Source organism: Antechinus flavipes, chromosome 3 (genome assembly GCF_016432865.1).
Source record: "Antechinus flavipes isolate AdamAnt ecotype Samford, QLD, Australia chromosome 3, AdamAnt_v2, whole genome shotgun sequence".
NCBI lineage: Eukaryota > Metazoa > Chordata > Mammalia > Dasyuromorphia > Dasyuridae > Antechinus > Antechinus flavipes.
Genome location: NC_067400.1, coordinates 563,855,602 through 563,908,946, shown reverse-complemented (window position 1 = coordinate 563,908,946; position 53,345 = coordinate 563,855,602). Strand labels below are relative to the sequence as shown.

The window sequence follows — 53,345 nt, the reverse complement described above, 5'->3', positions numbered from 1 at the left end:
GACTGGTGGTGAACACAATAGAATGGGATAGTTAAAGACAGTGGTTTGTTCCCAAGTGATTACCTCATTGGACGGTGGGAATAAGTAGAAACTCTCTCTCATTCCAAGTCTGTAAGAACATTAGTTGGGGAAGAGTGGGTACATAGGTTGAAACCAGTTCCTCTGATTGTGAGATTTGTCTCCAACCACACCTGCCCTCCAACCCTTCACTATTACCATTCTCTCAGTAGTCCAGAACCATATTTTGGATCTTCAGATCAGTTATATCCCTAGGCACCTATGGTAGAAGTTGCAAAAGTGCCCCTGAAAACATTTTCACTACTACCCCCACCCCCACTTCCACTCCCACCCCCTTCTGGTAAGACTTCTAGAGGGGCAGCCTCTGCCTTTTTGTAATTTCCATATCCCTACCTGGATTCCAGATATGGAAAGTGGATGATGGGGAGAATATGGCTGAGGAGGGAATACTGGAGATGAAAGAGTTAAAACCTAGGTTTTAAAACTAATAGTCTTTGTTCTGGGAAATATGGCAGCTCTTAAGTGAGATTATTTTGGCTAGGATTCTCTCCCCTTACTCAACCCCAGGTTATCTATAATCATTTCATTATCTTTTCTAATCACCCATCTTTCAAACTTGTGTATTCTGTTGAGGACATCATGGATCTTTTCAGAAGTCACCTTTTGAGTTTTCTCATTCCACTCATCCAATTCTCCCTCTGCAACACCTCACACCCATGCTCTTGGCTCAGTTTCCATCCTCATTCATGCCCTTGTTGTTTCTGACGTGGATTCGATGCTTCAAGAATCCATCCTCCATACTGCTGCCACCAAAAAGTACTTACTGTAAAATTCAGGTCTGACTAGGAGCTCTAGTGCTGAAGCATTCCGGCTTCATCTCATCCTTTTAAAATATATATTTTGTGTAAGTTTTTAAAAGTACTTAACACAAGAACATAGCAATACAATTTTTCAATCTTATCCAGTCTTAAAATTAAATGTCCAATTTATGAAATATTTTCCCCCCTTTCCCAAATAGTCGAGCAAAAACAAAACAAACACCCGTATTGGCCACATCCAGAAAAGCACATATATATATATATATAATTTGTGACAATGTACAGATACTAGGAAGGGCCTTAGCATTTCTATAGTGCCAATTATGTGCCAGGTGCTCTACAGATATCTGTCGAACGTCCCAACGATCCTGCTGTTAGCCCCATTTAACAATTTGAGGAAATAGGCAAATGGAGTTTAGGTAACAGGCCCTAATTGACTGAGGCAAGATTTATATTGAGATCTTCCTGACTCCAGGCCCTGTGCTCTATGCACTGCACCATCATGCGCTTGAAGTTTTGTTTTTTAATTAATAGGTTACTCAATCAAAAAAGTTTGGAAACCACTGGTTTACAATTGCCCCAGAAAACCTGCACAGCCGTTCTAATTCCACACACATTTATTAAGCGTCCCCGGTTCAGAAGCGATGAGAATACTCTGTTCCTGCTCTCCGGGGGTGAATTGGGGGAAGGAGAGCCCTGCACACCGCTGGGTGAGAAAAGACGATAAGGGTGGGTTGACTCCCTTCTGAGAGGAACCTCCCTCCCCCACCCCCCATTCGAGGATACTTCCAGCAGAAGAGGTTTCTACGGCGTGGTCTGGAGTGGTGTGGCAGGAGTTCGGACAACTCCGGGGTCACTTAGCCCCGAGACACCGAGCTGCCGTGCTACAACCATTTCTGCAGGGGCGCGTGGGAGAGAAGGATGACCGCGAGAATATCAAGGCGTCGTTCGGTCACTACAGCCTGACACCTTAGGGCAGGTAGAGGAGAATCTGGTTGGGTTCTTCTTAGGCAAGTGCTCCTTAGCCCTACCCCGGTACCACCTGGCTCAGGCCTTTCGAAGAAATGCGTATAGAATCTGGAGTAAGCGCTCTGGATGTCCCCGGGCAAGTCACCTCACCTGTCTGCCTCTGTTTCCTCAACTATTAATGGGGATAATTACTGGTGGGTTGTTGTGAGGAGGAAATGAGATAATATTGGCAAGGTGTTTAACAGATGCTCGTCCCTCCTTCGAAGTCTAGCGACCCGCCCAAGCTTCAGAGCCCTCTAAAACCCGACTCCCAAGAGATCCGATTGGCTTTGACCTGGACAGCCCCGCCCCGCTCCGCCCCTGCGGCTCTCAGATTCCAAGATTCCAGCCCTGTCGTCTGTCCCTTTAAGGCGGCGCAGGCAGGATCTGGGACGTTACGTCACTTCCGCACGGAAGTGCTTTTTTGCCGATGGGCCCGGTTCGGACGCCTCCGCCTGCGGTGCTGGGAGCCGTGGAGGCCGCAACCATGGGGTTGAGAGAGGGGTCTCTGGCCCCCAGAGTCGGTTGTCTCCTGCCTTCCGGACCCGGAACCCGGCTCCTGCAGCTGCCTCGGGGTGTCGCCGACCATCCTGTCGGTCGGACCCCGGGCTCTGGGAGAGACCTGGAAGGTGAAAGAGGAGGGAGGCGGGGCTGTGGCGAGAAGTACGCCGCTAGTGAGCGTTAGGCCGCTGGGGGGTGCTTGCGCTGCCGTGCTGGGAGGAAGGGGTGAGGGAGACTGGGGAAATGTTCTCAGAGCCCCAGGCCGCTTTGGGGCGCATGTGTTGCTTAAGCTGGGATGTCAGGGAATATGGACTGCTTTTCCTCGAGGGGAATTTATGTCGCTGGAGGGGCGCAACCGCTTCCGGAGCTGAGGTGGGCTGGTATCAGCTTTGGCGCTGGTCCACCGGGAGGCGCATGCGCCGTCACCCTTGGGGGGGGGGGGCGGGGCAGCTCTGGCGACAGTTGGCCCTTTACCCACCTATCCCCACGCCCTCTGTGCTTGCTTTTCCAGGCTGGTCGGAAGCGCTGTCGGCCGCCGTGAGCATGCTCCGCGCAGGGGGGCTGGTCGCGGTCCCCACGGACACGCTGTACGGCGTGGCCTGCTCTGCCTGCTGCTCGGCGGCCCTCGGAGCGGTGTACAGCCTCAAGGGCCGCTGCCAGACCAAGCCATTGGCCGTGTGCCTGGGCCGCGTGGCCGACATCTACAGGTGAGCCTGGAACTCCTCCCACGCCCGCACCTCCCGAACCCGCAGGACCCCAGAGAAAAACTCTAAAACCAAGGCTGCCCCAGAGCTCGTGTGGCCGCCCCGAGGGCCGTCAGTCACAGACTGTGTGACTCCAGACAAGCCTTTTAATTTATTCAATTTCTTCAGCTGTAATGACATGGAGTCATATTTGTAAAGCACTTTGCAAACCTTAAAGGTTTTATATATATATACATAGTAGCTTATTGTTAGCGTGATTACCCTGTGAACATAAGGCTGCCAGCTGCAAAGCACTAGTCAGATCTTTTGCATCTGCTTTGGGAGTGGGAGAATTCTTTTCGTTTTGTCAAACCTTCATATTTATATCCCTGTTGTATTGTATGTTGAACAATGAAATAAACAGTTTCTCTCCTCAAAAGACTTACAATTTTGACACCTCAAAAATGGGTAATGTGCCAGAAGTTCAAAGAGGAGAATGTTCAATTTTAGAAAAAGGTATTGTGGAAGACTAGGTAACTGCAAAGATTTGTTTTTTCCAGGTTAAGTGCTTTCCTTGTTAGCTTTATTGATTTAGGCATAAGGATTAGACTTGTGACTTCACTAGTAGAGGGCCCTTCTGACGAGGAAATTTTTACCATGCCAGGTTGACACCTTCTTTGAACTTAGGGTCTTAGAGTGGCCTTGAACCTATGAAGCCAAATATCCAGTATCACAGACATCCTGTATCAGAGCCTGGGCTTGAACCCTGATGGACCTGCCTTCTGGGGCTGGCTTTGGAAACACTATCCCTCTACCTTCACAAGGCTAGGCATCAGACATCCCTGTCATTTCCTTTTTGCAAAGACATTTTATGTATTTGAAATGGAGAGTTTTATGAATGAATGATTAAAACATTAAGTGCTTACTATGTACAAAGCATAGTGCTTAAGTATTAGACATACAGATAGAAAAGTAAAACAACCCCTGTTCTCATTGAGCTTACAATCTATTGGAGGAATGCACATACATGGAAAATTCAGATTCAAGTCCCATGAAAAAGTCCCACTGTTCTTAGGGTACAGTAGCAAGGCAGATAGTAATGTCTCTTCTCAGTTTCTACTGATAAAGTCATCGGTTCTTGATACAGAACTATTAGCCAAGGATTTTGGTAGCAAGGACTTTCTAGGTCACTAATATCTACAGGAGCTATATCACCATAGGTATTGTTTCCCACAATGATGGTTATAGGAAGTGGACTGAGCATAGTAAATCCCAAGGCTTTTGGTTTGTTTCAGGGTCCTGGACTATCTCCATCTGAAGAAATGGTGATCAGGGTGTTGCTGGTTTGACTTGGCTGGAACTTGCTGCTTCCTGTCTTTAGGACATGCTGCCTTACCTGTTTTGCTAGCCCCGAGTAGTCCTTGGTTGGCAGGGATAATTGGCACCTACTCCACAGGAGAAAAATAAAAGTAGAACTGGTGTCTAAGGGAATTGCTGCCATTCCCAGGCCTCCTGTGCCTCTCTGCCTCTTGATAGCAATTGGTCAACCATTGTTTCTGGAGTGATGAGGAAAATAGGACTCTTCTACACAATGATTTCTTAACATTAACTCACATTTGGCCCCCAGAAAAAAAGTTTTTATGAAGGAAATAAAGATTTTAGCTGTACTTTGAAGGATAGACATGTTTTCAACAGTAGAGGGAATATTCACACATAAGCAGTGGCATGAATAAAGATACAGAGCTGAAAAAAAGAAGGTAGGCCATGAGTGATACCAGGCTACAAAGGACTTGGAGTGACAGACTAAGGGCTAGAAACAGCCCAGATGCCAAAGTTTAGGGGCCAAAAACAGATGTCTAGGAAGAGAGGCTGGATTTGAGTGGCCACTGTCAGCCTTTATGTGTTTTAAGGATGTGTGGTGGTAATCATGGGCAGACTTGCAATGACTGCTGAACTTAGCTTTTTTTCTTACTCAGGTATTGCCAGGTAAAAGTTCCTCGAGAGCTCTTGGAGGACCTGTTGCCTGGTCCTGTAACCCTGGTAATGGAACGTTCAGGAGAACTCAACAAGGACCTGAATCCTTTCACCCCAGTGAGTCATATGATGAAAAGTACAATCTGTGAAAAGACTCGAGTTACTTTATCTAAACCAGTTCTATACTTACCCATTTTACAGATAATGAAACAGAGAACCACAGGTTACATGGCTTACAGTGAATTTATAGCAGAGCACAAACTAGAGCACAGTGATGCCTGGCTTGTGCTCTTTCCACTGCTCTCTGTTGCCTCATGTTCCTTCTCTCGCTCAATTTTCTTAATGACTCAGTGACATTTGTTTTCAATATGTTCTTGAGTTTTTGCCAGGCTTGGGCTTCTTGACTGAAGTGTTTCTTTTTGCCAAATAGCTTGTAGGTATTCGGATACCTGATCACGCCTTCATGAGAGATTTGGTTCAGAAGTTCTCTGGACCCCTTGCCCTCACCAGTGCCAACATTAGCTCACAGCCAAGTTCATTGAATGTTAAGGTAAGTTGTCACTGTATGCTCTCTCCTTCTCTCACCTCTACCCCTTGAACTATCATTGATTTTACCATAGGCTACAGATTATCAGTCATGAGAGAACTCTGGACTGAGATAATTAGGTCATCTTCCCCTGGCTGTGATCCCCTGATCACAGGAAATGTCACTGTTTCTCTTTATGGATTAGAATCATAGGTCTACAAGTGGAAGGGATTTAGAAGATATCTAGTTCAGTCCTCCAATTTTATAGACGAGAAAACATCTAGGGAGTTTAAGTGTCACATAGATACTGTGTGATAAACCTGAGGTTTGAATTCAGGTCCTGTAACTCCAACTTCAACTTTCTTTCCACTTTGAAACTTTTGTGTATTCCATATTGAGTGGAAAAGAAGCCATGTCTTGTCTCATCTTTCCTCAGGAATAGAACCAGATTAATGCATCCGTGGATGATTCCCCCTCTCCCCCGGGAATAAATTATGTGAAAAACATTAAAAGAGGTTCTAGCCTGAAAACCAAATAGAGTGACACTTTTTATAATTTATGCATCCTTTTTGTACTTCTTTCCTGTGCTTCATTCCTACAAGTCTTCTCATATTTTTTTCTGTTGCTCATATTTGTTTCTTATAATACAGTAATATACTTTCCATTCACATTCAGAATTTATTTAGCTATTCCCCAATAAGAGGATCCTAGTACCAAACAGTTTTCAAAAGTCCTCCTTTATAGTACTGGTAATGTTGCAAGGGTACCTCAGACTGTGCTTACCTGTGTTGTGAGAATGATTTTTCCACTAGTTTTATGGAAGAGACATGATTAAATTCAGTGTTTGTTTAGAAGTTCCTGAAGGTGGCCTTGTTTTGGCCACTTTGTTCTAGTATGCTTTTGGGAAAAATAGTATAAACACTTGCTCCTCTTTCATCTATAGGTTTGAGGAGTTGGTCATCTTGTGTCCCCTTCATTCTTACTTTACCCCCATTATTTCCCTTGAGGTTCTAGACCCTTTGTTCTTTCTTAAAAATTTTCTTTAGTTCTAGAAAATAATTCCTTAGTGGTTTTTTTAAAAGCATTTGATAAGAGATTTTCTTTGTTCTAATACAGCAAAAATAAGCAACAAGGATACAGTAGCATTTCATTTCTAGAAGGAACTCCTTATTTTTTATCTGGTCCTTAAGTCATCGGGCTGTAACATCTCTCTTGATATCCAAACTCTTAGATGCCCACAAATCTAAGCCCACAGACTAACTAGGGCTGGGATGTTTTATGCCCCTCCTTAGCATTTTAGTTTAGTTTAATGACTGAATCTGTAAATTAATTTAGGCTAAATAGTTACTTACATTATGTTGTGATTTTCATTTTTCTTGTAATATCAGTCTAATACCTTTTGTGGTATTTGTATTTATTAGGGACTAAGCTTTCTCCCTTCACTTTCCTCTTCTCTGTTCTCCTTTTCTCCCTTTCAAAATGGGAAAAGAGGAGAACAGGATTCCCTGGAATGATTCTGGTTCTATATTAATTTGGATTGCTGTTATGGAAGTCATGAACCATTTTAGCAAAATATTATTATATGGGAGTAAATATCAGTGCACAACCGCTTCAGGATATGGCCTACACAGCTAGAAATCTCCCTGTTTAGCACAGAGTTGTAGTAAACAAATCATTTAAGTGTTTGCCCTTTTGGAGTTAGAAACTTTGGTTTTCTCCATGTTATTGTAGAGAACATTGGGAGTATTCGCCCTGACTGCATTTGTGCTGTCTTTAGGAGTTCCAGGATCTCTGGCCTCATTTGTCCTTAGTCATCGACGGAGGACCAATTGGAGATGTGAAAAGTCCTGAATGTCGACTTGGCTCCACTGTGGTAGACTTATCAGTGCCTGGAAAGTACAGAATTATTCGACCAGGCTGGTATGTTTGTTCTCTCAGGATAGTGTGAAACTTATGGCTTAGGCATTTGGGGTTGTATAAGAGTCTGCAGGTGTAAAACAGACTTTGTCCTTTGTTGTTTCCTCTAGTGCACTTACACAGACTGCAGCCATTCTCCAGAAGAAGTACGGCTTGGTTCCTTCAGAAGAGTCCTGCTCATGAAAAGAGAGGAGGAAATTACAAGGACTAAAACTAGGCACTGTGTGTCTGTCAACTGGTGTGACCTTGTTTAATGAGGTCATCGGGGCCACTTCTAAAGATTTAGCCTCTTTGAGTCTTGGAGCTCCCAAGGAAATCTTAGACTCTGCTTGTCTGAAGTTATATGGACTGATTGTTTCCATTGAATTGATGGAAAAAGAGACACAATTACAATCAGTGTTTGTTTTATAAGTTCTTGAGAACAGTCTTGTTCTGACATTGGAATAAGTGGTTTACTTTTGGGAAAGTGGTCTTAGCATTTGCTTCTCTTTCCTTCAAAGGTTTGAGTTCTGGAGAGCTCTTCCATCTGGGCCCTTGGTTGGTAGCATGGGTAAGGGGCTTGAGAATGTTAATATTAACACCAAGTGACCAAAGTCACTTGGGATTTATTTACTGCTGGGGTTGGAACTTAAAATAAAATCTCAAAAGGCTTAGTATTGCTCTATTACTTCTTGGGACAGTGTCTTTTTCCAAATGAGATAATATTTATAAAGTGCTTAGTGTAGTACCTGGCTCATAATAGGTCCAGTGTAAATGCTTATTATCTTTCCTGCCCCGCCTTTGTCTTATCTGTATGAATTGTTGGTACTATAAATGCCAAGGAATCCTGTCGTGAGAAAGGATGGTAAAGTAAAACCTTACTTGTTTGACTAATAATTAGAAGCCAAGCCTGAGACCAATATGAAATTTAGACTTTTTAAAAAATCAAAACAGTTATTGTCATCTTCCACTGAAGTCATAGTGTAATTGTTCTTTTGGACTCTTGAAGTAATTTTCATCAGGGAGAGCAATCTGGGAGTGTCAGTCTGAAAAGGCTTTGAATAGTATGTGTCTCTTTGGCTTTTGAGGCATAGCTTACCCATTACATTCAGCCACCATGTATCCATGAAGCACTTACTTTGTGATAGACACTGGTAGGTACCAGAGATTCTGGGAAAACAAAAAAAAAAGAAAATTTATCTCTTCCCTTGAGGAATTTCTGTTGGGATGTTTGCAGTGTGTATGGAGAGAAACAAAAAGTACAAGTCTTTAAAGTGATTTTAAGAGAGAATGAACACTAATATGGAGATGGGGGTTGTGAAGGGCCTAGAGCAGGAGATGCCATTAGCATTGAACAAGTCTTAATGGAAGAAAGGAGCACTTTTAAGAGGTTGAAGGTAGGAATAGAGTTTATTACAAATATGGGGAAAGGCCAGTGCAAAGACACAGGTGGGACACAGACTGTTGTGCACTGGGACAGATGCCAATGTGAGTGGAACAGAAGTAAAGGAGAATGATATAAGGTCATATTGGATTTTAAAGGCCAATTTGAAGAGTCTAGTTTTGAACATTTGGACAATAGAGAGTTATGAAAGATTTTTAAGCAGGGGAAGTAATGGTCATATCTGTTTTAGGAATATCAATTTGGGAACTGTGAAGAGGACAGATGGAGATGAAGATTGGGGGACTAGTAATAGTCTGATTATAAGGCTCCTTCATTAGACTGCGAGTTCCTTAGGAAAAGGGGACTTTTTTCTCCTTTTATATCCACATTATTTGGCACAAAAGTTCTTAATATTTGTTGATTAACTTGAAACTCTGTAGATGACCACAATTAGGATGCTTACAGGAGGAATGATTGTGGGATGGAATTAATTTTATATTGATCATGTTGCATTCAAGATATAAATGGGACCTAAAAGTATCCAACGGGAAATTGATAATCTATATAATTCAGAAGAGATTAGGACTAAATAGATTTGACATTTTGCTTGCTGAGGATGACAGGTCATGAGAAAATTTTTAAGAATAAAAGGGAAGGAGCAGTTAGTAGCATACTGGGTAGAGCACCAGCCCTAAAGTCTGGAGGACCTGAGTTCAAATATGGCCTCAGACACTTAACACTTCCTAGCTATGTACCCCTGGGCAAATCACTTAATCCCAACTGCCTCAATCCAAAAAAAAAAAAAAAAGAATGAAAGGCAAGTCTTGGAATGCTTTAGGTGTTAAAGGAAGGAGTTATGGGTAAGGAGAGGTTGATGAGAGCAAGAGGGAGGGAATGCAAGCTCCTGGAGAAGATGCAAGAAGGATTAGGATTGAGAAGAGAAGAACCACTTTTCTAGAGTCTAGGGAAAAGGACAAAAGGACAAAATCCAGGTGTGAAAGAGCAAGAGGGGGAGCTTGTGAGAGATGACTTTGATTTTTCTCGGTGAAGGAGGAGGCCTGTCTGGAAAGTGTTGGAGGCTGAAAAAACAATTGCCACTGGAAATGTTGAGAGCAAAATTGAGAAAGGATTGCCACATGAATTGTTGCAGGGGAATAGATTATTTTGACTCCAGCACCTTCATGTCTCCTTGAGCATGATTCCATAGCCATATTGAGCTATCATAGAGTTCAGTAAGAAGACTGATGGACATAATGGGAGGATTCCTGGCTTTCCTTCCTCTGGCCCTTGATCCTTTTGTGACCATGGACAAGTAATTTCCCCAGTTAGTGAACCTCAATGTTCTCTTGAGTAAGATGGATATCTAAATAAAGTATTTCCTTCAGAATTGTGAGATTCAAATAAGGTTATGAATGTAAAATATTTGCATATCTTAAAAGAATTACACAATTACAATTGCCTCTCACTAAGTCTGAACCAAGGCTTGCCAAGTAGGCCTCTTGGCACCCTCCTTTAATGAAGATCCTCCTAGATAGTGTTGAAATTTACTTCTAACTTACATTAAGTAGTCTACTTCCCCAACTCCAACTCCTCTGGTTGCTGGCAGGGTACAGAGTGAGTAGTACTACAAAGCAAATGTTTTGAAACATTACCAATTTAAATGCTTCAGCCCAATCTGTCTCCAGATATATCACAAATTCAGAATGAGATATTATTGTAGTAAAAAGTTTTGTAGAGGAGGAAATAAGGGGAAAGAAATAAGCATTTATATAGCGCCTGCTGTGTGCCAGGAACTGTGCTGAGTGGTTTTTGCAAGTATCTTATTTGTTCCACATAACTACTCTTTGAGATGGGTGCTGTTAACTGTATTTTTCAGTTGAAGAAATAGGCACGTGGGAGTAACTTGTTTGGAGAGTCACAGTGACGTGTCCATGGCTTCTTTCATAAGCTTTTCTGATTCCAGACTAGTGCTCTCATGTGCCACCAGCAGCTAAGCAGGTGAAAGTAGAAAGACCTGGGTCTTAATTTTGGCTTTGCCAGCACTAGTTCCATCTTACCTTAGATTTGTGGATTCTCCTTCCTGGACATTTTTTCCCACAAAGTGAACTTGAACTAGATAGATCAATGAGAGACCTTAAACTTTATGTGTAAGGACCACTAATGACTAGGAAAGAGAGCACTTGACATTTATTTAATACAAATCACGGTAGCACTGAAAAGTGGCTCTACTGGGTGGGCTTCATTACTGAAATTTTTGCAAACAGGGATTTGTGAGGTGGAGGCACCCAAAAGAACTATTGATACTGTCTCACTATTATCCCATCAACTTAGTACTCTGCAAGCTAGGTGAATCCCCCCACCCCGAATAATGGGTTTTGTTTTGTTGCTGAAAAGGAAGAGTTTTGAGCCATTTAGACTCATAATTCAGGGCACAGGAAGAAAAACACATAACTCATGTATAATCCACTTCTGGGTTCAGTAAACTTCAGGAAAGGAAAGCCCCAGCTTTGTCACTACATATAAGGAAGGCCTTGTTGAGTAGAGCCAGCTGACCGCTCAGATTCCTTCTCACACTGATTTCTGGCCATCAGTCATTTTCTCTGGAATTTTCCTTTTAAAAAATATGTAAGGAAAAGCTTCTTGGAGGCAAACTATGATTTCCATTTCTATCCTCAGGGAGAGTGGAGCAAGGCTTGAGGTGGGGCTTGAGAAAGGGATTAAACACATGCTGAGCCCCAACCCTGCTCTCACTGTTTTGGAAGTGGAGCAGCTGTTTGTGAAATACCACAAATACTTCCCTATTTTATGCTGACCTACTGTAGCAAAGTTCAAGTCTAGAAAGCATTTTGCAACTTTGCTGAATGTTCTAATGCTGGCTCAATGGCTTAAGACTGTCCTCCCTCCACTGTTAACTGCCACTGAGTGGATTGATGTTTGCTGCCGACAAACTACCACACTACCCCTTCTTTCATTCTCCCCATCTGGCCTACTCCCAAAGGGCCACGCCAGGAGCACCAGCACTCCTAGCTTAGAGATGAAGGTTGCTGCGACCTCATCCAGTTGTGCCGCAGTCCAGCTCCTTTCTGTATATCTGGGACTGGTCACTCCTCAGCTCTCCTTCCTTGAGGCTGCAGGTTCAGTCACATCAACCACTGTTCCTTTTCTTTGATGAAATGCTCAGCCCAGCGCCGAGTCAGCTGCAGGTACAAGTTAGGCTGGTGAGGCAGGTAGTCCAGGTAGAGGCGAGTGAGGGTCTTCTTGGGGATGGCCTTCTCGATCTGGGTCCCTTCGTGCCACTCGTTAAAGGAGGTGATGGAGACGATCTCCGGCCTCACTGTGAGGGCGGCCTGCAGCGCCGTCTCGTAGTATTTGCCGTTGACCCGGTTCCGGGTGTTGTGGTTATTCCAGGGCCTGATGCTAGTGTCAATGTAGCCAGGCCCCACGCTTGGAATGAACATCAGATTGTTGGCGTCGCAGAAAGTCTTGACTGCTTTCCAGTTCTGATGGGAAGAGCCAAAGGAGAATCCATTGGAGGCAAAGTAAGTGTACATGCCATCAAAGCCAGCGGACAAGATGTCCCTCTTGTGGGCCTCTTCTACCAGCAGGGCAATGAACACGCCGTCATAGGGAGTGTTTCTGATTGAGTGGGATCCCGAGGGGGTGAGCAGGTGGGCCCACGCCTCAGGAGGGGTAAGGTATGAGTCATAGATGTAGAACAATGGCAGGCTCCTGCCCATGCTGTTTTTGTAGCGATAAAATGCTCCATGGGATCCATACCTGAAGGATGGGAAGCAACACAGAAAGTCCCGTTAGGAGCACGTGTCCCCAGTTTGGGAGCCTGACATAGAAACACCTGCTGGACTCTAGCACCTAGATGGGACATCATGGCTAGGAGAGTTCTAGAACACAAGTTTTCCACCTGGCATCTATATCCTTAAAAACATGTTTTAAAACAATTATTTCAGTATAATTAATTTCCTTTGTGTGCACTTAAAGCATTTATGTAAAGTGATTTATATCTTTTTATGTATTTAAAATCCTGACTCTGAAAAGGGATCTGTAGTCATTACAAGACTGTCTAAAGAATCCAAGACACAAAACAGTGTGAGGTCCAGTGATTGTTGGGTTATTCAAGTAAACTCTGAGTAGTCAACTAAGCATGTCACCCAGCCCACTGCTCTGGTCTCATCCCTTTGAGGCTGAAACATTTCCTATGCCAAATTCTCCTGCCAGGATGCTCCCACCCACCCCAGCATAAGTGTGGTGGGTGGGATTCTTTAGCTCAGACCCAAAGAAATCCCCAGGTTGGGCTCAGCACATCCAAAGCCTTACGTATCAATGATGTACTTGACGTTGTCATGAAGCGTCCGGTCATCCCGACCCTTGTAGGGTTGTATATGAAAGGCCACCTGCAACAAATAAAAATAACTCATGGATTGTGAGCGTGTGCCTGGGCCCCACCTTCTGTCCCACTTGGAGTGAGCAGTAAAGGAAAGGAGGCTGTATTTCTCTCACACACAAACACACACACACACACACACACACCCTTACCCTTTCAGGAAGAAATCTATTCCTTACTAAAGTAGTTGGGTCTCTCATGGCCTTCATAAGTGACCACTTCTTGGAGCAGAAGAGACAAAGATAACAAAAGCAATGGGATAAAGAAAAAAAAAAAGCACTGACTCTGGAGTCAGGCCTAGTTTCACAATCCAACTAGCCAACTTCTTTAACTGTGGGCAAGTCACTTAGGCCCTCTGGGACAGTTTTGAAATTGAGTGCAGGGACTGGTTGATGAGTAAGGTTATTCCAGCTCTAAAACCTATGCTTTTATAACCTCAGTTCAAGTCCCATTTCTGTCACTAATCCCACAAAACTCATTTGACCTCTTTGAGCTTTGCACATAATTAATTTGCACATTTAATAGAGGTAGCTGGATGGTGTGTTGGATAGAGTTACTTAGACTTGGAGACAGGAAGATTGGAATTCAAGTCCAGCCTTAGACACCGGTTGTATGATGATGGGCAAGTAAGTCACCTAACCTCTGCCACATCCATAAAATCGCAATAATAGCACCTACCTCTGAAAGATGTGAGGATAAAACAATTTTTGCAAAGTTTAAAGTGCTATATAACCTTGAACAGAACAGTTTCCTCATCTATTAAATGAAAGTGGTAATACTTGTACAAGGATATTATCTTCAATGCTAGTGCCTTCCTTCTGAAATTGCCTTTCATTTACCCTATATATATCTTGCATATATAATAGTACATATATACGTAGTACTGTATAGTTTATATAACTTTCATGCTGTCACCCTCATAAGAATGTGAGCTTTAGGACAAGGACTGGATTTTTGCTTTCCTTATATCCCCAGTGCTTAGCCCAATGCCTGGCATATGGTGAACTCTTTAACAATTTTTTGTTGATTCACATTCAATAAATATCTTTAATTTAAGCTTTCCTCATCTGTTCAATAGGGATAATAATTCCTATACTAGTTGCCACAAGGGACTGTTGTCAGGATCAAATGCTATAAATGTAAAGTGCTTTGTAAACAAAAAAAGCATTATATAAATGTTAATTTAATCAGATCAGCATTTATTGTCTGTTGTATGCAAACACTGTGATAGGCACAGGGTATACAAAGGCAAAGAAAAAATAATACTTGCTAGCTTGGCAGCTTACAAGATGTAAACAAGAAAAATACAATGGTAGTTTGAGAAGAAAAAAAAAAGTTACAATTAGGAGGTTCAGTTTTGGGAAAAGGAAGTCAATTTTATTACAACTTGAAGTCTTCAAGCTGGAAGGGACCTTGACTTTAAGAGCACCTAGTTTAGCTCCTTCCATTTTACAGAGGAACTACTGACTTCTGTGACCCCGGCTTGTCCAGCTCTTCCTCCCATTCAGATTTACTTACCTTGATACTGTATTGATGTGCAGTGTCAAGAATAGCAGGTACCAGATCATCTGAGGGTTCCCCATTGTCATCAGCCATGCCTGGTGGGTACCAGGACAGGACCAGGACCCCTATGATGCAAAGTAGTAAAAAACAGCCCACATTTAGATAGTATTTTCTTATAGAAGTCCTATGACTGCAAACATTGTGGGGCTTTTAGCTCCATTTCATGGATAAGAAACACAAATCTCAAAGAGAGGAAGTGACTTGCCTATGGTTATAAAGTTAATCAGCGTAAGATCCTGATGTAGAACCAAAACTTGATTCCTAGAACAAGTGATTTTTTTTAACAAGGATGCTACAGGAAAGCAATTCCAGGCCCAATTTCCTTGTCCTACTTAGAGATATTTTCAATTAGAATTCCAAACATGTCAGTCAATAACTTCAGAGGAATGTTTCTGCAAAGTCTGAATGAGGTCACGGCTGTTCTAATTCTTCACTTGGGAAAATTTAATAAAATAAAGTTCTAATCTAAAAGATGTTTCAGCACTGGAGCTGTCCGGAGGTTGTGGTGCTGAAACCCCAGCAGTGGGGGAAATGAGAGCTGTCTTTCAGGTGAGCAAAAAATTAAGTCAGTCGCAGCACACAGAAGACCATCGATGAGTAAACAGGAAAATGAGGCAAACCTCATACTTAGCGAACCAAACTTGTTTTCCTTCAAGAGAAAGTTTTATTGTACTTTTGGGTTTTTAGTGAAAAAAGAAAAAAAGCAAGAGAAATCCTACTGATGAATTCTGAAATAATCACTTCCCCAAGCCTAAGAGATCCTTGGGGTCAAAACAGGATCTGGAGAATCAGATATGCTCAGAGAACTATCTTTCAGTGTATGAGACATGAGAATTTCCCTTCTCCCCAAAGTTAGTTTCTTTAAGGACTCCCACAATACACAAGTTTGCCAGTGCTGCTGAGAGCAGGCCAGGAACTCAGTTTCTAGACAGAGAGTAATGTTCTTTCTCAAACGGCCACATTGTGTACTTAGAAAGCAGCAAAGGAGGTCATTCAGTGCTAGAACACAACTGGGGCCCTCCACTCCCCTGCCTTTGTGAACACCCACACCCTTTCAGGGAGCGCAAAAGAAGGCTCCATCTTGTTATTAAGACTGCTGCAACTGCTTAAATGAGCCTGCAGCCCCTATTATCTTCACTTGCCTGAGATTTCAGGCAGAAAATGAAATCTCCAGTAACATGGCCTCTACTGAGCTTAGATTTACTCTCCCAACCCAACTTGCTTTGCAAATCAGAGTTGCAACCAAAGGTTTGGAATTTTCCGCCTCCTAATATATTTTTATTCTTAATAAATGAATAACACTTTGTTGGTCCTCCAAAATGAACCACCTAGAACCTTGCCTACATCCTTAGCTGTCCCACCTGTGTCCCTCGCTCAGAGATCAATGTCTGGAAGCAGGAAAGGAGGGCATGGCTGACTGGGTGTAGTGGAGTGGGTGGGGGTAGTGGCTTACTTAGCAGCATAATGTAGTGGAAAGCATTGAATTTAAGAGCCAGAAGACAACTTGCTGAATCATGGCTCTGCTAATTACTACTTCCATGACCTTGGACAAATCATTTGACCTCAGTTTCCTCATCTGTAAAATAAGGATATGGGGAGTTTGAAGAAGTAGTGGCCGGGTGGTAATAGAAAATTACCTGGGGGAGGGGAAACCTTAGCTGGGGCTCATGGAAAGGTCCTTTGTGTGTCTGCATGGGGCCGGGGAAGCCTTGGGGAAGGAGGTCCTTACCGATGGCAGCAGCTTTGAGCTGGTTCATATGCTCCCGCAAGACCTCGGGATCCCTGGAGCTATAGGGTCCCAGCTCAGGGTAGAAGCTGGAGCCCAGGTCATCCGGGGGGCTATGGCGGCCCTTGGGGTAGCTGGCAGACACTTTAGGGTCCCAGTGCGGCACCATAACGTGGTCCCAGTGCACATAGCGGCCCTCCCGACCCCGTGGACTGCCGTACCACGAATAATAGAAGACGTGCAGGTCGGAGTAGACAGGCGGGCCAGATCCCGGAGCAGGAACAGGGGCCGGGGCCGGGCTCGGGCCCGCAGCTGTACGCGGCGGCGCGGGGGGTGGCGGCTGCGGAACACGGGCGGCCTCAGCCTCTGCTGCTGGGGGTCCAGCGGGCATGGGGGCACGGCGCTCAAATGGGCCCAGCTCCAATCCTGGGGCGAGCTCTGGGAGCCCATCCGGCGCCTTCAGTGTGCGCAGCCCCATGAGGGTGCCAAAAGCAAAGAGCAGAACGAGGAAGAGCGCGATGCAAGCGCGGCGCCGCCGCCGGGCCATGGCCGGCTACAGGCCTCCCTCGGGTTCAGCCCAGCTACCGGCCTACCCCTCAGCCGCGCGCGGGGGCCTTCCCTGCTTAGCCATGGCCCAACGGGCCTCCTGGCCCCGGCAGCGACAGCAGCCGCCCGCTCCTAACTTCGATTCACTTGCTGCCAGCGTTCCACAGAGACGACTTCTTCTCGATTTCAACCTAAAAAAAAAAAAAAAAAAAGATAACACAATCGACTCCTCCCGAACCCTCCCTGCAGTGCAGGCGGGCCCTGCACACAGAGAATGCAGTCGGCTTGAACCATGTTGCCCAGTGTTTTGGGGGTGGGATTGGGGGAAGTGGCGAGACCTAATATCAAAAGAAGTCAAAGCAAAACACAACCTTCATCCCTACGGGATGCTACGGACCGAGAATCCTAAATTAAAGTCGTCCTTTATTTATTCTATGAGTCTGTTTCTTTAAGTGCAACATGATAGAGGAAAAGATTAGCTGGAAATCTGTAGAGTTCCCCCTCTCCTCTGCTCCCTGGTGCTGTATGGAAAGGCCCGAGCCACGATTTTAGGGATGAAATCTAGATTCCTAAGTATCCTGGCCCTATTCTCCACGTGTTGCCGTCTCTCGAGTCTTGGAGACCCAGGTACCCACAGCTCCGCCCTCAGGGAGTATCAGTAACTGGCTGATATTAGCATCGTTTTATGCAGCCCCAAAACAGATGTCGCAAATCAGATATTTGGGATCCAACTCCAAAGCTTGCGTTGCTCAGAACTCCGGGATGCTGGCCGCTCCATTTATTCCTGAATGGGCTCTTATCATCCCTCCCAATCCTTGGACTGACCGCATCTAATTTACCCACCTCCCTGAGCTAATCCCCTGAGCCTCCAGCACCGACCTTCTTCACATAGTCCACAGGGGGACTCCTCGGTCCCTCCTTGCCTCACAAAATCCCTTTGTTGCTTCTGAGGAGTAATCTGTTGGAGAAGGAGCTCCTGTTTGTAATCCATTTACTGACTTGTACCCACACAACTCTGTCCGAAAGTACCTTTCAACAACTCGAAACCCAGGGACCTATTAAAGTCATTATTATGACATTTTTTCCCCGTGGAAGGATTGGGGCCCACCTATGATTTCATTAGCGTAGGGAATTTCCTATTCTAAAGCAGATAGACACGGAACAGAACTTAGGGACTCCCAGTCCATTCTATCACATTCCTCTATTCATCACATCACCCACTCTCACTTAAATTCAATTCGTTTGCATGCCAAGGCATCATTTCCTTGATGTCATGGAACCAAGGACAAACAACAGCTCCCATGGGGCAAGTTGAGTGTCTGAGTTTCTGCATTTTACAAATTAGGGAAATTATTTGGCCAAGGAAGAATGAATTGTAAGTGTCAGAATCAGTTTCACATACATAGTTTAGATTTGGAGTTGGGTAACCTGGTTTCAAATTCTGGCTCTAATATTTATTACCCGTGGGACCTTGGGCAAGCAGTTTAATTTCCCTGGTTCTCGGCTTTCTCAACTATAAAATTAGAACTAGAGCAATCTAGTGTTTGACAAACCCAAAGACCCCAGCTTTGGGGATAAGAACTCACTATTTGACAAAAACTGCTGGGAAAATTGGAAACTGGTATGGAAGAATCTAGGCATTGACTCTCACCTAAAACCATGTAAGATTGAAATGGTTTATGATTTAGACATAAAGAGTGATATTATAAGCAAATTAGAAGAAATAGGATAGTTTACCTCAGATCTGTGGAGAAGGAAGGAATTTGTGTCCAAAGAAGAACTGGAATTCATAAGTGAACATCAAATAGATAATTCTGATTACATTAAGTTAAAAAATTTTCATGCAAACAAGATCAGAAGAGAAGCAATAAATTGGGGAAATATTTCTACTTTTAAGGGTTCTGATAAGGGCCTCATTTCTGAAATATATAGAGAATTGACTCAATTTTATAAGAATTAAAGCCATTCTCCAATTGATAAATGGTGAAAGGATATGAAGGCAATTTTCACATGAAGAAATTAAAACCATTTCTAATATGAAGAGGTGCTCTAAATCACTATTAATCAGAGAAATGCAAATTAAGACAGCTCTGAGATACCACTATACACCTCTCAGATTAGCCAAAATGATAGGAAAAGATAATGACAAATGTTGGAGAGGATGTAGGAAAACCGGGACACTGATACATTGTTGGTGGAACTGTGAAAGGATTCAGCCATTGTGGAAAACAATTTGGAGCTATGTTCAAAAAGTTATCAAACTGTGGATACCCTTTGATCCAGCAGTGTTTATACTGGGCTTATATCCCAAAGAGATACTAAAGAAGGGAAAGGTTCCCACATGTGCAAAAATGTGCGTGCCAGCCCTTTTATAGTGGCAAGGAACTGGAAACTGAGTGGATGCCCATCAGTTGGGGAATGGTTGAATAAGTTATGTTATATGAATGTTATGGAATATTATTGTTCTATAAGAAATGACCAGCAGGATGATTTTAGAGAAGCCTGATTAGAGAGTTTCTAAGTGTCTGAGATTAGATTTGAATTCAGAACTTCCTAACTCCAAATTTTGCAGGCTTTCCACTACACCATCTAGCTTCCTTCTAACAAGTTACAGCGAACAATGTAGTCCTGGAGTTGTCTAGCGGTGGTAGTGCTGAAACTCCAGTTTTGGGGAGAACAAAGCTTCTGATGACAAGAATTCCAAATTATAGTCTGATGATCTTTGACACTCTTTTGAACTGCAACATTATAACTGTGTGGGTAAGAGGGACAGTTGCTGGAGAATTCTTAGATTTAAAGAGTTTCTAAGTTTCTGTTGACAATTCAGTGAACTGGTGGTGTAGCTGTCTCTTCCCCATGTGGGGATCAAATCTTTTCCAGGTCTCTTATCTAGCTGAGAGAGTCACATTACTTGAAAGAAAGTAAAAGGTTTTGAAAGTGGAGATTAAAAATGAATGCATTCCAGAATGATGCACAGTTTTTGGAAATATGTGAAAACAAGATGGAATATCAAATTTGTGAATAGCTGATTTTATTGAGCTGTAGACTGGCCCAAAGATCAATTCAATATTTGATTAAAATACTTATTTTGATGTACCGATAGACTAAGTCAGTGAATAGTTGTCCAATTGCATGCTACAATCTAGACAAGATACATTCTTCATAATTTTAGCTTTTCTTATGCGAATTGCTAGACTTATATTTACAAAGACTTTTCTGATCTTTTCCCTTCTCCTAAGTTTTTGTCTTTTCTTCCTCATTAAATTACCTTGAAATAATAATAATAATGTTCATATAACACCTACTATATGCCAGGCACATAGCTTTACAAATATGATCTCACAACAAGCTTGGGAGTTGACTGCTATTATTATCTCCATTTTACAGATCAGGAAACTGTACAGATTACAGATCTGTAAAAACAGAGAGATGTTAAGTCAATTTTATAAACATATGCCTACTATACATCAGTCACTTTATTAAGCATTGGAAATACATCTAATAGAAAGAAAGTCCCTGACCTCTAGGAGCTTTAAAAACCAACACATAAAATGAGGCAAGAAGGAGGAGGAAGATGGAGGCATCTTGTTCAGGATAGTTGAAGCAAGCAGGGCAGCAGATACAAAGTAGAATGAGCAAAAAAGTTCAGTTTCTGTCTTCTATTAATGATGGCACTGAGAGGAATTTGTTATTTCATCCTTTGATTGAGAAAGATGGTGTTAATCAATGCTTGAATTCATATCATGGTGGTGAGATTAGAAATGTGGAGCTTAACCTGGAAGGACTATTTCATTCAGTGGAGTTGAAATGAGGCAGAGCAGCAGATGCAGAGCACGATAATTATTTATTGTGTCCACGGCTGAATTTGAATTCAGGTTTTTCTGACTTAAAGCCCTGCCCTCTAATCAATGAGCCAAACAACTATTCTTGATGTGTATGCTGAATCCCTTAGCAGAGAGCTCCTTAGGAGGAGGGAGTGTTTCTTTTTTTTTTTTTTTTTTTTTTTTTTTTTTGTATCTCCGCATCTATTACAGAACCTGGTTTGTAGTGACGATTTTAAAAGTGCTTTTTGAGTTGATTTGACTCAACTCAAACCTGTAAAACATTTGTAAAATTTCATAGCCCTTTCAGTGATCATTAACCTTTCCTTAACTTCAATGTTATTTTTAATTTTAACACCAATGTTTCTCAGGTGATGATGAATTACTAGAAGGTCAAAACAATTCAATCATGTACACAATGATCTCAGGAGAATTCAAATTGCTAGTGACTCATGGGTTAATGGAAAAAGCATAGTGGGTGTAAGAAGGCAGGAACGTATATTCAAGGCTTCCAATTCACATCTTTCATAGAACAAAAGAAATGTTCCTTTATTTAAAAAATTAAAATGTAATTGTATTCTGCATCGTGAGCAATAATGACTATGAATAGCTTATAAAACCTAATGTTTTTGATGTGGGGGGGATGTGGTTATTTACCTCCCGGTTGCTCAGCACTCACTTCTTTCTTAATCTGCCACCACAGCTCTACGATGACCTCTTTCTGTTTACATGGGCATAAGGCCACAATCCATAGCAACAATTCAATTGAAGGGAAACCATGTGGACCAAAGGCCTGAGGAAGTCTAACCTGTGAGCAAGGGATAAAAGATTAAAGGCTTAGGGAATATAAGGAGAAGACTACAAGAAAAGCTAAGGACTTTTTTTTTTTCTTTTCTCTCTTGTCAGGAGTGGATTTTTACTGAGTTTTATTTTAAATAAATTCAGCAACCATTCATTAAATACCTACCATGTGCAATGTGATGGAATTGTTCAATGCTGGAAAAGATTCCAAGTTTACATAAGACAGTTTCCTGTCCTTTGGGAGACATAGTTTAGTAGGAAAGCAAGAAAGAATTAACTGATATACAATTTACCATGTCATATACATACACATAGATAAAACTTTGATTATCTGGTATCTGCTAAGAAAGGACTAGGAGAGATGGGCAGAAACTGAAAGTGAAGCTGAGACAGAGGGAATCTTTAAAGATACGGCAATTTGGGAAGGACCTTGGGCAGAGCTCATTGGGGTAAGGCAAGGTGGTATAAAACTGGTGGCAGAGGAAGTAAGGACAGGGAAATAGGGTGAGGAAAGAAAGGGGGCAGGAGCTTGGAGAGCATTGAAGGATGAGCACTTGTGGGACAAAGGAAAATCTGGGGAAGGATGGCAATAGAAAAGGGAAAAGATTAGTTAGGATAGATTGTATTGGGGGCAGGTGGGGGTAGGGAAGAGGGAGGGGGAGAGAACCTGGGAAGAAGGGTATGAAATGGGTATTAGACAATGAGAAAAAATCAAAAAATTTGGAAGGAGAGTGACAAATATCATGGACCCCTGGAGGAAAGAGAGCTGGAAGGGGAGGTTCTCTGTATGATTGAGTAGATGGGGATGAGTATTGATTAAAAGATAGATAGTAGCTTCTTTCTTCCTCCTATACCCTCTCTCAAGGAAAAGAACAAATCCCAGTACTTTTCTTTAGAGATATAAATTTTCTATTTTTCAAAATTTCTGCCTTTCTTTATATCTTTTAAATTTTCTTCAGAATTTGGTTGGGAATAGCACATTATTTAAGCTAAGGGTTTTTTCCTTCTTTTCTCTTTTGCCTTCTGCCCCTTATTAGGAATAGATTTTTTTACTGGGTTTGTTTTTAAATAAATCCAGCAACCATTCATTAAATAAATAAACCACTACTGTGGGCAGTGTGATGGGATTGTTCAGAACTGAGAAGGATTCTAAATTTATATAAGATAGTTTCCTGTCCTTTGGAAGCTCATAATTTAGTAGGAAAACAAGATAGAGTTAACTGATATACAATTTAGCATTACATGTACATAATAGATATAATTTGATTGTCTGGTATCTGTTTAGGGCAGCTATGCTTTGAAGTAGACAGAGTAGTGGGCCTGGAGTGAGGAAGACTTCAGTTCAAATCTAACTAGACACTTACTAGCAGTGTGATCCTAGGCAAGTCACTTAACTCTGTTTGCCTCAGTTTCCTTATCTGTAAAATGAATTGGAGAAGGAATAGCAAACCACTCTAGTATATTTCTTTGCCAAGAAAAACCCCAAATGGAGTCATGAAGTGTCTTATACAACTGAAAAAACTCAGCAACAATATGACACATCAGTTCAGGGCATAAATAACTCCACTCACTATGGTCAGAGACTTTGCAGATGCTCTCTTTTTCTCTCCACCTTCATCCACTCCCAACTCACATACACAAATATTTACAACAATCATTCGCAGCTTGGCCCCAGACTTCCTATTGTCTTGGCCTTCATGAACTTCTTAGTTTCACAGACTTGAAGAAAACCATGTAATCATGGAATGTCAAAGCTGGAAGGAACATTAAGGATAGTCTGATCTTTAGTCCATAGTATTGTCACTCTCATGTTGTTTGCTTGCATTTTTTTTCTTTCTCATTTTTTTTCTTTTTGATCTGATTTTTTCTTGTGCAGTATGATAGTTGTGGAAATATCTATAGAAGAATTGCACATGTTTAACATATACTGGATTACTTGCCATCTAGCGGAAGGGGTAGGGGGAAGGAAGGGAGAAGAAAAATTGAGACCTAAGGTTTTGCGAGAGTGAATGTTGAAAGCTATCTATGCATGTGTTTTGAAAATAAAAAGGTTCAAATAATTTTTTTTAAACCATGAAAAAAATCTTTTCAGGTAGATAATGCCAGACAGAAGGATAATTCTGTGATTCTTTCCCTGCTTAACTCAGAGAAAGAAAAGTGACAATGACTTGGAAAGAGACTCTTTATGGATATTTTCTCCCCTAGTACAGATCGCAACTCATCCACATCTTTTCATCCCATATAATTCTTGTATATCTTGTATGATTGTATAATTCTTATATAATTTGTATATTTCTGTAAATCCACAGGATAGGTCTCAAACATTTTGGAGATTTTTCTCACATTCTCTTTTTTTCCCCTAGCATTATCTTTTAATATTTTATGGATACCTGCCTAGTCTCTCCCTTCAAGGAGCTGGCCCTCCTTGGGAGATAAAATCTTTAAGCAGAAAAATTCAGGGTAATATATGGAGAGATAAAAACAAACAATAAGAGGGATTATTGAAAACCTCGTGTGGGTAACACATAAATCAAACCTTGAAAAAAATCTGAGAATTATAAGAGGTTGGGTAATTCATGGGAGAGGGCAATCTGTTCAAAGGAACAAATGTGGGAAACAGCAGCTGCATTCGAGGAACAACAAATAGAACATTTTGATTGTAACATGATGTACCTGAAGTGGAATTATATGAAATGAACCCATAGAGACTGGTTGTTGTCCTTTTAGCAAAATGACATCACTAAGTAAGGATCAATGTATATTGTTAGTGACTGTGGTTGATCAGACTAACATGAGTTCTACCAAAAGTTTGGTGCACATGAAACCTTTGGAACAGAAATGTCACTGAACATTTTTTGTTTGTCTCAATCTCAGGGTAGGATCCTCACCTGCCACAATAAGCAGACCAATTTTAGGTTAGGGGAAGCAGGCAACTTTTAGGGCACCTTGTCTAGCTCCTTCCTTCAAGTTTGGACGTGAGCTGTGTGACACTTTAAAAAGGGCTGCTCAGACACCCAGGTCTTGCTGAATCCCACTGCTGCTTCAGTCCAGTGAGACAACTTTATGGCCTGGGCTGCCTGTGTGCAGGGCTGTAACTATATCTCCCAGTGTACCCACACCTTTGCTTTGTCACTTTTTTGGTCACCACAGAACTTTGAGGTAGATAACAATGGTAAAATGGTATGGGGGATGTCTTTTGAAGCGAACATAAATTGGATTGAAGTGAGGCAGTTGCCAGCAGTCATTAACCTCACTCTCTATTCCACAGTCAAAGGAGCCCAATGGGTAAGACAAAAGTTGGTTGTTGTCTCTATTCTGGTAGAAGACCAAAAGGCATCACCATGCTAGAGTAGAGTTACAGAGTGTCCAACTGTGGCTAATCAGGATATGAGCTCGGAATGATGTGCCGCAAGTCAGGTACAAATAGTGCATGTGAATATCTGGAGTGCTCTCTAACTTTACGCATCTTGAATTTCTTCTGAGCTAATTCACTTCTGCTTTGTTCATAGAACAGAGCACCTTCTCTGATGAGGGCGCGCCATGCTGGGCAGCCCTGTGCCATTGTCTTCCATGTCATACAATCAATTCTTTTTTATTTATTTCTTATTTTACTGAAACTTTTTATTTTCAAAAAATATGCAATGAAAATTTTTCATTATCTGTCACATCCAATTCCCACCCCCTCCCCTAGATAGCAAGTAATCCAATATATGTTAAACATGGAAAATATAGCATATATTAAATTTAACGTATATTTCTACCATGTTTAACATATATTAGACTACTTTCCATCTAGGGGAAAGCATGGGGGAAGGGAGGGAAAGTTGGAACACAAGGTTTTGCAAGGGCTAATGTTAAAGAATTGTCCATGCATATGTTTTGAAAAATAAAAAGCTTTAATTAAAAATTTATTTTAAAAAACATGGTAAATATATATGTAAATCAAATATAAATATACATATTTAAATTACAATTATCTTGCTGCACAAGAAAAATCAAATTGAAAAGGAAGAACAAATGAGCAATTCTAAAGATCTTTTTTTTGAATATTGATGCAAAAATTTTATTTATTTCTTTCTTTTTATTATAGCTTTTTATTTTCAAGATATATGCATGGTAATTTTTCAGCATTGACAATTGCAAAACCTTTTGTTCCAATTTTCCCCCTCCTTTCTCTCACCCCTTCCCCGAGATGGCAGGTTGACCAATACATGTTAAATATGTTTAAGTATATGTTAAATACAATATATGTATACATATCCATAAAGTTATTTTGCTGTACAAAAGGAATTGGACTTTGAAATAGTGTACAATTAACCTGAGAAGGAAATCAGAAATGCAGGTGGGCAAAAATAGAGGGATTGGGAATTCTATGTAGTGGTTCATAGTCATCTCCCAGAGTTCTTTCTCTGGTTCAGTTCATTACTGCTCTATTGTAACTGATTTGGTTCATCTCATTGTTGAAGAGGGCCAGGTCCATCAGAATTGATCATCATATAGTATTGTTGTTGAAGTATATAATGATCTGGTCCTGCTCATTTCACTCAGCATCAGTTCATGTAAGTCTCTCAATTCTAAAGATCTTAAGAGAAAACTTGGAGAAAGTCAAGATAGCTATCAATGGCTTGGGATGCCTTGGATGATCTTGGTGTCTTTAATGTCTAGCAAGTTCTAAATTCTCTTCAATTGCCTTCATGTCTGATTGGAATAAATTATTTACATACAATTATTCTGTCTAGGAAATCTTTACATGCTTGGGGTAGACACCCCCTAACTCACCCATGCGTTGGAGACCTGTAAGTTACACTCAACCCGGGTTAGCCTCTGTTGGAACGGTTTACTGGGGTATGACTGCTGCACATGATACAGCTTCTTAGAGACACGGGTGAAAACTGGCTGCCAGGTGGGCACCAAAGGTGGGGAGCACTCATGAAAAGGGCTTGGCTAGTCCTCTCACCAGAGACACTAGTCTTCCCTCAACTCCCCAAACACCCCACCCATAGAGATGGGTTGGAGCTACAGGGTGATGGGCTTGAAACGCTAAGATGGATTTATGCTTTCATCCTAGAGGCAAAAGGAGATCATTGGAGGTTAGTGAGCAAAAGCGTGTGTGACAAGGGAATGCTTAGATTCTAATAAGTGCATCTGTGTGGGGAATGCATTGGAGAAGGGGAGGATGGCAGCCAGGAATGCATTTAGGAGGGGGCTTGAACTAAGGGTTTTTTCCATGTATGTGGAGAGAGAGGAGTGGGAGAGATAATAAGCATTTAAGTGCTTACTAAGTCCTAGGCACATGTTCTAATTAAATAGCATACCACATATGAATATAATTGGGAGCTTATATTAAGTAATATGTACAAAGTGCTTTATAAATAGGATTTCATTTGATAAGAGAAGGACACAAAGGCAACAGATGCTATTTAGGTGGAATCCTTAAGGTCTAGCAACTTTCCTGAGTCTGTTTCCCTCATCTGTAAAATGATGAAATAGTTATATACTTACATATGTGTGTGTATATACATATATACACCTACATATGTTATACCTGTAGGTATAACAATTAGAAACACGCAGTCACCAATTTATACTTGTCAAGTATTTCTTTGACTCATGCTTGATTTTTATTCTATAGTCACTATTGGATTCCATGATTTTCAGTCATCAATGGAAAAGATTCTTATGAAATAGTTTTCTCTATAATCCTGAGGATGGTTTGGGTTGTCAGCAGCAATCACTTCATAGGGTACATTTATTACCTATTACATGGTAGAAAATGTACTCTTGTTGTTGTCCACTCTTCGTGACTCAAGGTTTTCTTGGCAAATATATTGAAATGGTTTGCCATTTCCTTTTTCAGCTCGTTTTACAGATGAGGAAACTGAGGCAAACAGGGTGAAGTGATTTAGCCAAGGTCACACAACTAGGAAGTATCTGGAGGCTGATTTGAATTCAGAAAAATGAGTCTTCCTGACTCCAGGTCCCAGACTCTTTCCACAGCCCCACCTGGCTGCCCATGAGATTGTGCTAAGAAAACACAAATAAAAAGAAAGACAGTCCTGGTTTTTATGGAGCTTAAAACCTTCTGGAGAAGATCCCATACAAAAAGAAGCTAAAAAGCTGGAGAGGAAAAAGGGAAAGAAAGGAATTGGGCTCTGGGCATGGTGGAGAAGTGCAAAGAAGATTAAAAATAGTGCTGGGGTCATAGGCCAGAGTGTGTAAATGAAGCTCAAGAAGGGAAGTTTCAGAAGCAAAGAACAACTCCTATAAATCAGAAATTAACAGAGTAAATAAGGATAAATACACTCGTATTTGACTCTGGCCCAGACTCCTAGGACAGTCATGGAGACTAAAGGGGGAGAAAATCACTTTGGGACACTCCCTTTGGTCAAGAATTCTTCTTGTTGAAGGTAAGATACCCCCTCCCCAATTTTAGAAGGATAAGAACTAAGAATCTCTCATTGTTAACCAATAATAATTTACAGAAAGCCTCAGTTATGGTGCCGTGACTGCTGTTGTTTGTCCTTCATTCTCAAAGAGGTCCATGACATCAGCCCAGGATATCTATTGGGCCTCTCAGATTAATAAGAAACTAGATCTATTTGGAATTTCATTGTTGGATGGCACCCTAAAACTGCTAGGAAAAATGTCATTTAAAATTTCTTCACTATAAACTGCATTGGAAGCAATCTTTTTTTTTTCCTGGCATGTTTAACAACTAAATTAGTTCTTTTTGAGATAATTTTTACAGACTTTTCCATTTGTTGATACATTGGATGTTCAAATACTTATATTTGCTATATTATTTAATCCTGTACAATACTGATAGAAGTGTAACTATTAAAAAGTTCCAAGAGACCAAGTTTCTGGGTAATTTAATCATTTTATTAATAAGGCCAGCAGGTATTAATCAAAGGATGGTCGTTTGATCTTCTTTCTTAAACCAAAGACCCTTAATGATAGTTTATATTTCCTTGAAAGAAGAGATGTTCTTGAGGGATGCCTAATTACCTCAGATTATTTAATCAAATAGAAAGTGGGCTATTTCTGGGTACTTGACTTAGGACAATTTCCATATCACTGTCTTGATAAGAGGAAAATCAACATTTTCCCAAGGACTTGTCAGAGCAAATACAATGAAACTAAACTTAGAATTTTTTAAAACTGTTTGATTATATCTTGGCCTAGATATATCTTTAAGAGAAATTTTGATTGATTTCCAAATGAGGAAGGAGAAAAGGAGGAAAACCTTTTGTCCTAATTCAATAATTAATTATTAAATATAAGAGAAAAATACTTATTTCTCACAGTAGTATGAAGTTTACATCCCTAAAATGTGCTTAAAGCATACTATAATAATTCATAAATATTTGTTTTTGTCTTCTTTCTTTCCTTCCAACCTTCTGTCAATCTTTTTCCAGAGTTCAGTCTAAGAAAGCATTAGGTTAAATTCATGAGTTTATTCCTCCTAAGAAGGCATATATATCTATATATTATATATCTATACATACATGGGAACACAATTGGAATTTAAGCTCAGGATGGGCTGCAGGGGTTATAACGATAAAAATCACTAGGTGGACATGGGTATAATTGCATAGTGTTTTGAAATCAAAAGTCAGAGGGTGGGAGGAATAATTGCATAATGGTCTGATCAAATTATCTCTGGGCTGGCTGTTTTTCAAAAGGTTCTTGTGGCCATATCAGGTTTTGTCAGTGGACTGGGGATCAGTATGAATCTGAAATGATTCTGTAATATAGGGAGGGAAGTTCTGGGTTCAGCAAATGGGTACTGCAAGGAATTTCTGATGTGCCCAGCTTAAGAAATGCTCAGTTTGTCTCTTTTTTGGTTGATACTGATTCCCAGATCAGTCCGGCCTCTGGAGAATAGGAAAGCTTGAGCAAATCAAAGTGGTTAGAAAAAATTATTAACTGCCTCAGTTTTACAGAAAACAGTGTCAATTTTGTTCTAGCACTTGGTACCTGACTGAACCCAGAATATAATGGCTATTTTGTAAGAGAAATAGAAGCTGAGGACTCAGGTGTCCTGGGGCCAGTGAACACCTGTTACTACACAAGCATCAGTTTAGATTGATTTATTTTCTGACCTGAAGGATGAAATGCTGATTTCAAGTCATTTTAAATCTCTAATCCCCATGGGGAGACTCTCCATCTTCCATGTTCAGAGAATTACATAAAGAGAATTTCTAAGATAATTGATTTTTCTTTTTCTTTTTGGGGTTGGGGAAAGCCCTTTCTTCAAGCAAAAATCCAATGTGGTCTTTGTAAAAGTGATATGGGTTTGTACGACCATATATTTGGAAGCGTGGAAGAATATGATGGATTTAACTTGGACTGTGGCAAGCCAATTTTTTCAGATATTCCTTGGTACAAGGCACTGGGGAAGACATTCAAAATGGAAATGCAAACTCTTCAAGTTACTCAGGAGTTATAAAAGCTTTGACCTTTGCCAAACACCCTCAGGCACATTTGCTGAGGACAGAAAATATGAAAACTGAGGGGTCCACATGGAGGGGATTGAAAGCACCCCACCCAATTTTAGCTTGATACTTTAATTAGACGAGAATTTCTCAATCAATCAATCACTTGGAAGCTTCAGATTAAGCACTAAAAGACTGTTGAACTGGAATGACTGTCCAAGAATCCTGTTTGGATAAGCTGAGGAAACTTGATTGCGCTCCAGAGATTGTTTATAAATTATCAGAAAATTATGAATGTACTGAGATCCAGAAATTACTGCATATTTTGCATTCTAGAGATATTATCTGGGAAGGAATCAACTGGGATGGTGGGAGAAGTCTCCCTTTTTGCTTCAGCCATGGCTCTCCTACTCTCCCATTTTGGCTGGAAGAGTATCTTGCAAGTTTCAAGGGGTTCAGAGGATGTTGATACTTCCATCTTCCATTGCCCATGGTGTCATAATCATGTCATAGGATCAATTGATAGCAGTGTCACACAGAGTATCAAAGAATCTGGATTGGGTGAGATGGCTTTATTTTCTCTTCTCCCTTGACATCAAGAGAACAAACAAAGCTCAACCAAACCTTTAATTTGTGGACAACTGTTTTCTAATCACAGCGTGAAGGAGAATAAAGGAAAGGATGGAAGTACAGACTTCAAGATTTCAGGCTTTGTCCAGGAACAGTCTTATTGCCATGAAATCTTATTCTTGTACTTCTTGCTTTTTAATTTTGCTTCTGAAAATGTTCTTTAATATGAGGGAGAAGTCCTTTGAGGGTCACTTTATGGAAAAAGACAAAGGGATGGCAATGAGCCAAGTTAGTTATATTTTTCTGGGGAAACGAGTTTATTATACTTCTATCGTAAAATCTAAGATAGATGATTATGTGGCAGTCATTCAAATTCAGCTGGCATTAAGCTGATGGCTACAGAATGACTAGATCAGGTCTTGTTAACACATGTACTAATGAATGAGCTGGTGCAGTTTGATCTTAGAGTGCCATCTCATGGCTTGTGCATGTATTGTATTGTGCATTAGCCACACAGGAGACACAAAACCATTGCCCTGTGTGTGCAGTCTACTCAAAGTTCTTTGAACACAATACCCCATCTCCCTTTATACTGGATTTTCTATGCCTGAAGTGTATCGCTCTCTTCACTTCCTAGCTTTAATCTTCATCTTAAATCCAGCCTTCCTCAGGTTGCTTCTCTCAGTCCATCTGCAATCCCCATCTCCTTCTGAAGGTACCTTCATGTGTAGTACAGTCAACCTTCCATATCTAATACAGATCTACTTACATACTGTCTCTTCCATTAGACTGTACTCTCTTTTCTCCATTCCTTTGTAATAATTTTCATACAAACATTTAATTTATTTTCATTGTTTTTGATGCATTGGCCAATTTTACTGATTGTTGTTTTTCTCTTCTTTATTTTTTTCTTTTAAGAATATTTTTCATTATATGAGACAATAACTTTCAAGAGGATACAAGGGAAAAATTATGTTGTGATTGAAATTAAGGTAAACTGAGGCACAAAGTATGAACATGATCAATTTATTATCAAAGCACAAATTTACCAGTAAAAAAGGTCTTAGATTCCTCAGCTAGCTAAAACCCTGAATAAAGACTCAGATCATTTTTTACACTCTTTTTTTTGTTAAACATGGTAGAAATATATATTAAATCCAATATATGCATACATATTTACACAATTATGCTGCACAAGAAAAATCAAATCAAACAAGAAAAAAAAGAAGCAGAATAAAATATAAGCAAGCAATAAGGAAAAGAGTGAGAATGCTATGTTGTGAACTACACTTAATTACCACAGTCCTCTCTCTGGGTGTTGATGGCTCTCTTCATCACAAGATCATTGGAACTGGTCTGAATCATCTCATTGTTGAAGAGAGCCACGTCCCTCAGAATTGATCATCGTATAGTATTGTTGTTGAAGTATATAATGATCTCCTGGTTCTGTTCATCTCACTCAGCATCAGTCAGTTTATGTAAGTCTCTCCAGGTCTCTCTGAAACCATCCTGCTGATTATTTCTTACAATAATATTATACTAATATTAGTTATATATATAATTTATGGTATATTATATATAATTATAATAATAATACAATAATATTACATCAATATTGTATAACAATAATATTCCATGACATTCATATACCATAACTTATTCAGCCATTCCCCAACTGATGAGTATCCACTCAGTTTCCAATTCCTTGCCACTACAAACAGGGCTGCCACAAACATTTTTGCACATACAGGTCCCTTTCCCTCCTTTAAAATCTCTTTGGGATATAAGCCCAATAGTAACACTACTTGATCAAAGGGTATGCACAGTTTGGTAGCCCTTTGGGAATAGTTCCAAATTGTTCTCCAGAATGGTTGGATCCATTCACAAATCCACCAACAATGTATCAGTGTCCAGTTTTCCTGCATCCCCTCCAACATTTGTCATTATCTTTTCCTGTCATCTTAGCCAATCTGAGAGGTGTGTGTGACAGATCATTTTTATGGACAAAAGGACGAATATCCAAACACTAGAAGGCAGCATCATAGATGGAGAAAACAATTTGGTTGCTTACAAACTCAAACAATGGGGGATAATATGGTTAACTAGAAATTTGGAATACTCAACTAACAACAAATCCTCATTCCATCCTATTGTTATAGAAAGCTTATTGGTAGTGTCTGCCTGCATGGCTAGTTAATGTCACAGTGATAAAAAAAACCAGGTTTTTTTGAAGGATAGCTAGCGATTCAGAAATACAGACCAGGATCTCTGGTATCCATCTGAATTTTTTAAGGAAAACAGATTTTCCTGGTACAAGAATAGTGATTAGCAGGGAAGTTGAACTTCCAAACTTAATTCAAAAACAAATGAAAGAAAAGTGACTTAAATGGTTACCAGAAATGTCAGTGGTGATAAAAAATGAAATTAATTACAGAATAGAATAAATTTTATTTTCTCAATTATCAGCTAAAACAAAAAAAATTCAATAAAAATTAAAAACAAAAAGAATTCAAGAATCTTAATGGCAGGCACTATCTTTTGCCTTTCTTTGTGTCCCTAGTCAGCATAGTGCATAGTAGGTGCTTAATGAATGCTTGTTGACTGACTTATTTCAGTTACATCAGTAATATTATTATCACAGAAAGTCTTGAATGCCAAGCTAAGAAGGATGGATTTCGTTTGGTAATTAGTTGGGAGCTACTGAACAGTTTTGAGTGGGTTTGAATGCTAATTCTGCAACTGTGACATCAGGCAAGTCACTTCTGGGTTTGGACTTTAATTTCATCTATGAAGAAGGGAAGTTCCCTTTTGTTTCTAACTATTATTTCATGAACTTAGGAGTGATATATCTATATATTAGAAAAATTGCTCTAGCAGCATGTGAAAAATGGTTTGATTTGAGGAGAATATAGAGATTGGAATGACTCATGAATCTGTAACCTGGGCCTAAGGTGATAAAGAATTATATGAGAATAGATAAGGAAAAGTTAAAATGAGATAGTCATATAATAATTATATAGATATAATTTCCTTATTGGCAGTGGGGGCTGCTAGGAAGTATAATTTTCCCAGCTGGAATGAGAACATGAAGGATCCTGACAGATGAGAGCTACAATGGACATGAATCTTTGAAACTCTATAAAGCAGAAGTGGATACTGGAGTGATAGCAAGTTCCTAGTTTAGTTTAATGAATGAGCTATAATTCTTCTAAATAGAATTTCCAACTAATGGGACTCGAGTTCACGAAGCAAGAAAGAACTAGAGGAACGCAGAAGATAGCCTAAAGCAGAAGCTTGGGAGGCACCTATGGTGAGAGGTCATGATATGGAAGACAACCTGACAAAGGAGCCTGAGAACCTGAGGAGTGGTCAGAGGGGCAGAAGGGGAATCAGGGGAGGTTGTCAAAGCCCTCAGAGAAGTCAAGGAGGATGAAGACTGAGAAAATGTTGAGTTTGTAAATTAAGAGCCTGGTGACTTTGGAGAGAGCAGTTTCAACTGAGATGTTACGTGTGCAGTATTGACTCAAACGTTCAGAGAACGGAGAGTAAATTACCTATCTACCATTCTTTTCTTTCCACAAACTGGGGATAATCATACCTATAGTAGTTCACACAATTATTGTGTGTTACCTCAGTTATTACTTTCTTCCCAGGGGAAGAAAGCTGTAAGCTGAGGCTTGGCTTGCACAAGCTACAATTAGATAAATAAAGACAACTTTATTTTTTTTTATAATAACTTTTTTATTGACAGAACCCATGCCAGGGCAATTTTTTACAGCATTATCCCTTGCACTCACTTCTGTTCTGATTTTCCCCCTCCCTCCCTCTACCCCTTCCCCCAGATGGCAAGCAGTCCTTTACATATTAAATAGGTTACAGTATATCTTAGATACAATATATGTGTGCAGAACCGAACAGTTCTCTTCTTGCACAGGGAGAATTGGATTCAGAAGGTATAAATAACCCGGGAAGAAAAACAAAAATGCAAGCAGTTTATATCCATTTCCCAGTGTTCTTTCTCTGGGTGTAGCTGGTTCTGTCCATCTTTGATCAATTGAAACTGAATTAGCTCTCTTTATCAAAGAGATCCACTTCCATCAGAATACATCCGCAAACAGTATCGTTGTTGAGGTATATAATGATCTCCTGGTTCTGCTCATTTCACTTAGCATCAGTTCATGTAGGTCTCTCCAAGCCTCTCTGTATTCATCCTGCTGGTCATTTCTTACAGAACAATAATATTCCATAACATTCATATACCACAATTTACCCAACCATTCTCCAATTGATGGGCATCCATTCATTTTCCAGCTTCTAGCCACTACAAACAGGGCTGCCACAAACATTTTGGCACATATAGGTTCCTTGCCCTTCTTTAGTATCTCTCTGGGATATAAGCCTAGAAGTAACACTGCTGGATCAAAGGGTATGCACAATTTGGTAATTTTTTGGGCGTAATTCCAGATTGCTCTCCAGAATGGCTGGATTCGTTCACAACTCCACCAACAATGCATTAGTGTCCCAGTTTTCCCACATCCCCTCCAACATTCATCATTATTTTTTCCTGTCATCTTAGCCAATCTGACAGGTGTGTAATGGTATCTCAGAGTTGTCTTAATTTGCATTTCTCTGATCAATAATGATTTGGAACACTCTTTCATATGAGTGGTAATAGTTTCAATTTCATCCTCTGAAAATTGTCTGTTCATATCTTTTGACCATTTATCAATTGGAGAATGGCTTGATTTCTTATAAATTAGAGTCAGTTCTCTATATATTTTGGAAATGAGGCCTTTATCAGAACCTTTGACTGTGAAGATGTTTTCCCAGTTTCTTGCTTCCCTTCTAATCTTGTTTGCATGAGTTTTGTTTGTACAAAGGCTTTTTAATTTGATGTAATCAAAAATTTCTATTTTGTGATCAGTAATGGTCTCTAGTTTATCTTTGGTCAGAGATTTCTTCCTCCTCTACAAGTCTGAGAGATAAACTATCCTATGTTCCTCTAATTTATTTATAATCTCGTTCTTTATGCCTAAATCATGGACCCATTTTGATCCTATAAAGACAACTTTAAATTGAAACAAAAACCACACATGAAATATTGTAGTGGTATTAATTCTCTCAGAGGTGCAGGGGCTCTGTTGGGCAGCTTGCTCATCTTTGCTCCAGGGTCTGTTCTTCTCTGCAGATTAATTCTACTTTTTGGAATACATAGTCAAGTTTTTTTCTCCTTAAATGCACACTCCTTAAAACTTCTTCCCTCAAGTAGTTCTGTTTCTGTGTCTTATGGAGAGTGTCTCACCTTCCTCAACTGTGCCTTGAACTCTTTTTTTAAAATTCACTTTTGTTTTATTTTCACTTTTGAATTTTCTCCCTCCCTATACTTCCTCTCCTACCCTTTGAGAAGGCAAGAAAAACAAACTCATTAAAAATACATATGGTCATGTAAAACAAATTCCCACATTATTTTTTTCCCAAAGCAATTGTGACTAAAGTGATCACACAGCTAGTTATGGTGTTAAGTGTAACTGAGGTCAGATTTGATCTCAGGTTCTCCTGTTTTCAGGACTGGTGCTCTATCCATTGCACCATCTAGCTACCCAACTACCCACATTATATATGTCTGAGAGGGAGAGAAACAGATATAGAGTCAGAAAAAGACAGAGACACAGAAAGAGACACACACACAGAAAGACAGAGCCAGAGAAAGAGAAAAAAAGCTTCTATTTGCAATTTAAGTCTATCTGCTCTGTATCTGGAGGTGATAGCTCGTTTCACCATGAGTCCTTTGGAACTGTGTTGATCAATTATTAAGTTTTTCAAAGTTAATTGTCATCATATTACTCCTATTATTGTATAAATTATTCTTCTAGTTCTGCTCACTTTATTTTTCCACCACTTCATACAAGTATTCCCAGATTTTCCTTTCTCCTTCAGCATTTCTTAATACCCCAATAACATTCTATTTTGTTCATATACCATATCACATTCATCTATCCCCCAAATGATGGGGTCCCGTCAGTTTCCAATTTTTTGCTATCACAAAAAAGAGCCACCCATAAAGATCCTTGTATATTTGGGTTCTTTTCATTTTTCTTTGATCTCTTTAGGATATGGGTTAATTCTGGTATCACTGACTCAAAGGGTATATATAACTTATTAAGTTTGGGGGTATATTTCTAAATTTCTTTCCAGAATGGCTGGATCGTTCACATCTTTATCAATGAGGCATTTGAACCCCTGTTTTCCCACAGGTTACAATAGTTTTTCTCTCCTTCTCCAGCATTTGTAGTTTTCTTTCTTTGGTCATATTAGCTAATCTGAAAGATGTACGTGGTACCTCAGTTGTTTTAATTCACATTTCTCTAAATATTAGTGATTTAAAACAGTGGTGTCAAACACAAATAGAAACAGGAACTGTATGTAAGGAATTTTGCAGTCTGTATATAAGCCAAGAAAACTACATATTAACATTACCTATGTTCTAAAATATTTTCATTTCTTTTTTTATATATTTCCCAATTATCAGAATTGTTTGGGGTTGTATGAAGCCCACAGATCACATATTTTACAATTGATTTAGAGTATTTTTATATGGCTAATTAACTTAGGTTTCTTCTGTGAATTGTTTATTTGTATCCTTTGATCATTTATCACTTTGGGAGTATCCTAATTGTTGTAAATCTGACTCAATTCCCTATTTATTTTAGAAATGAGAGCTCTGTCAGAGAAAATTCCTTCAAAGATGGTCCTTCCCCTAAGGAATGACCAGCAGGATGAATACAGAGAGGACTGGCGAGACTTACATGAACTGATGCTAAGTGAAATGAGCAGAACAAGGAGATCATTATATGCCTCAACAATGATACTATTTGAGGATGTATTCTGATGGAAGTGGATCTCTTTGATAAAGAGAGCCTTAATTGATCAAAGATGGACAGAAGCAGCTACACCCAGAGAAAGAACACTGGGAGATGAATATAAACTACTTGCATTTTTGTTTTTCTTCCCGGGTTATTTATACCTTCTGAATTCAAGTCTCCCTGTGCAACAAGAAAACTGTTCGGTTCTGCACACGTATATTGTATCCAGGATATACTGTAACCTATTCAACATGTAAAGGATTGCTTGCCATCTGGGGGAAGGGGTGGAGGGAGGGAGGGGAAAAATTGGAATAGAAGTGAATGCAAGGGATAATGTTGTAAAAAAAATTACCCTGGCATGAGTTCTATCAATAAAAAGTTATTTTAAAAAACCCAAAAAACAAAAAAAACAAAGATGGTCCTTCCCCTATTTCTTGCCTTTATTCTATATTGGTTTTGTTTATGTAAAAACTTTCTTTTTTTTTTAATTTAAATTTTATTTTATTTAATAATAACTTTGTATTGACAGAATCCATGCCAGGGTAATTTTTTACAACATTATCCCTTGCACTCGCTTATGTTTCGTTTTTTCCCCCTCCCTCTTTCTACCCCCCCCCAAGATGGCAAGCAGTCCTATATATGTTAAATATGTTGCAGTATATCCTAGATACAATACATATTTGCAGAACCGAACAGTTCTCCTGTTGCACAGGGAGAATTGGATTCAGAAGGTAAAAAATAACTCGGGAAGAAAATCAAAAATGCAAATAGTTCACATTCGTTTCCCAGTGTTCCTTCTTTGGGTATAGCTGTTTCTGTCCATCATTTATCCATTGAAACTCAGTTAGGTCTCTTTGTCAAAGAAATCCACTTCCATCAAAATATGTCCTCATACAATATCGTTGTCGAAGTGTATAATGATCTCCCGGTTCTGCTCATCTCACTTAGCATCAGTCCATGTAGGTCTCTCCAAGCCTCTCTGTATTCATCCTGCTGGTCATTCCTTACAGAACAATAATATTCCATAACATTCATATACCACAATTTACCCAGCCATTCTCCAATTGATGGGCATCCATTCATTTTCCAGTTTCTAGCCACTACAAACAGGGCTGCCACAAACATTTTGGCACATACAGGTCCCTTTCCCTTCTTTAGTATCTCTTTGGGGTATAAGCCTAGAAGTAACACTGCTGGATCAAAGGGTATGCACAATTTGATAATTTTTGGGGCATAATTCCAGATTGCTCTCCAGAATGGCTGGATTCGTTCATAACTCCACCAACAATGCATCAGTGTCCCAGTTTTCCCGCATCCCCTCCAACATTCATCATTATTTTTTCCTGTCATCTTAGCCAATCTGACAGGTGTGTAGTGATATCTCAGAGATGTCTTAATTTGCATTTTTCTGATCAATAATGATTTGGAACACTCTTTCATGTGAGTGGTAATAGTTTCAATTTCATCATCTGAAAATTGTCTGTTCATATCCTTTGACCATTTATCAATTGGAGAATGGCTTGGTTTCTTATAAATTAGGGTCAGTTCTCTATATATTTTGGAAATGAGGCCTTTATCAGAACCTTTAACTGTAAAGATGTTTTCCCAGTTTGTTGCTTCCCTTCTGATCTTGTTTGCATGAGTTTTGTTTGTACAAAGGCTTTTTAATTTGATATAATCAAAATTTTCTATTTTGTGATCAGTAATGGTCTCTAGTTTATCTTTGGTCACAAATTTCTTTCTCCTCCACAAGTCTGAGAGATAAACTATCCTATGTTCCTCTAATTTATTTATAATCTCGTTCTTTATGCCTAGGTCATGGACCCATTTTGATCTTATCTTGGTATATGGTGTTAAGTGTGGGTCCTTGCCTAATTTCTGCCATACTAATTTCCAGTTATCCCAGCAGTTTTTATCAAATAATGAATTCTTATCCCAAAAGTTAGAATCTTTGGGTTTGTCAAACACTAGGTTGCTATAGTTGACCATTCTGTCTTGTGAACCTAACCTTTTCCACTGATCAACTAATCTATTTCTTAGCCAATACCAAATGGTTTTGGTGACTGCTGCTTTATATAATTTTAGATCAGGTAGAGCTAGACCACCTTCATTTGATTTTTTTTTCATTAATTCTTTTGAGATTCTCGACTTTTTATTGTTCCATATGAATTTTGTTGTTATTTTTTCTAGATCATTAAAATATTTTCTTGGAAGTCTGATTGGTATAGCACTAAATAAATAGATTAGTTTAGGGAGTATTGTCATCTTTATTATATTCGCTCAGCCTATCCAAGAGCACTTAATATTTTTCCAATTATTTAAGTCTGACTTTATTTGTGTGGAAACGTTTTTGTAATTTTGCTCAAATAATTCCTGACTATGTAAAAACTTTCAATTTTATGTAGTAAAAATTATTTTACCTCAAACAAATCTTTCTATCTTTTGTTTGGTCACAAAGTCTTCCCCATATATCTGATAGGTATAATTTCTTCCAGGCTTCACTAATTTGTTTATGATATTACTTTATGTCTAAATAATTTTACTCATTTTGAATTTATCTTGGTATACAATATAAGATGTTGGTCCTTACTTAATTTTTATCAGACTGCTTTCCAGTTTCCCCAATAGTTATTTTTAATCAAATAGTGAATTCTTGCCCTAATACTTGAGATCTTTGTGTTTATCAACCATCAGGTTACTGTGCTTTTTGCTTTTGTATATTGTATATCCAATTTGTTTCACTGATCAACCTCTCTATTTCTTAGTCAATACCAAAGTGTTTTGATGATTGCAGCTTTGTAGTAGTTTGAAACTTGGTACTGTTAAGCTCCCTTCTTGCCTGTGCTCTATTTTTCCTTTGATCTTTTTTATTCCTCCAGATGAATTTCAAAACTATTTTTCCTAGCTACATAAAGAATTACTTGGTAGTTTGATTGGTATGGCACTAAGTAAATTAATTTAGATAGTGTCATTTTTGTTAATATATATAAGATATATTTAATAATATAATATATATATAAGAAATTAATATTGCTCTAATTATTTAAATGTCTTTACAATGTAAAGAATGTTTTGTAATTCTGTTCATATAGTTCCTGTATATGTCTTGTCAGATAGTTTCTCAAGTATGTTTCATGCTATCAGTAATTTTAAATTTTAAATGTATTTTCTCTTTCCATCTCTTCCTGCTGAATTTTTTTGGTAATATACAGAAATGCTGATGACTCATGAGGGTTTATATCTATCTTGTGGTTTTGTTAAAGTTGTTAATTATTTTGATTAGTTTTTTTAGCTGACTCTAGAATTATATGCCTGGCAAAAATTGATATTTTTTTTTACTTCTGTTTATTTCTTCAATTTCTTTTTCTTGTCATTGTTATAGCTAACATTTCCAATATAATACTGAAGAATAATGGTGATAATATGTATCCTTGCTTTACTATTGATCTTATTAGAGAGGATTCTAGTTTATAACCATTATAAATAATGCATGCTCTTGATTTTAGATAGATACTACTTATCATTTTAAGGAAAGCTCCATTTATTCTTATTTATCACTTTCTAATTCTCTTTAAAAGAGTAGGTATTATGTTTTATCAAAACCTTTTCCAATGATTTTTGTTAGTTATTAATTTGGTCAATTATGCTAACTGATAATTATCAAATTATGTCAACAATAGTTCCCTATTATTTAACCAGTCTTATATTTCTGACAAAAATCTAACATGGTCATAATATCTAATCTTTGTGACATATTGTTGTAGTCTCTTTAACAATATTTTTATCTAAAATTTTACATCAATACTTATTAGGGAAATAAGTCTATAGATTTCTTTTCTGTGTTGATTATTCCTGGTTTAGATAGCAATTCCATATTTGTGTCAAGGAAAGAATTTGGTAAGATTCTTTCTTTACTTATTTTCCCCAGCAGTCTACATAGTATTGGAATTAATTGTTCTTTAAATATTTGGTAGAATTATCGTGTAAATCCATCTGGTCCTGGGTTTGGTTTTTTCCCCCTTAGGGAATCATTTATGCTTGTTCAATTTCTTTTTTCTAAAATAGGGCTATTTAAGGATTTTATTTCTTGTTCTGTTAATCTAGACAATTTATATTTTTATAAATATTTATCCATTGTATTTAGATTGTCAATTTTATTGGCATGTAGTTAGGAAAAATATTCCTGATATTTGTTTTTATCTCATCTTCATTAGTTGTGAATTCACCTTTTTCATTTTTGATAATTGTAATTTGGTTTCTTCTTTTTTTTTCTTTTAAAATCAATTAGCTATTGGCTTATCCTTTAAAAAAAAAACCTATACCTGTATGATTCAGGTCAGTTCCAATGGTCTTGTGATGAAGAGCCATCTGCATACAGAGAGAATACTGTTGGGGCTGAGTGTGGATCACAACATAGTATTTTTACATTTTTAATTGTTGTTTGCTTGCATTTTGTTTTCTTTCTTGTTTTTTCCCTTTTTGATTTGATTTTCCTTGTTCAGTATGATAATTGTGAAAATATGTATAGAAGAATTACACATGTTTTGTATTGGACTACCTACCAGCTAGGGGAGGAGATGGAGGGAAGGAGGGGAAAATTTGGAACAAAAGGTTTTGCAAGGGGCAGTGTTGGAAAAATTACCCATGCACATGCTTTGTAAATTAAAATAAATAAAAATAATTACACATGTTTAACATATATTGGATTACTTGCAGTATAGGGGAGGGGAGAGGGGGAAGAAAGGGAAAAATTTTGGAATACAAGATTTTGCAAGGGTGAATGTTGAAAATTTTCTATGCATATGTTTTTAAAATAAAAATCTTTATTTAAAAAACTACCTGAAGGTTGTGTTTATTAATACAATAGTGTTTTTAAACTTTCAATTTGATTAAATTTTCTTTTATTGTCAGAATTTGATATTTAATTCAGGATTTTAAATTTGTTGATTTTCTAGGGTTTTTTTTTGGAAAGGGGACAGTACATGCCCAATTCATTTTTTTGTACCTTTTCTCTTTTATTGATGAAAGAATTTACAGTTATACATTTCCCCCAAGTACTGCTTTGGCTGTATTCCCTGAATTTTGGTATGTTGTTACATTGTAATTATTTTTAGTGAAATGATTGTTTTTATAATTTGTTCTTTGATTCATCCACTCTTTAGGATTGAATTATGTATTTTCTAAGTAATTTAAAATTTTTGTTCCAAAAATCCCTTGTGGAATACATTTTTAATTGCATTATAGTTCAAATAAGATGCATTTGCTATATCTGCTTTGCTGTATTTGTGATATTTTTATGCTGGAATACATAGTCAATTTTTGTGAATATGCTATGCACAGCTAAGAAATATATATTTTTATTCCAATTCAACATTGTTTAGAAGTCTGTCATTTAACTTTTCTAAAATTCTATTTAGATCCTTAACTTCTTTCTTATTTACTTTTTCATTTGCCTAGGATTAGAAGGATAAATTGAGGTCCCCCACTATTACAGTTGTACTACCTATTTTTCCCCTGTAATTCATTTAATTCTTACTTTAAGAATTTAGATACTGTGCCATTTGGTATATATGCTTTTAGTAATACAGTTTCTTTGCTTGGGCAACTAGGTGGCAGAGTGGATACAGTGCTGGGCCTGGAGACAGATTGGTGCATTTTCCTAAGTTTAAATTTGACCGTAGACCCTTATTAGCTGTGTGACTCTGGGCAAGTCACTTAACTCTGCTTGCCTCAGTTTCCTCAGCTGTAAAATGGGGATAACAATAGCACTCATTTGTAAATTTGTGAAGCATATAGTAGGTGCTTAATAACTTTCTGGCAGAAATAGAGGGAGAAGAAATGGAATAGGTGTCAGATTTTATATTCTTGGGTTCAAAAAGTATTGCAAATGGTGACTGAAACCATGAAATTAAAATATTCTTGCTCCTTGGAAAGAAAGCTATGGCAAATCTGGATAGCATACTGAAAAACAGCAACATCACCTTGCTGATAAAAGTCCCTACAGTTAACGTTAGAGTTTTTTTCAGAAGCAACGTATGATTGTGAAAGTTGGAATTTACATATGCTGAAATAAATCATTTTGTCTCTAGAAGTAAGTATTTTTTTAAAAGTTCATAATGCAACTTCTAGGTTTGGTGTTTGTGAAGATACTTCCAACAACCACATGGGTGTCCCAAAGATTTTGGTGAATCACTTTGTGGTAGGCAATAAATACATAAAGGGGAGTTGGGGAGGGGGTAATTATGGCAGTCATGGATTGGAAATGGTGGTCAGATGATGACTTATAGGCTTGTTTCCAGGTAAGATAAAGTGAAAGTTTATCAATTGGAGCCCAGATTAAGTCTAAGGGTGTAGGAAGTTGTGGAGGAAAACTGGGAGAACTGTGTCCTTCCTGGAGGAAGATAGTCAATAGAATTAAAAATTTCAGATAGGTGAAGAAGAATTAGCAAGGAGAAAAGACCATAGTGGAAATATTTAGAGTTAGGAGATGGACTGTCCTGACTGAGGAACAACAAGGAGGTCAATTTCTCTGGATCATGTAGAATGTAGAGTGGAACAAAATGTAAGAAGACTGGAAAGATAGGAAAGGACCTCGTCACAAAGGATTTTCAAAGCCAAATGGAGAAATGTCTATTTTATCATGAAAGTCATAGGCAAATCCTAGAGTTTATTGAGTAAGGGGTATGTATGTGTGTGATATCAGAGCTGCAGTTTAGACAGATTAATTTGATAGATGAGGGGAGGGATGGACTGGAGTCCTTATTGATGAAATAGAGTCCATACTGAGGTAGGGCAATCAAGCAGAAGGCTATTGCAAAAGTGAAGGCAAGAGGGGATGAGCGCCTGTTTAGGGTTTCTTGCAATAGATGCAAAATAGACATGATCTGCCCTTACAACTGATAGAAGTGAAGAAGCAAAAATGAACCCTAGGTCCAGTGCCTGGTTGACTGAGATAGTGGTGCTATTTTTTGAGGAAAAATTGTAAGAGGGTAGAGTTTGGAGAGAAAGATCATGAGTTCTGTTTTGGTCATACTGAGTTAGATGTGGAGGAGGAGTGAGGAAAAAGAAGAGTGAGGGACAACTCTGAGGTTGTGAATTTGAGTGACTAGAAGAAAAATCATTCCTAAAACAGAAACAAAAGATATTTAAAGTATGGGCAGAAAAGGAAGAAGATGATAAATTGTATTTCAAACATGCTGAGTTTGAGATGTCTTTGGGACATCCAGGTGGAGATTGCCAGCAAGTTTTGAGTGATTTGGTACTGGATCTCAGGAGAGATAATAGGGCAGGATATATGGATTTGGAAGGGGAAAATAGAGGGAAGGATTAGTTCCAAGCAAAACAAATTCAAAGGATGTAGGAAAATATCTTTAATTATTTTTTGAGGCAGCATATTATAGAAATCTGAGGTGGTACCCATAAAGTGGGAATGGCTGGAGCAGTTAAGGCATATAAATTTGAAAGTATACTATTGTTCAAGCTAAAACTAAATTAATCTAAATAGTTTATAATTAAAACAATACAATTTAAAAACTAGAAAATTGACTGATCTCTTTGCATTTTTAAATTCCTGTGTTTTTTCATTAATCACAGAGCAGAGTGTATAACATTTTTAAATCCTTTTCCTTTGCAATTTTTTCATCTTATAATCCCTCAGTAAAACTTTGAAACCTCTAAAAATAGAATTTAGATATTTTCCCCCAAGAAAAGTTTTGGAGTCATCTGGTGGGATGGACTGGACAATCTTGATTCAGAAACATCAAGGTATCTTATTTTTAGAAATGTCATAGAGAACACAGTCATATTCTTTGCTTTGGTTACCTTATCATGTAATCATTCATATAATATTAAACCATCTTTGTGTTATTAGTATTATCAATAAACATTATATGTATTTATGAATGAAAAGAATTCTATTGTTCTATAAGAAATAATAAAGGGAATAATTTTAGAGGAGTCTGGGAAGACATATGAACTGATGCAACATGAAGTGAACAGAACCAGGAGAGCAATTTATATTTTTAAGACTAACAATTTGATTTTCCTCTTTCCTTTTTTTAATCAGATTTACTAAGGGTTTGTCTATTTTGTTGGTTTTTTCATAGAACCAACTCTTAGTTTTATTAATTAATTCAATAGGTTTTTTTTACTTTCAATTTTATTGATCTCTCCTTTTATTTTTTGAATTTCAAGTTTAGTGTTTGATTGGGGGTTTTTAATTTGTTCCTTTTCTAGTATTTTTAGTTGCAAGCCCAATTCATTGACCTTCTCTTTCTCTATTTTATACAAATAGGCCTCTAGAGATATGAGATTTCCCCTTATTACCGCTTTGGCTGCATCCCATACATTTTGGTATGATGTCTCATTATTATCGTTTTCTTGGATGAAGTTATTAATTATGTCTATAATTTGCTGTTTCACCCAATCATTCTTTAGTATGAGATTATTTAGTTTCCAATTATTTTTTGGTCTACTTTCCTGTGGCTTTTTATTGAATGTAATTTTCAATGCATCATGGTCTGAAAAGGATGCATTCACTATTTCTGCCTTACTGCATTTGAGTTTGAGGTTTTTATGTCCTAATATATGGTCAATTTTTGTATAAGTTCCATGAACTGCTGAAAAGAAGGTGTACTCCTTTCTGTCCCCATTACATTTTCTCCAGAGATCTATCATATCTAATTTTTCTAGTATTCTATTTATCTCTTTGACTTCTTTCTTATTTATTTTGTGGTTTGATTTATCTAATTCTGAGAGTGCAAGGTTGAGATCTCCCACTATTATAGTTTTACTGTCTATTTCTTCTTGCAGCTAGAGAGCAATTTATACAAAGACAACAGTATGCTGAAAAAAAAACAATTTCAAAAGAATTAAGAATTCTGATTAGTAGGATGACCATCTATAATTCTAGACAACTAATGATCAAACACAGACTACTTACCTCCTGAGAGGTAAAAGATCCAAATGACAGAATCAGAATACACATACACATATGTATATATACATATTACATATAAAAAGTTTTTCTGAACATGGCCAATATGGACATTTGTTTTGCTTGACTGCATATTTTTAAAAGTTTTTAATAGCTTTTTATTTTTCCAAATACACGCAAAGATAGTTTTCAGAACTTACCTTTGCTTATGTTTCAAATTTTTCTTCCTTCCTCCCTAGACAGGAAGCAATTTGAAATAGATTAAACATGCAATTCTTATAAACATATTTCCATATTCATCATGCTCTACAAGAAAAATAAGATCAAAAGAGAAAAATATGAGGAAAAAACAAGCAAATAAACAACAACAAAAAGGTGAAAATATTATGCTTTGATCCACATTCATTCTCCATAGTTCTCTCTCTGAATGTGAATGACTTTTCATCAACACGCTATTAGAATTAACTGTGCATGTTTTTAAGCAAGGTTTTATTTTTTCTCAGTTCTTATAGAGGTGCTGGTGGGTATTGGGAAGGCAAGAAAGCATTGCTGCTGATTGAAAAAAAATTTAAAGGCTATATCGACTTTGTAGCTATCTGCAAAGAGATGATAATTGAACCGATGAGAACTGTGAGAATATGCATGGAGAAGGTATGGAGAAATAAAAGGACCTTAGAGAGAGCTTTTGAGGACACTTGTAGTTAGGGTAGGACATCAATGAAGATCCAGCAAATAAGGAGCCAGGGGGCTGAGCTAAGAACCAGGAGAGCATCATCATGAAAGTTGAAGGGAAGGAGGCAGTGATGAATAGTGTTGAACAATGAAGGGAGATAAAGAAGTATGAGGATTGGGGGAGAGGGAAACATTGAATTCAACAATAAAGAGATCACTGGTCACCTCTGAAAGAGCAATTTCAGTGCAGTCATGGGATTAGCATTCAGATCACAAGAAATTGAGGAGTAGAAAGAAGTGAAAGCAATGAATATAGACAGAAATCTGGGTTTTTCTGAGTCTGATCTTCCTTGGGATAGGTATCTCTGCTCCAGATATGCTCTTTCCTTCTGACAGTGATACCCACCTTATCTCTTTTCCTGGAATTCTCTACACCCGAACCTTCTGTGCTGGAAACTTCTAAATATCCCTGCCAATTCCTGGATGTTTCCTTACTGTGTCATCAGAGATAGGAAACCAATCAAATAAATATGCCTTCCCTTTCCTATAAAACACAGAAGACTGATCCCAAGTCTATATCAAGGAACAGCTTTGGGGGTGACCCAAAATTAGAGGAGTCATTATTACAGTTAGTGAAGTCCATCCCTCCTAGAATCATTGATGCCTTTCTTCTCCCTGTCTTGGACAGTTGATTCACTCATTAGAGATCTACATTTCTTCCAATTGGTGATTCTCATTTGTATCCCTGCCCCACAATAAACTGTGTCCTTGACTGTACAGAGACAGTGATCCAAAAATGTCCTCTCTTTTCTTGTCTCATCTTCTTTATGTCCCCATGAAAGTATCAAGTATCACATTTGTGAGTTAAAATATGCCAAATAAAGTCCAATAACTTTCAGCATTTAAATCTCAAATTAAATCCTTAAAAACAGTTGCAATGGAATGAGATAGATAAGATAATTAAAGGAATAATGTAAACTCTGGAGAATATGGGAGGTGATGGATCAAGAAGAGTTGTTCTTGGCAAGGAGAAGGAACACCTTTTCTTCAGAGAATACAACCAAGGATAAAATGGGGTGGGGAGCTGATATAAAGGAGTCTTGAAATGTAGAATAGGGGAGAAGAGAATTCACATGGAAAGCTCCTCTTATTTTAGGAAAAGAATAGATGGAAGGGTCTTTTTCTAAGAAGGATTTGGCTTGGGGGAAAGAGGATTTCTGATTATTTTCTTTCAAGGCTCTTCCTGTGTCTTTTAATCTTCTTATTCCACATTATCCCTTTGCTTACCAGATCTTATGGGTTCAATGATCATCTCGGTGCAGATAAGTCTCAGATTTATATATTCAGCCATAATCTTTTTCCTGAATTTTAGAATCTACCTTCCAGCTGCCAGCTGGACATTACCTAATCTCATTGGTATTGCAAACTCATTATGTCCCAAATATAACTCATCATTTTCTCTAAATCTGTCTCTGCACTAAACTTCTTGATTTCAGTAGAGGTCACCATTATGATCCCAATCACTTAGGTTTGTCATCTTTTGGTTCTCCTGTCCCCATTCCCAACATTCAATAATTGCCAAGTCTTTTTGATCTTCCATGCTATCCCTTCCCCCTTTTATACATGCATACTATCTCCAGCTTAGGTTAGATTTTCAGCACTTCCTTCTTAGACCACCAGTAACATCAACCAAATTGAGTCTCTCCCTGCTCTAACCCATCCTTTATACAGCTGTGTCCAAAAATATTCCTGTAATGCTCACTTCAGTGCCCTGCCTTATAAACTTTCTTTCAGTCCACTGGTTTTGTTGTGCTCTCTCTTCTCAAATTATTATATCTCAAATATGCAGATAAATAACTACATACAGTTATACAGATAAATAATCTACATACAGATTACGGAGCCAACTACTGGGCTTTATACCCCAAAGAAATACTAAAGAAGGGAAAGGGACCCACATGTGCCAGAATGTTTGTGGCAGCCCTGTTTGTAGGGGCTAGAAACTGGAAAATGAAGGGATGCCCATCAATTGGAGAATGGTTGGGTAAATTGGGGTATGTGAATGTTATGGAATATTATTGTTCTGTAAGAAATGACCAGCAGGATGAATACAGAGAGGACTGGCAACACTTACATGAACTGATGCTGAGTGAAATGAGCAGAACCAGGAGATCATTATATACCTCAACAATGATACTGTATGAGGATGTATTCTGATGGAAGTGGATTTCTTCAACAAAGAAAAGATTTAATTCAGTTCCAATTGATCAATGATGGACAGAAGCAGCTTTCCCAGAGAAAGAACACTGGGAAATGAATGTAAACTGTTTGCATTTTTGTTTTTCTTCCTGGGTCATTTATACCTTCTGAATTCAATTCTTCCTGTGCAACAAAAGAATTGTTTGGTTCTGCACACATATATTGTATCTAGGATATACTATAACATATTTAACATGTATAAGACTACTTGCATCTAGGGGAGGGAGTAGAAGGAAGGAAGGGAAAATTTGGAACAGAAGTGAGTGCAAGGGCTAATATTGTAAAAAATTACCCAGGCATGGGTTTTGTCAATAAAAATTTACAATTATTTACAAAAATTTACAGAGCCAGCATGACCTAATGGATAAAACTTGGTACCTGGTTGAAATATTATCTCTGACAGTAGTTGTGAAAGAGTGGGTAAGTCATTTAAACTTGATAAGAATCTCAATCCTCAATTAGAGGGGCTAATTTTGGAAAGGTGACCAGGCTCTCTAGGCCATGCCCCACCATTGAGTAGCAGATGTCCTCTAAATGGATGATTATATGATGTATTCCCATCATACCACTAAACCGAAGGCAGAGTATGATATACAATTTACCTATCCAAGTAGAGCCTATTAAATGTTGACAGCTGGCTTAGTATGGAGAAAATAAAAAAGGATACTGGAATTATAGCTAACTCTGACATTTTTCCTAGGTCTGACAAAAATAAATCTTTATGTCTCCACATAGACAGTAATCTTCCACATCTATCAAGGGAAAGTGGTACCATCTGAGCCTGAATTGTTCTTGCTTACACAGACAGAAAAGCCTCACTTCTATGCCCTCCCATCTCATTTGGCTTTGAAGGTCTTGGGAGTACTAATTTGCCAAAATTCAGGTGGATGAGTTCATGAACAACTTCTTTGAATAGGTGATTGGTCTTTTAGGAGGATGAATTGGCTCTTTTCAAGGCAGGTGCTCACAACTATTCTCAGAATGATTTTGAAATAGAATTTTCTGGAGAATGGGTATAGGAAGAGCTTGTCCAGTAAGACTTCTCAACAAAAGTTACAAAGGAGAAAAATAATGTACCTTTAACAAGCAAACTAAAAATTACAAAGGGTTTTGATAAACGTTAAAGAAACTATTACTTGAACATGAAATCAAAAAGGATTAAAACAGTTGCTCGGTCTCATCTGACTCTTCATGATTTTCTTGGCAAAGATACTAGAATTGTTTGCAATTTCCTTTTCCAGCTCATTGTAAAGAGAAGGAAACTGAGGCAAACTGCATTAAGTGACTTGCCAAGGCTCACACAGCTAGTAAGTGTCTGAGGCTGCATTTGTACTGGAGAAGATAAATCTTTCTGTGCTCACACGCTATCCACTGTGCCATCTAGTTGCCCTAAAGGTCACAAGACATTATACTAAATGCAAGTTTTATTCTATTAAAGAAATAAATTTCTACTGGGACACTGATATATTATTGGTGGAACTGCAAATGGATCCAGCCATTCTGGAGAGCAATTTGGAACTATGCTCAAAAAGTTATCAAACTGTGCACCCCTTTGATCCAGCAGTGCTACTAATGGGCTTAAAACCCAAAGAGATACTAAAGAAAGGAAAGGGACCTGTATGTACCAAAATGTTTATGGCAGCCCTGTTTGTAGTGGCTAGAAGCTGGAAACTGAATGGATGCCCATTAATTGGAGAATGGCTGGGTAAATTGTGGTATATGAATGTTATGGAATATTATTGTTCTGTAAGAAAGGACCAGCAGGATGATTTCAGAAAGGCCTGGAGAGACTTATGTGAACTGATGCTGAGTGAAATGAGCAGAACCAGGAGATCATTGTACACAACAACATCAATATTATATGATGATCAATTCTGATGGATGTGGCTCTTTCCAACAAGGAGATGATTGAGGCCTGTTCCAATGATCTTGTAATGAAGAGAGCCATTTGCACCCAGAGAGAGGCCTATGGGGAGTGAGTGTGGATCACAACAGAGCATTTTTACTTTTTTGATGTTGTTTGCATTTTGTTTTCTTTCTCATTTTTTTTCTTTTTGAGCTGATTTTTCTTGTTCAGCAAAATTATTGTATAAATATGTGTACATATATTGGATTTAACATATATTTTAACATGTTTAACATATATTATATTACTTGCCATCTAGAGAAGGGGTGAGGAGAAGGAGAGGAAAATCTGAAACACAAGGTTTGTAAAGGTCAATATTGAAAAATTATCCATGCATATGCTTTTTTTTGTTGTTGAGGCAATTGGGTTAAGTGACTTGCCCAGCGTCATGCAGCTAGGAAGTGTAAGTAAATCTGAGGCCAGATTTGAACTTAGATCCTTCTGACTTTAGGGCTGATGTGCTATCCACTGTGCCACTTAGCTGCTCCCATGCATATGTTTTGAAAATAAAAAGCTTTAATAAATAAAACCCCCCAAATTTTTCCCTTTCTTCCCCCACCTAAAATATTTTTAAATGCATAAAATTAAATGCATGTTATTGCCAAAAGAAACCAAATATGTTAAATAAATATATATTTTAGCATAAAAAAGAAATACATTTCTTAAAATGAGAACTTCATTGGCAATGGTAATAGACAACAAGTAACAAGCGTATCCAGTCCCTCATATGGTTTTATTCTGTTCCTTACTTTGATTATTGGGGAAGACTAGTATTTCTGGTATGTGGACTGCCAAGCCTTTTATAGGGCAGCTTTCTACTTTGGGTGCTCACTGATCCACCTAACTCTCACCTGTGGCACCAAGTTAAGGTAACTGTGGGGTCTCAAACTCACTGCTGAGTTGGGGGTGAGCCTACCTCAAACTTGTGAAGACTTCCTCTGGTGGAATGGGCAGAGGAGAGCGATTTATTCCAATGGCCATAAAAGCAGCTGAAGCAGGTGGGTTGGAGTGCCTAAAACTTCATCACACATCAAAGACACTAATGTCATCCACTGCATTTTGAGCTATCAATAGTCATTTTGACTCTGTCCTGCCCCTGGATTGTTATGAAGCTGACAACTTTGTGCAATTCTGCCTCACTTAAATCTAATTTAGGGATGAATTAAAAGATATCACCCATACCATTTTACCATTTCTACCTATCTCAAAATCCTATGGCAATGGGCGAGTGACATAGCAGCAGATTCTTACCTGGGATTCTGGGAGACTTGATACACTGGGAACTGAAGTCACAACTCTGCCCAAAGTGCAAAAACTTCTGCAAAGATAACTTCACTCATTATTGGTATATGGAATGTGCACACACTTGTAGAAAATACGAAATCACTGGAAATATACACTGGAAAAATACAAAATCTGAAAAACAAACAGATCTTCTTGCAAGAGAATCCAGCGGGTACTGCATCCAAATAGCGGCCCTGAACGGAGCTGGATACATGTTTTTCTGCAGTGCAGTGAAGGAGAGTGCTAGTGCAAGATTTGCAATCAAAACTAATTTAGTCAATTTGCTTACCAAAATGCCTACAAGCTCATGAAAATGTAATTGCCATTTGCAGGGAAACATCAACATTAATGTCTATGATAAACCAAAGAAAAAAATTTATGAAGACCTGGAGATCTTTATCATCAATGTGCTGAAAGAGGACAAACTTATAATTCTGGGTGACTTTCATGCTAGTTTAAGCTCAGATTTCAAGACAAATGGAGTAGGAAACAGCAACAGCAATAGTTACTTATTGCTGAAGACTTATTCTTCTCAGGACCTTCCCTTCATCAACACTGTCTTCCATTTAGCTAAATGCAATAAAACTTTGTGGAAGCATCTTCTCAACAAACACTGACATTTAATAGACTATGTGATTGTAAGAAGAGATAGACAAGATGATGGTGTATGTGGCAGAGTACTACACTGATCATAGACTTATCTTTTCCAAGCTAAATATTCACATTCAACAAAAGTGGCAGCCCCAAGGCACAA

The 53,345-nt window shown here is 38.6% G+C and overlaps 2 protein-coding genes across 2 annotated transcripts; one reads left to right on the top strand and one right to left on the bottom strand.

Annotated features, from left to right (window-relative positions):
* Positions 1-2,247: 2,247 nt before the first annotated feature.
* Positions 2,248-8,098, top strand: YRDC (yrdC N6-threonylcarbamoyltransferase domain containing). Its single transcript, XM_051987737.1, has 6 exons — positions 2,248-2,473; positions 2,857-3,052; positions 5,005-5,119; positions 5,433-5,552; positions 7,306-7,448; positions 7,556-8,098. The coding sequence occupies exons 1-6, from the start codon at positions 2,275-2,277 to the stop codon at positions 7,626-7,628; spliced, it is 846 nt and encodes a 281-aa protein (XP_051843697.1). The 5' UTR covers positions 2,248-2,274; the 3' UTR covers positions 7,629-8,098.
* Positions 8,099-10,980: 2,882 nt separating this feature from the next.
* On the bottom strand, positions 10,981-17,318 carry MANEAL (mannosidase endo-alpha like). Its single transcript, XM_051987736.1, has 4 exons — positions 16,500-17,318; positions 14,726-14,835; positions 13,141-13,217; positions 10,981-12,585 (listed from the first exon to the last, which is right to left on the bottom strand). Exons 1-4 carry the CDS (start codon positions 17,041-17,043, stop codon positions 11,949-11,951), a joined length of 1,368 nt encoding a protein of 455 aa, XP_051843696.1. The 5' UTR covers positions 17,044-17,318; the 3' UTR covers positions 10,981-11,948.
* Positions 17,319-53,345: the final 36,027 nt, after the last annotated feature.

Bases quoted from the DNA above. Each gene is read 5' to 3' on its own strand.
- MANEAL (XM_051987736.1), bottom strand. From the start codon at position 17,043: ATGGCCCGGCGGCGGCGCCGCGCTTGCATCGCGCTCTTCCTCGTTCTG. The intron at 14,836-16,499 runs GTAAGGACCTCC...TTTGCATCATAG, and splicing joins GCTCAAAGCTGCTGCCATCG to GGGTCCTGGTCCTGTCCTGG. The intron at 13,218-14,725 runs GTAAGTAAATCT...TATTTGTTGCAG, and splicing joins CACATCAATACAGTATCAAG to GTGGCCTTTCATATACAACC.
- YRDC (XM_051987737.1), top strand. From the start codon at position 2,275: ATGGGCCCGGTTCGGACGCCTCCGCCTGCGGTGCTGGGAGCCGTGGAG. The intron at 3,053-5,004 runs GTGAGCCTGGAA...TTTCTTACTCAG, and splicing joins CGCGTGGCCGACATCTACAG to GTATTGCCAGGTAAAAGTTC. The intron at 5,553-7,305 runs GTAAGTTGTCAC...TGCTGTCTTTAG, and splicing joins CAAGTTCATTGAATGTTAAG to GAGTTCCAGGATCTCTGGCC.